Raw genomic sequence first — 61591 nt, forward strand, 5'->3', positions numbered from 1 at the left:
TATCCCACGCCCATGTATAAAGACCTTTTTAAACATATACATACCACTGCTGCTTCAACAATCTGCGATGGCATTCTGTTATTCACACACAGGTCATTTTTTAGGCAATGTTCCTCACAGCTTGATGCAGACATACATACCACAGTGATGTGGTGATGTCAGTAATGTTGACACGAAAATGTGGATAAAGCCTCTCACAAGTTACTTCACACAACTTGAAGTGCATCGTAGGTCCAGGCAGCACATCCATTCATGTTCCTGCATGCAGTTCAGACTTGTGTTATGTTGAAAGTGATATGTAAGACTAGACCCGAATTAGAAAGATTAGTTTTTTGACTTTCACAGAAAAATGAGCAGGATGTTCATTCAGACATAAAGTCCACACATTCAGATGCTGTCAAATTAAAGTAACAAGAAGTGCATGTTTGAAAGGGACTTTACACAGCACCGTCCTCACAACCTCACGTAGCTAGGCCAAATAGAGGGGAGGCATGTGTAGCCTTATTAAGCCAAGTGAATAAAATGATATGTCACTGGCTGTGTTTATTTACAGCACCAACTAGCTGCCCAATTCTGCTGCAGCTGGTGATCTTGTCATGACTGCTATGACTCATACATACGCAAGCATAAATGGTTGTGGTACAATTTCATAAAATGGCGCATGTGCAACTCATGTTGCATTAAATGTAAGGTTCACTTCAATGAGAGCCATTGAATAGAGAAGGCTGTTACTATTACTGCAACCACTACTGCTACCACAGGACTCTGAACTCAACAGCACTAAACTGACTAAACTAAATAAAGTTAACATTGTGTCTATGTGTGTGTGTGTGTGTGTGTGTATCTTGTTCAATGCATACCTTTGTAATAAATGCGTTTTTTTTGTGATTTATGTGAATCGCTGCTACAGTAGCCTGCATTATCCCATTATAAATGAAGACAGAGTTTACTATTTTTTGGTCCATCCAGTGTACCTTCACTTCTCCTGCACTGAGATAAGCAATGAACTTGGTCCAGTCACAGTGTCTGTCCCCAGACTGTGAGAAGGGGATCCATTATTTTTCATAATTCAGTACAGATGGGGGACCGTAGATGTTGTAAACCGCTGCGTATGTGCATGCATGACTCACATTGGGTAGCGACTCACTAGTGACAGGCCTTTCTAGCTTGGCAAGGAGAATAATTGGCTGTAAAGTGAAAGGGTGGCCCTGGCATGAAAAGCAACATTATGAAATGCTACTCAAAATAAAAGTGTTCAAAAATGAATGTATCAGTAGGGAAAAGCCACGAAGAAAAAACACATTTGGAAAAGGGGAATTTAGTATGAATTCTATTGTGCATGTGATTATATATTAGATCATCTCTTTTTAAAATTAATTTAATATTGAATGTCTTTGGATTCCACATTGTGTTAGCATTTGTTTGGAATAGTCTGACTGTGTGAAAGTATTGTAGCACTTCCTTTAGGTTTACCTTTAATTTCTTGCTAATTTAATGAAGTCTTGCATCATGACACTTTCCCAGTCTTGTGTAGTACTAGCAATAAATTAAAAGATGTAGCCTTGTAATGTGTCATCATATCATCACATCCTATGAAACAACTAATCGCGTTTTAAAGCAGGTGAAACAAAATGAGGCCTGTAAAGACTTCAACTTTTAAAAAAAAAATTTTATGTCTTGCTTTGCTGACTAAATTGTGTGTCCTCCTTTGTTTGTTCATGCGTGCATCTAAGCCGTCCTCTGCGCTCTTGCCTTTGGGACACTGGCAACTTGTCTCCTTGGTAACACTGACTCATTTCCTGGTTAGTGTGATTGGAGGATGTGAGCCTACCAACCATCAATGTTTCCTTTGGGATCTTCATAATGAACTCTGTCTGGCACTCTGTCTAGATTGGAGTGAGGGCAAGGGATGAGGAAATGGCTGATATTGCATGAATAAATAACATTACATGACATCTATCAATTAATAATTTATCGATACATAATACAGTGAATATGAAATGGGAACCACCTGATATAAAATGATCGACTAACTTTAGGACTAAACCACTGTTTTATTTTATTTCAAATTTAATCAATCTTGTGTTTCCACTCTCATTTCATTGACCTTCAAAATTTATAATTTTGTGGTGAAGCTTCCATTTCACAATGAAAGGGATCCATTTCCACCTCCTCTCCAATCACATGCTGTATGCTCACATTTCAAAATAATGGATTAACCTTTATTATTAAAGATCACCCACGTACTTGTCAATACAGAATCCTCATCAAATGCAAGAATGAATGTCATGCTCTCTGGTTTCAGGTGACCTGTGCTCATTTAGTTTCTGAGGTTGGCTTTAATGCAAACTCTTGTCAATTCATATCCACTGTACCTCTATGACCAAAGGATTATCTCAGGTGGATCACCCAGGATTTCCAAACAACTGCATTTTCTCCAGGCTATGTGCTTTGACTAATTGGTCTCTAAATAATTCAAGAGTTTCATTCCAAAATGACATATTCACCATTTGTGCTCATGACATCTCAAGTACTTTTACAAAATACTGATAAATCAAATTGTATTACTCGGTATGTCCTTCACTGACAACCCTACAATACTTTCAGAGACTGGAACCTTGATAGATAAAGTGATATTATAGAGGGAAAAAGAGAACGCTCCAGTGAGAAACAGGTCAAAACCAAGCTGTCTGTTTCCTCACAAATCATGTGCAATTGTTCTTTTTGTTTGTTTTTACTGGAAATGTACAGTGCAATAAGGATCAAGGCACAAATCTCTATCTGCTTACCATGAACGACGATATTCTGGCTCACATCCCACAATGCTTTGACCCAGGGGGAAGAGGTAGAGGACTGGCTGACCTCGTGACTTGGCTAACTCTGTCTTTCTGTCTCACACACACATACACAAACATGCAAACTCAACCAGCAGTGGAACTAAAGTGGTGCTAAATCACATGTGCAGAACTACTGTAGCAACCCTTCAAAGGGAAACAGGCAGCTCTGCAGGCATGACGTTTGTCTTCAATTACTTTGTGTGGTGAAAGAGAGATGCAGAGACTGAGACTGAATTCAATATTTCGGACTTCTCTTTGACTGGAAATGGATTTTCAGAATCTGTCTTTCTAGTTCTTTACAAATGCCAACAATCTTACTTACCTGGAATCAATCAGTCAAAAAGAGATTTTCAATTGGGTCCACAAAAGCTGTGATAAGGAAGCAATATTTCACAGTAACGCAAAAAAATAACCACAACAAAAAACAACAACCCTGTAAACAATAGATCTAAATGAATGAATTATGACAAAATGACTATCATAACATTAATTGCCCCTTGCTGTTCAGGTTGAAGGTTGGTGACACATTTAGCACAGACTGTATACAACAAGGGCTGCAAGGTTGGCTCAGTTATTAACACCTCGTCTGACAGCTAGAAGATCCCTGGTCCCCCCCTGTTCGTATTTTGCATGTTCATTACAGTCTCCCCATTACATTTCATGTCACTGAGATAGCGCATGTTCCATGGCTCCTTGGCCCAACAGTGGATGAAGAAGTGACAACAAAGTAAACAAATCTGACTAGAACTGAATTTTGTCAAAAGATTGAAATACAATTACACAAACTGACGACGGCATAGGAAAGATAACATTACAGAGACGTTCTGTTACGTACAGTTTTGCATCTGAAAAAAAAAAAAAAACAGCTCAGAATTACACCTGCTGAATGGACAAAGATGTGAAGAACAGATGAGGGGTCAAAGAATTTGGAAGTAGGAAAAATACTGCATGTGTGCGTGTGTGTGTGTGTGTGTGTGTGTGTGGCCATGAGGTGGTATTTGAAGGGGCTGAGTAATGGAGTTACAAGGCTTATTAAAAGGTGGCCAGATTTTTGGACCACAGAACGAAGTGAGCAGCAGCTGGCCGTCAGTAACCACAGAAGGTGTTCAGATCAAATACTCCTTGCTGGCTATGTGGCTCCCCTTCCTGATGCAGCCTGTGGAGCATCTGGTTACAGCAGCCAAGTGGACTTACTCTTGGCTATCTGTCTAATTCAGAACGCTTATTAAATATCCAACTGCATGTGACTGTAATGAGCTCTTCCATAAACATACATTACTGAAATCAGAACAAACTTTTAAAAAAAACAACTTATGGGACTTGAAAATACACCAGACAAAATTTTCATGTAAAATACACCCTTGGACTTGGGCAACTGGTGAGGACACATGATCAGCAGTGAGTCCCCATTTTGAATCTCGGCCAGCATGCTGTTCTCCTGTTCTTTTTCCCCTACATATCTTGTCTCTATTCACTGTCTTTATCTAATGAGAGAAATCTGTTAAGAAAAAAAAAGTAAATTAAATACATGTATAGCTGTCTATATAAATCAGGGAGCAAAGCTAAAATTCACGCTAGCATCCATTTCTACCCAAATCAGTTCACTGTTTGTTCAATTTAAATCCAGTGTTTGAATGCTGAAAGGATTTTTTTTCTCTGCTAAAAGAAAGTGATGAATCAAAGAGTGAGAAGAAGTAACATTTTAACTTTGTTCTCAACAGCATGGAACTGCATGCACTTAAGGAAAAACTGACACTAAACCCCAGTGATATGACAGCTGCTCCTGGTAAACCTCAAAGCTAATAGCCTAAAATCTTAGCTGGGCTTGTTTTCTTCAATTCCTTGTTCATTTTAATGCCTGGTACCACTGAAGGTATATTACCTGAAGAATACAATGAACACAACAAAAAAAGTGCAGCTGATTACGTCATACTTTGTGTCCTATTTGACATGCTTAAGCTTAATTGTATTCCCAGAGTTATATAAGAGGCCATTTTCATGTCATAAGCAGCACTGAACATGCAAGAGTGATTTCTTGCTTACATTCAAGCCGTAGCACAACTCAGAAGTTGTCAGCTCTCACATAATGTCTAAAGCGTCTTGGCACTGCTGGACATTGGCGTGAGTGAGAGACAGGTAGCGAAAAAACTCTCCTAGACAGCCGTTCATTACACCAAGAAAAACAAAGCTGAACATGGTGCTACCAAATTTCTAGCTGGTCGCGGCAGGAAACGTCTTTCTACCCCACGAGATGACTGTGCACTCATCTGTTCCTGTGTCAGGAATCGTCGTCAGACCTCCAGGGACCTTAAAAATGAGTGGGCAATGTTGAGAAATGTGACTTATTCAGCAAGGACAGTTCAAAACAGACTTCTTGAAGCTGGTCTGAAGTCACACAGGGCAGGAAGAAGCCCTTCATCAATGAAAGGCAGAGGAAAGTCCGGTTACTCTTTGCTGGGGATCACATGGATTGGACTGTTGATGATTGGGCTAAGGTTCTCTTCAGTGATGAATCCAATTTTCATTTGATGCCCACTCCAGCCAACTTACTGGTCAGGAGGAAGCCTGGAGAAGCCTACAAACCAGACTGTCTTGCCCCTACAGTAGAACATGGAGGTGGATCAGTGACGATCTGGGCTTGTTTCAGTATGAGTGGAACAGGGCAAATGCAATTGTGTGAAGGGCCAATGAACCAGGTCATGTACAGAGATACTCTTGAAAACAGTCTTCTTCCATCAGCTGGAAAACTTTTTCCTGCCTCCAATGACTGGATTTTCCAACAAGACAATGCCCCTTGCCACACGGCAAGGTCAGTTAAAGCCTTGATGGAGAACCAGAACATTAGAACCATGCCTTGGCCTGTTCAATCACCAGATCTGATCCAACTGAAAATCTGTGGAAAATCATCAAACGCAAAATGGAGAACCACAGTCATCAAAACAATGGCTATGCAAGTACTAACTCATGTGTATATCATGTGACTAAAACAGACAGAGAAGAAATCATAGACTACTTAAAAGCACTGTCTTTGGCAGTACAATGCCACAGCCATTGATGTAAGAAACTGATTTTGGTTATTATCACAAAAACCATGGAAAATGGCTAAATGTCAGCTTTTAAATTAAACTCTTATGAGCTATTTTTGTCGTTATCATTATATTTGTCCAAATGAATGTACCCTTAGTTGTACCAGGCATTAAAATGAACAAGAAATTGAAGAAAACAAGGGTGGTCTAATAATTATTTCTATGACTACAGATTAAATGGTTGCACATTGTGAAAGGAGGCCTCCACAATAAATGTTCCTCTTTCAGCAGACCTTTTTGGTATTCGGGCTGTGAACTTATCTTTTACTGCATCAGCTGTAGGTAGTTTAGTAAAACACCTACTAAAAAAAATCTGTGAACAATACCTGTGGAGCAGCAGACAAAGTTAGTGACTTTTAAAGACAGTACGGCATTTGGTAGCTAAAAAGCAAAAGTAGCTGATGTGTACTAAAACAGACCTAAGAGATTTCATATTTCACAGAAAAGCAGCTCCAAATCATTGCTCCTTCTTGTCTTTTAGATTCATAAAAAGACAGCTGTTTGCATGAGCTATCATGCTGCAATAACCTCTCGAAAATGTATATGGGCATTAGAGTGTAGTATAACTGTTTCTTAGGTAACTTTATTTTTTTGATTGTGGACCAAACAGCATCACTAATTTGGTGCTCACTGATGTCCGCTGCACAAATCTCCAAGTGCTTGTCTTGAAAAGGCAAAGTGCCAGTGAGTGTTTATGGGGAAATTGTCTTTCTCAGCCTGTGTTTGAAACAGCCTCATTATATATCATTCATTTCATGTCCTAATATCTGAAATGTGACAAATGGACAAATGAAGTGTTTGAAACTTTTTTAGTACGACTTATTGCATATCAGCATGACATCAGAGTGGCCTCTTTGGCTGCTCATTGAAACTGAGAAAAGTCAGAGAACTGCATTTCGATGTCTTATATTTGTCAGAGCAAGTTACCTTACACTGAGACACAGGAAAAATCAGACAGAATTATTCATATAGAGGATTCTTCACACTGCCAAGAATGTCTTTCAGAAACTTCGAGTCCCTTGTTTTACAGTGAAGTCAGAAACAAGTGTTGTAGCAGTACTTTCTGAAAAATACAGCAATATATCTGTCACCGTCTGATAACTGTGACTCGTAGCCAGCAGGGAAAACATCACATGAGCTCAACGCAAAACAAAAATGTAGACGCCCTCACAAACATACTGTCTCACAAACACAGGCCATTGTGTATAATGTACAATATCTCATGTCCTCAGGGATATAGGCTTCACTGTAATTGCTCTGATGAGGCAGGAGACCTATAACTTAGCCTTGTTTAGCTGTGCCCCTCATCAGCCCCCTACCACTCGTCTGCTTGTGGTTGAGGTCTCACTTCATTACATCCTACGGCTCATACTTGACATTCTTAGCTCGCCTTCGTGCTTTGTACTTAATGTTGTTTTGATGTAGTTATTTTAAAACCACAAACCTCATGTGCTGGTTATATTTGCTATGGGTGGGTAGTGTGAAGATGTTGCTCCGAAATAACATGACATTTTCCATTCTATCATCCCTCCTGTTACTTCTGTTGCAAATTGCCATGGCTGCCGCACCTGCCACATCAGCCTGAGAGCTTGCTAACAACACTCTTTTTTTTTTTTTTTTGATGATCACTGCTTTCCTGCACTCGTTCATTCACAGAGGGAAAAAACAAAGTGGGAGAGTTGTAGAGAAGAATATGACACACAACAAAGGTCATGAACCAGACGGTGCAATATGCGTCTTGTAGCCTGCTGTGCCCCCAGGGAACCCAAAAAAAGACAATTTCCCATGAATTGTCTCCAGCTGCTTCAGGGTTTGATGTAGAACATGACTACGTTTCCAAGGCCTAACAGCAAAACATTTAAATAGCATCCATTCTCATTAAGAGAGATGTACTTGTGGTGTGCATTATCCAGGAAGAGGTCTAATCCACACCTACACAGCTGCATGATAAGAATAGATGGACTAGACAGGCAGCCGACTGGCACGATAAATAGCCCTATAAATCTAGCAGGATACCTACTGCCTGTGTGTGTGTGTGTGTGTGTGTGTGTGTGTGTGTGTGTACGCATGCATCACCCCAGGGATGTAAGTCAGTGGTCAAAACAGAGGTGGTTGCTAGCTTACTATCTGTCTGCATTCCTGAGCCACATGGAATAACAAGACAAGACAATACAACAATACAAACACATTCCATACCACCGAGAATAAGTGGGGTGTCAGCGACGGCAATGATGTTCTTATCGTGGCGTCTCATTTAATTTTCACCCACCATGCATTCTTATGTCTCTTGGTGATCATATATTCCTGCTTTTTTCTCATCTCTGTTGCAGCTGATCGTGACACTCTTTTTATAGCCTGGAGTGGAAATACAATGCAATTACTGAATAGAACATTTCAGCTAAAAGTTTTTTTTGAAAAGCCATTGGCATGAAACACTGTGATTACTGTAGTATTTAGTCTCCTCCTCTATAAATAAACCACTGCTCCACCTGTGTATGTTACGAAGGTGTGACTTCACAACGCTGGGTTAGTCTGGATAATAACAACTGCAAGCTTTCTAATGAGTGGATTATATGATGTGTCATAACTACAGATGTTGTGCAAATCAAAAAGAGTTTTGTGTTGATACACTCAGTTACAATCTTGGACGTTGGGAAACAGCAATTGAATAACAGAATAAAGGAGTGACAGTTTGGCAAAGTGGAACCTAAATGAGTAGATGTCAGCAGATGTCAGCCAGCAGATTAGTTTTTATGTCTACTTCCAAGACAGGAAGGAACAATCAAAAGTGTGAGGTTTTTTTTGTTTTTTGTTTTTTTTAACCTGTGATGTAGATGAGGATGTATCTTTAAATGCATTTTCCTAATCTTACCTGTATCTACTTTCTGTATAAAGCTTAATTCATATTCCCACTGTGTAACTTTGCCCAGGTAATACATTAAGAGTAGCCAATGATTAATCAAAGAAGTCCACAATTTTTGTGATACCCTGCACATTAACTTTAATAAAGCACAACTTGCATTTTTATATGCACGTTTTATTTTAAGCTCCACAGTTTTTTGTCAGGCTTGTTCGTGGCAATGTTCCAAACTAGACTGTGTCAAGCCTTTAATATGCATAACATATGGAATAACATCTCAAGGATGCACATTGTGTCGGCCACAGTTTTAGGATAATACTGCCATTCAGTAGGACAGTAGCCAGAGGGCCATACAGACATGCAGCAGGTCAAACAGTCAGTCAGTCAGAATGTGATGGTACCCTCTTGTCACTCAAAGTGGTCATGCTCACAAATTATGCATAATTTTAGGCCTTAATACAATTTGAATGGGTGAGACATATAAAGAATTTGGCCCCATGTAGTTTTCAATTACAATAGAGACTAAAACCATTTCTTGTACCATGCTGTAGATCATGTTTATTTCTGCTGTGACACTGGCTGTTTTAACATGTAGGTTTATGGGGAAGGGCTGCACAATGGCTCACACCACTGCCTCACAGCTACAAGATCCCTGGTTTGCGTCCCAGTTAGGACACCGTGATCTTTCTGTATGGAGTTTGCATGTTCTCCCTGTGCTGCATGGGTTCTCACCGGGCTTCCTCCCACAGTCTAAAAGCATGTTTAGGTTAACTGGTGATTCTAAATAGTCCATAGGCATGAATGTGAGTGTGCTTGTTTGTCGCAGGGCTCTTTCTGTGTGCTTAATTGAGGATTAAGCAGTGTATAGATAATAGATAATGGATGGATGGATAGTTTGTGGAGATAGATTGACCCTCTTTTGGAACCAGCCGGAAGTGTCCATGTGAAAAACTGCAGTTTTGGGGGCTTCAGTGTTGGCTGTTTATTTCTGCTTGCGACTGTATGTATGCATTTTGTCAGACTCCAGCTTCTGGGCTGAACTGCAGTTGGAATGCATGCTCGCTGCATGTTTAAAAGTAAAATGGGGCAAGTGTCAGACACTCAGCAAGCAAAAATCTGAACTTCATATTACACCCACTCTAGTTGGTTATCAAGTCTGTCAGTTTGTTAAAAAGTCATGCAGGCAGACTGCAGATAGACAAGCAGCCACCTACTCAGCCACTCAGCCAGTCAGGAGTGCGTCAAGACTGAAGCCATTGCCCTGGGCTGAGATGAGACAGAGGCTGGAATGCATGTAGAGGCGAGAGTCAGAGCAGGCTTCCCTCCCTCTGCACAAGAATCCTTTATGCTGAGGTAGACATGAGAGAAAAGGCACAGTAGCTATTAGACCAATGGAAGGAGGGGGTGAGAAGAGACTGATAACCAGCTGTCTTGAGAAAATGAGAGAAGCTACAGGCTTCAAACACAGCTAGAGCAAGGTCTGGCTTCAATCTTTTACATTCGATTAAAATTCGGTGTTACTGAAATTCACAAATTCTTTTTCATTTCTAATGTGAGAGAATATAACTTAAAGAGAACAGTTTTCCATTATGTTGTAATCTGCATGTTTAAATGTAACATTTTTAGTCAAGAAAATTGAAACAGGGGCTGAGTCAGAGTCTCGCTCTCGCATGCTGACTTGCAGTGTGAGCCTTCTCTCTTTCATGTGTGTCAGTGCGCAGGCAGATCTTAACTTTGAGGATGCTATCACAGGAATCTTTCTGGCCAGAGGCGGGATCTGATGGAGAAGTTGAAACATAGACAGAATAGACTCGCCTCGACAGCGCAATGAATGAGCAGGAGTGACAGAGGGAGATGAAGTGAGCAGACAAGTGATTCTGGCATGAAAAAGATGAAAATAGGGGAGAATAGGAGCTGAGATGTAGCAGCCAAAGCTGAAAAGAGTTCTCAGTCTATCTCTGTCAGCATGATTGTGAGCCGTCTGACTATTGCAGCTCGAGAATGATGAAGTCATTCTTATAAAACTTCCCAAAAATCTACGGACAAGCAGTCATTTGATTTGCTACATATACTTTTAAACTTTCCAAATTAATTTGAATGTCTTGGTTTGAATTAAAAAATATTTTTGCCATGGCAAGCAGCATGGTCACACGAACATTTAAAACCACATCCCCTCCATCTGATTCATTCTTGTTATAAATAGGATGTCAATGCTTGTGATCTAGTTTTGCTAAAAGAGCAGAATGCTGCCATTGTGTGCCTTCACACAATCTTTCGTTGTGCTGTGCAGCATTAGGTACACTGCATCCGCAACAGCCTTGCATCATCATATCCCGGTTAGAGTACTGAGGTTAACCAACCACATGCTTTTGGATGTTTCAAGATCTAGTCACAAAAATAGAGGTCTGGCTTGGCTGCCCCTAATCTATGGAACAGTTCACCTTTTAATGCAAGAACTGTTCAGACGTTAAAACTTTTTAAGCTGCGGCTGACGATCCACCTCTTGTCTTTAATATTTGTTCCCAGTAGAGCTTGACAACCTGACTTCATTACTTATTGTTTTATAACTTTTTAATCATGTTATATTATTGTCTTCTTCCATTCACAGTTATCTTTTAGTCATTGTGTTTTATGGTTTGCTATTCTAATTATACAGCGCTGTGGTTCAGCTCTTATTGGTTTTAAATGTGCTTTCTAAATATAATTCACTTTTGTGTCCAGCATACCCTTGTGTCTGGACCAATGGTGCATTGTATTCAAAATGCTAAATGCATGCATAGTTTTATTGTGAGTGTTAATGCAAAGTCACTAACACTAATAAAGCAAATGTTTTGAGAAATGTATTTCTTGCTTTCTTGCCCTGATGAGAGGACTATTGCTACCTTTGCTGAGCTGCAGCAAGGACGTTAAAGTTAATATAGAGCTTGGATCTCCAATTTTACCTTCTGCAAAGTCAGGTCAGCTGTTTCCTCAGCCTTAATTAAAGTCTTTATGTTAAACTAAGCTATCTACCCTCACATCTGACTCTTACACACCTGAGAGTGGTATTGGTTCATTACGCTAAACAAGAAAGTGAACACGTATATTTCCCGAGACTGTACCTTTGCCTTTAAATTAAAGATTAAATCATCAATATCCATAATTAGCAAAGATTCAAACTGAAGAGACATTTTTTTTTTCTCCGCTAAATCAGATTTAGGCCAGTGGGTTGTTGGAATCCACCTGGTGCATTAAACTTTCTAATTTCCTCTCTCACACACACAGACAAATTCCTTTCATCCCTTTCTCCCTTTGGCATCTGTTTGTTTTCTGCTAGTTTGTAGTCTGCATCACCGTTCACTCCAGCTGCTTGGAAAACATGAAGCCATCTCAAGAGCCTCTGCAGGACTAGGGGCTCCCCTCCTGCTGTGTGGCCCACTAACCCTGCCTGTCGCTGAACTCCATAAACTCCAGATGTCCCTGCCCTGGTGGAGGCAGAGTTTCTGCAGATGAAAGTATCATATGTGGGTGCCACCTTGCCAGCTGTTAGACTGCCAGACATCATGAGTAGACAACATATGACTAATCTTGTAACCAGATGCTCAATATATCTGCATGTGTGTGTGTGTGTGTGTGTGTGTGTGCATTATGGGAGGCCAAACATTTTAAAAGCTTAACCAAACAAGACGCCACCTATCCAGCTGGATGGAGTGCACAACACACTGGGAAGTGCTGTCCAGTTCAACGTAATGAAGGGAAAGTAAAAGCAAAGCAGCTGCAGCAAAACTGCCTCTGCCATCCATGCAAAAACAAATACCACCCTACAAATACTTCAATTGATTGCACAGATGAGTTTTCCTACTTAAAAGTAACACAAAGCATTTTAAGGGAAAGGCAGTGATTCAAATGCAGTACACCTTTTGTCAGATTCAGTGAATATGTCAGGGATTTGGCAGGGGAAAAGAGAGATGGCAGCTAGATAGTAGGAGCAAGAGCGCTGTTAAATCTGGCAAATGTCCAGAGTGCCACCCCATCTCTAAGCAAAACTAAATTTACAAAGGTATTGAACCTACTGAAGTGACAGCAGCAGTCTACTGTTTGCTTGTTGCATGAAGAAATTGGTAATAACCAGAGAATTTAATCATGCGATGAAAACTCATCTGAATTGTCTATCCTACCTAATGAAATGTCATCTTCAACTTCAAGAAGCTTTGAGAATACAATTGCTTTTGATGATAAACGGTATTGTGAATGTTAATTAAAACAAACATACTGTACAAAATACATTCCACAAAAGAAGAAAAATTACATTAGATGGTTGTCCTTTGCAGGAACTTGCAGGAACAAGCTGACATGAATATTTAAAGTAACAATCCACTGAGGTGACTTTTAGACAATCTGGTTCAACTTTGGTGCAGGATTCAATGCTTCAACTGTGACATTAACTCCAACTTCACCCCAACAATGACAAACAGTAGTTACAGGATGCAACTTTAGTTCTAGGAACACAAAAAGTTCAAACAATGTAGGTCTATGATGTTAGCCTATGTTGAATGTCTTGCATAAAAGACGACACTATTTGAGAGGATAAGACTTTCTCTTAATTAGGACGTTGAGAGGGCGTAAAAATTGTGCTTGCTGTCCTCGCTGAGTTTATCGAAGCAGCACTGAGATGTGCACAGCAGTGTTTTTAAGTGTTAAGTGTTTTTAAGGCACCTCATGAGGACTCTGGGATAGATTCCTCTGCAGAGGAATCTATCCCAGAGTCTGTACTTGGTTCTACCCCCAAAACAGAGAACCACAAAGAGGTTCTGAAGAGATGGTTCTTGTTAAGACCCACTCATATGTTCCTAAAATGGTCTATTTTAATAAGTAGTTATTGACAGTGGGCATGAATGTTATCATATAAATGATGTATTACCAGTAAGTACACATCGAAATTTTGCATTGTAAGTAATTTATTTAAATTTTTCTCAAATCTTTTCGTTATTGAAAACAAATGTCATTTCTTCAATGATGAATGAGAATCTTTGCATAAAAAAAAACAAAACAATCAATTGTTTGGACACCTACTTGTTCCAAATCAGAAATTTCTAACTGGAATGGGGGAAAAATACAACAAAGTTACCTCTAATTTCTCTGGATTATTTTTTTTAATATGTTATATATTTTGAGAGTTGCACACTTCTAAATACTTTTTTCTTAAAAAAAAAAAAATCAATAATAATGTCTCGAGGTATGCATAAACTTATATTGAACATATATCTAGTAGTTTCATGTTTGTATATTTAAATGTCTGTTTGTTTGTTTGTTTGTTTGTTTGTTTGTTTGTTTATTTTATTAAAGACTGGATGGAAAAGTGACCAAGCAATATAGTCAAAGCTTGTCAGCCTGGACAGTTTGGGATTTCTTCTGTTCTGTGCAGCTTGGCTGGATGCTGAAGGGCAGCTGGGTAGTAGGTGCTGTCTTGTTTGGTTAACCTTTAGAAATGTTTGACCAGTCATAGTGAATTTGCATCCTGCAATATGAGCCAAAAACAAAATCCATAGACTGAAGTCTTAAAATAAAACTGCTCATGAATGAAACCATGGCAGAACAAAATCTAATAACTGAGAGAGAAAAAAAAAGGAAGGTGTCAGAACTAAATATGTGAAGGCTTTGGACAAAGACAGTTTTGAGCAGCTCTCTAGTTATTTATGTATTCCAGTATGACTCCGCTGCCAATTTTATTCCCTGCATACTAAATCTCATGTTCATGCAACTAACATTTTAGTCTCCCTGGCACTGGGCAAGGCATTGTGAGATCACTCACTTCTTGTTAATATAGGAAAACGTAATCAGATTACTATTGTTGCTATTAAAATAATTATTATTACTATTATTAAATAATTCATCATACTTTGCTACATTATTTCTTTTTAAAGATAATTGCCTAAACGGCCAAAGCCACTAGATCAACTAATCATATCTTGTTCATTTAATGTGTATAGAAATAAAAAGTAAGACATTGTGGTTTTACAAGAAGTTTAGAGAGATTAATCAGGTTAGTGGTGTGACAATGCAGAAGCTGCACCACAGTTCCAGAAACATAAAGTACTGAGTTCACTGCATGGTAAATGGTTTTGGTTATTTGATTAATTACAAATTATTGCCAAGGGAATTTTAGGTTTATGTACTTAAATGGCCTTTGTAATGTGAAATTTGGGGCAATCTGAAGATGACACTCTTAAAAAACATGGTAAAATAAACCTGGGTTAAATGGTCTGCACTTATACAGCGCTTTTCTAACTTAGTGGTACTCAAAGCGCTTCACAATGTTTCCTCATTTACTCATTCACACACATTCATACACAGAGCTGCCATGCAAGGTGCTTGCCTGCCATTGGGAGTGACTTCAGGTTCAGTGTCTTGCCCAAGGACACTTTGACTGTGGAGGGGCCGGAGATCGAAGCACCAACCTTGTGATCAGAGGACAACCGCTCTACCACCGGAACCACAGTCGCCCTCAGTTGCATTAAGCGATGGACCAATTCATGATCAATTTGAAGTTAAGGTCACCAAAAATGTCCCAGTAATTTAGGTCCCAATTCTCACAGCATGTAATCTACATATAAAGGTCAAGCTATTAGAATATGACATGAAATGGCACAAAACAGGATGGCCCTCATACTGTAGCACTGTGTTTGTTCCAGTGTTGAATAAAATGCAATGGGGAAAAAAATCAGAATGTTTTTAGCTATGTGTCCCAAAAGTTGATTTTGCCATCTGTAATAATGTCAAGATTTTTTTTCACATACATTGTGAAAAAAGGAAAAAACATACAGTTATAAAATAAGATTACTTTACTTGTGCTTCTGGACGTCATGTACAATTTTGTTGTGACTACAGCCCTGGGTTTTGACAGCAACTTTGAAAATGTTTTTTTGCCCTTCTATCCCAGTGACCACACATACTCCAACTCTGAGTAAACTGTGATGAAGCCGAAATGTCCCACTGGCTACCTGGTGGTGTGAGAAACTTTAAAGCACACTTGCTCAAACAAGAGACTGGCTGTCTACATCCCATGTGGTAAGCGACTGTAACTCATCCCAGCCCAGTCTGTCCACTGCATGCAGAGACAAATCCTAGGACTTGTTTCATAAAAGTGATCGTAAACGGTGACAGCATTGCAATTCACAAATGAACTGCGCATAAATTTGCATGGGTGTCCAGTATGATGCTCCTTTTAATGTGTAACAATTAACTCCAGGAAAGATGATCTCAGTTTACAAGCGGCAGGTTGAATCTTACAAGTTACATGACAGAGGCTGCTGGTAAGAGAGCAATCAAGATGTACAAGGGTAGTTGCACACACCTCCTGTTTGATATATCAGCCAAGTGTCGAAGACCTCAAGGAAGGAAAAATTGAGATGATGTGCACAGTGGGTTAAAGTTCCCAAAACTGTGTTGGGCTTAAACTGCAGAAGGCAGAAATCTGAAAAATGGCAGTTTTGAATTACAGCCCTCTGTCTGCAGCTCTCTTTTCTTTGTCCTCAGTGCCTCCCACCACACTAACATGGGCAGATGCACACACCTCACACATGCAAAAGGAGTCATGGGAAAAGTCAACCACATCCTGCTCGAAATGTGTTGCTCTTTAGTATCCCACCAGATCTAGTCCAAACCTGCGACTCCCTAAAGTTTCCCATCACAGGCTGAGGATTTTCTAAGCCTGAAAAACAGAGCAAAGAGAAAATACAGAACTTCAGGTTGCTCTCAGAATAATTGAAAAACAATTGTCACTGTGTAATTTTTGTTAACTGAAGCCAAACAATGCTTGCCTACCCCAGCTTTATGGAAAACTACCAGCTCATCAGGCAAATGGTCAACATAACTAATATATATATACATATATAGGCAGAAAATTTACTACATCTGATGAAAAAAAGGAGCTATTTTTTAATCTATCAGATAACTTCATTTTAAGTGTGGTAAACAGAGAAAACCTACATCAAAACCAAAAACCCATATTTGGAGGGACTACCTTTTGCCTTAGAAATAGTTCTCCAGATATGTGTCCCTTGTGAGGTTTTGCTCATTAACTTTATGATGTCCCATAATTTTACGAGCTGGCTTGGCAGTTGTTATAATAATTGGTTCAACATCAGCATGAAACCAGACTGCAGGTGTTACATATTCTAATAGATGTACATAAGACAGCACAAACACATGTAGTCTCACAGATTTTATTGTACAGATGGGGTAAACTACATATCATAGTAAAACAAAGGAACACAGCAGGCTTGCTTTAAACCTCCCCACCTCATCTGGCTTCTCTTTGTAGTCTCAGTTTTGTAGGGTATATCGACCTACACATCATCTGCAGACAGTTGATGTAGGATGTAATAAAAATTTAGTGGCAGTAATATAGCGTCAGGAGAACACGATGACCAGGTAAATCTTGGATGACTGTTGTGGGATTTGCCTGTGGATTGTAATGCATGAGAATGTAGAGAGACTGATATCTCTTCTTTGTAGGCTGCAAATTTTCCCCAAGAGAAGGATGGTGGTTCATCAAGGGCGTAGTGATGCAAGCATGTAAGAATTTAAAAGACCTGCGGGAAAGACAAGAGATTGTGCTTTCAGTTTCATCAAAGCGCAGTTTAATTGTCAAATTATGCAATTGTTATGAAATCAGTCATTTAAAAAGCTTGTGATATCACATTATATACTGGCTTTCATTTCTTAATTTTCATAATGCTGTACACAATTGCTTTGCAGATATAAGAGAGGATTTTTCTTGAGAATAAGTTTCCTGCTATTGTGTCTCATTTCTCCAGGGTCTTTGGAGGTCAGAGGTTCATAACACAAGGGGTTATGGGAAGTGAGGTTGTCTTTTGGATTCAGCTGCTGTCTAGACCAGGTCAAAGCTTTCTCTCAGAAAAAGACAACAAACTGAATGTGGAAAATATTTCTAGAAAACTGCACCTGCGTCAGCCACACAAATCAAAACACATGCATGTACATGTGTAACAATTGTCATTTCAAGCTTTTTAGCTTTTTACAGAAGTTTTTTCCACTAATTATACCTGCATTTTATGTCATCTCACATCTACAAGTTTCTTTTGCTGCAACAAGATGACAATGATCACTGCAATTTAGAGTTAATCTTTTTCCTGTGCTGTGATGACAGTGTTTGGATTACAGACAGTGAAGAGAAATGTGGGAGTTAATTACCATTAATTACTTGTTTACTAGCAAATATCAAAATAAACAGATACGGGGTCAAATTTTTGTCATTCCATCACGTGGTCTGTTTTGCCAGCTTTTTAAAAGTTTTTCTAGTATTTTTCATTGCAGAAATACACAGCTTTCTGTTAAATCTGATGATATCTGAACTTGTCAGCTTCATGTCTGAATGAGTCACTTTCTGTAAAAGTCATGACATCACTCTTACTCGCTCAGCATGACACAAGTCTACACTGCATGCCATTAACAAGAAGGTATACACAAGCAAAAGGACCTTGAGTTGTGTGAAGTGATTTGTGGAGAACTTCTTCCACATGTCAGCATCAGTACTGATACAAAGTACAAAAGACAAAGGTTGTTGCCAAAATCACAAAACAATTTTATCATTCACTTTACAAATTGTCCATAAAAACAACATTTCACTGTGATCCAGATGAAGTAGATCAGATTAATGAGCAGCAATTAATGTAATCCTTGTTTTAACAACACATTAACAGGAGCTGAAATTTGTTGGATTTCTGCTGTTTTAGGAGTCTTTCCTTTGAGTTTAGGATGTTTAAACCCCTCTCTGGTCATTGATTTAACCCCTAGAAACTCATCTCTGTAAATCAAAGTTACCTATGAAGGTTTTTCCATGAAAATTGTGGTGATCTGAGTTTTTGCGCTATTATTGTTAAACATTGTTTAGTGTATGTTCCTGTTGCTTTGGTGTCTGCTCGTGTTTTTTAGGCTGGGAAGGGTTTTGGATGGGAGAGGTTTCACTCACTCTTTCCCAAACCTGAGGGTCATTATGAATCAGCGCTGGATGAAGCCCGCCTCCACCTGTGCTCCAGCGCCAGTGGATTACTTTCACTCGAGTGGTAACAGGTCAGCATGTTTGCTCTTGAGTTTTTGTGCCTTGAGATACTCGCTTTGTCTCACTCTTGCCTTTGTCTGCGTTATCTACCAGAACCTCTCCAACGGACCAAGGTATTCCCCGGCCCAGCTTCTGCAGCCGAGCTCCAGCCACAGCCGCTCAGCATCCCTGTCCCTCTTGGAACTTCTCCTGGACCTCCCTCCCTCACATGCTTCCCGGTGTCCCCTGTTCCTAGCTGCCAAAATAAATCCCTCTTTTCTCACAACCAAACCCTGTGTTGCATTTTTGGATCCCTACTAGACTGAACCCTGACAGTAAATAATCCCTTCCTGTCTTAAAATGGCCTAGATGTAACTCTAAACTGTTGCTTCCTTTAAAATGTGCAAATCTATGAAGTCCCCCCTTTCTACTCATCTCTCCCCACTTGCTGCAGTTGCAGTACACCAGCTCATTTTCAGTATTTTCAGATTTTTGTAGTAATTGGGAAATTATAAATAAACTATTCTGTTTGTTTCTGGAAAAGTTTGATTGAGTTGTTTATTATTGCAATATGATGTATTTTACGTCACTTATGCTCATCAATCTCGCAAGTATAACAAATATGGAGCATGTGGGTTTCTGTCACTGGAGTGAGTGTGTTGAAATGAATTCATGAGGAACATTAATGTAAAAGCAGCCAGTGTCTCAAAGTCAGAATGCTGTCACTTTGACAGTATCCCATTTCTGAAAAAGGCTGCAGGTACCCATGCACCTGCATGTGTTCGTGCATTCTTTGCATGTTTGAATCTGTAAGTACATCCAGGTGTGTTTCTGGTTCTGTACTGGAGTCTAGCTGGACTTCCTCAGCAGCTGACTGGGCTAAAGCGCCCTACACAAGCACACAGAAATGTATATATAATTCTACAAAGGTAAGAGTAAATGTCTCACTTTTGACTTAAATTCAAATAATTAACTTGATCTATAAAGAAAAAGAAAAAATACAGTCGGCAAATTTCAAATAAAACTACAGAATAAGACAAAATATACCCAGTAATAAAGAAAACAGTGATAAAAAGATGTGTCTTTAAACTTCATCTTAAAGTTTAAACAGATTTCAACAAAGCTCTGAAGATCCTCAGGCAGACTGTTGGCGAGCTTTGAGGTGTAACTGACAAACACTGCCTCTACATGATTTTTAGGTGTAACTTCAGGAACAATCATAAGGTATTAGTCGGAGGATCTGGGACAAAGCGGTATGTCATAACCATGTCACACAGGGACACAGCAACAGGCTGCTCATTTGAAAAAAGATATATATTTCAAAAAAAAAAAAAAAACCTTTACATGATAAGCTGCAAGACTGATCACTAAAGGTACTGTAATTGTTAAAAAATGTAATGCAGTACATGCCTGTTTGCTAGCATATTTATGGTGTCGGGCATAGAACTGAAAATGGGCTCTAGATAGCTTCTGAATAAATATAATCCTGATTTTCATGTCACATTTTATGACAGTTGTGTGTATTGGCAAAATATTCACTTTCCATTTTAATGGTCTAGTTTCTGATTTCTACCAAATTAATTTTTCTTCAGCCTCAGTCATATATATTAAAGCAGGAAGGTGGTGGAGATTAGTTTTGTCAGTGCAGCTGACAAAGAAAAGAGAGGCACTTCAACTGAAGGAAATTTTCAAAAAGCATAAAAAAAAGTTGCAGAGCTGACAAAGTCTGGATGACAAGTTGTTTTTGATGGTGTGTGCTTCAAAGAAGGAGACAAAAAAACACTGCACCACTGAAGGAATGTCAAGATCTGTAGAAGTTTCTTTAAGTTCTGAGGTATATTGTAGATTATAAAAAACTAAATTCAACAACTGTTCGGCATAAATCTACTTTCATATAACAGTATTAGTGTGTTGTAACTATGAGCTACACCTCCGCCCCGTCAGCATTTTACAAGCATCAGGAGCGTCGGGGTACTGACCAAAATCACCCTGCAGCAGCATGTGTGCACCTTTTGCTGTGGTGATGTGTGCCAAAGCTAGCATGCACTGGACCGGGCTGTATTACAGCTCCAGATGTTACCTCAACATTACCTCACTGTGAAACAATAAAAGAGCAGAAGGGAATGTGGTTGTAACATGTAGAGAAAAAGGAAAATAGAGTGTGTGTTTGTGGTGAGACATACATTACACACACACACGCACAAAACACATCACAGCACTGGTTTAGTGAATGATGGCTGATGTATTGCTGCTCCACAGACTCTCAGCACATGACAACACATAAGACAAAGTAAAAACACAGAAGAAGAAGAAGAAGAAGAAGAAAGGATTTTAAGTATTCATTCAAGTTTCTTTCTTTTTAAAAAAAAAATAAAATCTGGCTAGGTTTTGTGTAGAACTGGCAACCTGTCAAATTGTCCCTTAGTCACCTTATGATGTTAAAAGTTGAAGTCAGCACTGATAGTTTGATCCTGGGGGATGAATTCATGGTGCACAACTCTGGGAATGTTGAAGAAAATGACAAGCACCCTCTGCCCTTACATGCCTTCATCAGTCTTGGACACTGCCAGCTCTTCTACTGCAAAGACTATTGTTTGGTCTCTGGGCATCATCCTGGGCCTGTTGACACAGTGCAGTCTCTGCTAGGGAGTCAGGAGCCTGGCCATAAATTTGGCAGTGATGCAGTGCATGTTCAAAATGGATGTGAGGATAACCTTAACTGTTCCAAATGACATGTTGACCATGTCAACAATTTCCCTGAGGGCTATCCAGTGATCTTGATGCACAGTTTGTTCACTTTCTTTGACATTTTTAGTGGTTTTGCTCACATAGGGTTCCCTTGACCTCTCATTGTCATGTGGTGCTGCTTTGCCCATTTTGAAAGTAGCATGCCCCTCAAAACATCTCAGTCAACTCAGTGCTTCATCTCCAAAGGCTTGGTGAAGCAAGGGTCACTGCTACTATTTTTAGGAGTCTGACAGAATTTGATGTTTGTATTCTACACCATTTTGGGATCCATTATGGCGTCACAGATGCATGCTAGTCACTGCTTACAAAAAGGACAGTTTCAAAACTTTATGCTCAGTCCTCATATTGGCTCAGCTGGAGCAGGTTGTCCACTAAATGCAAGGTTGGAGGTTTGACATGTCCTCAGGCGAAACATAGAACACCAAGTTGTTAATGATGGCAGGAGAGCACCTTGCATGGCAGCTCTGCCACCAGTGGTGTATGTTAATGGGTAAATGAGAAACACATTGCAAAGTCAGTCTTTAACCATGGAAGTGGCTGATTATATGATCAGTTTCAATCATGATAAACTCGGTTTAAAATCTATCAAAGCCAAGCTAGATACAAGTAAATTGTTGCTGTCTGTATACAGATTGCACAACAGGTGCATTCTCTGAAACAGGTGGCTGATATGCAGCACATTCAGACATTTGCAGCTGAGTCATTAACTGTAGCTGTTAGTGATTAACTTCCAGTCCTTTATCATGTGTGTTCATGCAGAAAGCATGCATGCGTGGCTAAAAGTAGGTTAATTTTCTACCCAGAGGAAAAGAGGTGACTGCAAATAATTACAATGCTCCATGAGGTGCACCTAGTGATAACTGTAGCAGATAGATTTAACAAGCAGTGATACTAGCCAGACAAGACTTCACATACACACGCATACGCAGCAGGAAAGCATTAAAAGCATGTAAACACAGCGGAAAGCAGGCCACACTCAAATACTTTGTACACACAGGACATGAACCATTAAAGTTGTTTGTTTACAAAGTGAACAGAGGTATGTCTGACTGTTAAAAAAACTTAATGGTTCACAGTGCATCTAGGAGTAGGTCATCGTGCAGTCAGAAGGTTTGCGTACTGGTTCAGCTTTCTCAAGCAAGTCAATAGTCTGACATGGGTCCCACAACAGGCAGACCCTTCGTCTAGATATTGGTAGTTCTCCAATTACAATTTCATTTTGCAGATGCTTTTATCCAAAGCAACGTGCATCTGAGAGCAGATACAACAAGCAAGGATCTAGTCAGGAGAAAAAATCTAGATAAGTGCCATAGAACAAGTTCAAGTGTGATAGGGCGTTGAAGTCAAGAGCAGGCTGTGTGGGAGGTAATAGGAATTTTTGTTTGTTTGTTTTCTTTGTATTCAGTCTGTCAAGTGCAAAGGTGTTCGGTGAAGAGCTGGATCTTTAGTCTTTTCTTAAAGACTGAGAGGGAGTCAGCAGATTGAACAGAGTTTGGTAACTTGTTCCACCACCGGGGAACCACAGAGGAGAAGAGTCTAGCTATCGACCTCGGGCCCTGTTGTGGTTGTATCAGGTGGCTTTTGTTGGTCAAGCGTTGTGAGCGGGAGGGAGTGTACATCCAAACGAGAGAGTTCAGGAAGGAGGGAGCTGTTCTCAATGTAGTTTTCTAGGCAAGTGTCAGAGTTCTGAATTTGATGTGGGCAGCAACTGGAAGCCAGTGAGGCGATCTGAACAGCAAGGTGACATGTGCTGTTTTTGGCTGGTTGAAAACCGGATGTGCTGCTGCATTCTGGATCATCTGCAGAGGTTTGACCGTGGATGCGGGGAGGCCTGCCAGTAAGGAGTTGCAGTAGTCAATACGTGACATTATGGTAGGTTGTACCAGGAGTTGTGCTGCATATACAGACAGGAAATGTCTGATCTTTCTGATGCTGTACAGGGCGAATCGACACGACCGAGCAACAGAGGCCACATGAACCTTGAAGGTTAGTCGGTCATGAACTCGTGATGAAATACAAAAAAGTACATTATTCTGACTTGTATCAACCCTGTTTCCTCCATGCTCCAAGAACTGAAATTAGGTCCAGAACTACTGTTTGTTGTTGTTTTGTCTCTGGCTTCCTCCCACAATCCAAAGACCTTCTTTGGTCAATTGATTATTCTAAATTGGTTATACGTGTGAGTGAACTTGGTTGTCTGTCTCATCATGTTGGCCTTGAGATGGTCTGGCCCAGTGACATGCGGTGGGTTCATGGCTGGTGAGGCACTGACTTCATCAGAATCTGATTTACAAATATATGCACTCTACACAGTAGCATATTTGCCATTTCATTGGCAGCAGTTTACAGGTTATGTTTCATATCTGCATTCTTTACACATACAAGCTGTAACCCACAAAATTCATGTTTCTTTTCTTTTCTTTTTTTTTTTTTTTAAAGTTATTGCTGTCTCACCTTTAAATGATGGCCATGCTCTGCTCCTTCTGGACAAAGTATCCGTTGCTTTTTTGTAAAAGTCTTCTTATCTTCCTTCGCTGCACTTGACTTGCTAACTGTACACCGTACCTATGGTACCTAGTCTAGCTTGCTGTCACTTACTCTGCAGCCACAGAGTTACACACATACAGTTGGTAACAAAAAACACTGTACATTATTACATACACCAGCTGAAATGTGGAAAATCAGTTCATATATTAAATGTGTTTGAATCGTGTTATTGGCGACATCCAGACAGCAGCACGCTGTCACTGCAGGCAGCCAGCGTAGGTAGTGAGGGATTGTACAATCCAAGTGAGGCTGAGCTCGCTGCTGCCTCGCTTGGATTGCACAATCCCTCACTCCGCTGGCTGCCATGCAGTGACAGCCTACATGACAGCCTGTGCAGTGAGAGATTGTGCAATACAAGTGAGGCTCAGCTCGCCGCTGTCTCACCGGCTTCTCTTCCAAGCATTTGAATGGGAAATTGCGAAAATTTAGCAATTTTGAATTTTAAAATCATCAAAACTGACGAGGCTAAATGAAAAAAATAAATACTTTATAGTACAAATCACTGGATAAATATAACCATTTAAGTTATTTTATTATCATGTATTTTTTTCTTCCCGTGATGTCAGGTGAGGCCTCACCTGCCTCCCCTGACCGCACGTCACTGGCCACTGGTCAAGGTGTACAGTGCATTTCGCCATATGGCCACTGGGATAGGCTCCAGTCCCCCCACGGCTCTCTACAGTATAAAGTGGTGATAAAAATCGATGGAATGGATGGATTTGTAATTTGTTTTTAACGTTTTACATTTGTAGCAGAAATGAATGTGAATAGGGCTGATCACCACAGACAGGGCAGACAAGTCAGAAAGTACTGACAGATTGATTAATGCATGGGTTGTATTGGTATTGCTATAGGATCTGTTGACAACAACACATGAAGTTCCTAAAGGTCAGAGGCTAGAACTTTTTGAGGACTACTTAAGCATTACCTCAAAACAAGTTTTGCTTTCCCTCAAAATACTTTTGCATTCCCTCGCAATATCCTTTATATTCCAGTCAAAAAGACCCCTTCACCAACTACAGAGAACAGTAACCATATATACAGCAACAGCTTTACCATCACAGCCAGGTAAAGCAGCTGCAACTGTGCTCACAGTCAGCAGCTGGATACTAGCAGAGATCAACCTTTTGAATAAATAATGAACACTAAATACATCAGTGTCACATCTTCTCTGTGTAATATGTTCCCCCTAAACTGGCAATGTGTTATACCTAGACTTGGGTTGAGAATGTCAAAGAATGTAAAGCAGATTGGAAAGGACAACAAAAAATTGCACAATTTGCCAGGTGGCTGTGACCCTTGAGTGGCTTCCTCACAACATGTTTATCTTTAAGGATTCATCTTCCAGAAACCAGTGCTATCTGTACCAATCTGTAAACAGTCCATGCAATAGTTGAAGAGATCTTTCACTTGGAAACTATGTTCCGGACAAACACATCGCTGTCGCCCCTTAACGACATGTTCCTGCAATGTTTTGGCTTCTTCTTGGTATCCTTTTATTTCTACAGAGATACTACAGCCCCGAGCTAGACTTCAGAGGTAGAATTATTGATCTGAGGAGTTAAATCAAGACGAAAGAACAACTGCATGATTTGTCATGCATTCTGGGTAATTACACCTGTAAGGGGATATGAGTAGATCTCACTTTATTTTCAGTCTTGGAAACATCTGACTGTAGTCATATAGACATCTCAGTCTGCCATCAGTCTGTGTTTTGTAATTCTGGTGTTTGCACAAAATCCATCCCAAAGGCCATTTGCTGCTGTGAACAATGAATTTCCTCTCAGTGTGATGACACCATTGCCTGTTTGCTCTCTTATAGGCTCTACAAAGTGCTTGCCAGCTTCCTCCCTGCTCATGTGATTTCCTGGCAATCTGCCAGACCCCTGTGTCTCCGCCTCCTGCGGCCCATTATGCCGTTGTGCTGCCTGTCCCGTGTGAGACAGGAAGCAAGGCCCTATGGACAGTGACCTCACCACAGGAAGAGAGCAGAGGGTGTGTGTGCTGTGTGTTTGCAGAGTTGTAGTCCTCTATTCTATTGTGCTGCTGCAGGCACTGCACAAAAAGCTTCAAACACAACTATGAAGATTTTCAAAGCAATTTTTAATGTGTACATGTCCAGCATGGCTTGTTAACACACTCAACTAGAGGTGAACACACAACACAAATGTATAAAATCTTACATTTTCTAAAAAATAAAATAAAATAAAACAAAAACACACACTAGCAACCAATCCAAAAACTAATTGGAATGTTATTAACAAAAAAATGTATCAAGTTTTGAGAGAAAAAAATGCACAAAGTAAAATCAAAATAAGACAAATTATCAGACAAACAGTAACCTCAAATGTTTTAATCGGCTACTGCTTTCTTTTTTCTCCCCCTCCACTTCATCCCAGGAAGGGATGAGGGGAGTTTTTTTTGTTCTTTTGTCAGAAAATCACTGAACCACTACTCAGCCAGTAATGAAGACAGAAGGTCACAAGGATCTAGTGTGAGTTCCACTACTGATGGTCAGTACAGAATTACTGAATCCAACAAAATCTACTCTCTACTGTAGCTGCAGTTAGTGGATGGACACAGTTTTCCTAAGCTGGCTGCTAAACAGTTTCAAAGCCTGTCTGAAGCACAATGAGAGCTGATCCACTGCACTGGTCCGGGTCAGAGCGATGACACAGATACTGAGAGTCATTTATCAACCATTTTTTTCTGTTTCAATCCCACGGCGAGTGGTCGAGTTAGCCAAGTGACCATTTAAAATGCGTGGTTCCAGAGTGGATGGAGCTCAGTGAGCGACTTGAGATGCACTCTGGGAAAAGAGAGAAGCATCCGGACAACCCACAATCCCTTGGGCTCGAGTCAGTGCAAGCCACAAAATCGACTCAAATGAAACTGAAACAGAACACAGTCTGTCACGTTCAACAGATTTTTTTTTTCTTCCTTTGATCTTTTTCAGTCTGTTATTTATTGATCTGGTTTATCCCGGTAGAGTTTGGGATTTCGCACAGGGCTGATGCAATGACTTTTTGAAGCTTGCAGTTATTAGCAGTGCAGGAATACGCGGTGACAGTGGGAAGCTAAAAGATAAAAAGTACATAGTGTTGGGAGGACAGACACAGCTGCAAGAATACCTACTTTCTGAATGATTGGGGAGACTTTTAACAGAGATGCTCATTAAAAAAAAGGGGGGGGAGGAAGGCTTAGCATGCAGTGTTTACAGAAACACATCCTGAGAGAGATGAAAGCTCAGACAAGCTCAGCATGTCCTAACCTTACGAAAACTTTGCATCAAGGTCCTGCACTTCAAAATGAACAAGGCTGTAACATAAAAGAACTTCCTCCTTTGCAACCTTGAATGCGGCATGTTGTTGTCCAGGCCGCATTCAACAAACCAAAAAACCTGACAGGTACAGTGTTTTGTAAGTGAATCCCTCCACAGTTGCTGAACAAACTGACTTTGCAGAGTGACACTAGATGTCGGGAGAGACAATAATGTGTTTGTGTGTCTATTTATTAGGGAGAGAGAGAGAGAGAAAACAGGGGGGAGGAGGAAGAGAGTGGAAGAGAGAGAAGGCCATTGTTGTTATTATGATCCCCTCGGGCTTAGAAGGCTGGGCTAAGTATGCCGAGGGGTGGGGATAGAGAGTGTGGGAGATTTACAGTCCGAAAACAGGCCTCGCTTATGGCAAGTAGAACTGATTAACTGAACACCTCCACACACACACACGCGCGCGGGTGCACGCACAAACAAAAATGCATCACTCAGCCTTGAAAGATTTCTTTCCAAACCTTTCAATATTTCTTCTCTGCTCAGTGTCCTGAGACAATGGACTGAACTAAACTCAGTCCTCGTCAGTGTTGTCTTAGAAAACCTGCTGAAACAGTGATTTCAAGGAAAGGAAAGTCAGGTAAACTTGACTTTTTCCACTTTGAAGTGGCCATTTTAGCTTTGAACTCCCTGTGGCTCTGTGTTTGGCTGTTACAGAAGCGAAAAGCAGGTTTGATAAAGAAGAGCTCCATATATAACTTTGTGTCTAGTGCAATGAGTCGGCAGTTTCTGAGCCTGTCCAGACGCTGAGTACTTACTGATGTGCCTGTAGGACCAATGGAAGAGCAGACAGGACAGGGGACAGCAGAGAAGAGGAGGGTGCTTTTAACACTGATTAGCTGCGTCCGCCAACCCCCTCCCTCCACACACACACACAACCCTGATGATGAGGAGGTGAGCGATGGACATCGTTTCCTGGCAACCGCTATCGACCTGCCTCAGATCAATCTCCAGACTACTGGTGACGGCTGAGTCTGTGCTTCCTTCTCTTCCTTTCACTGTTCCATTTAACTTTAACTCTGTCTGCATAGGTGTCTCACTTCAGCCTGTTTTCACCTTGTGGGAACCCTAAGTAGTGTTCATTCTTCAGTCTGACTGGCACAGAGGACTGAGATGAACCTCAAATGCGACCAAAATGCAGGTTTTCAAACATGTAATTGGGCTGGATAAGCACTTTCCTAAAAAAGGTCTGTCACCTACTGTAAACTGAAGTTTTATCTTTGGGCAGCACTGTTGTGGAGCTAGCAGTAGAATTTGGGTCACATGGGCTGTTGCCAATACTCCTTTTCCTCCCACCCCTCCTTATTCCTGAGATCCAAACTTTGCAAGTTCAGGGAGACGAGGTCAACCTCCTTCCCTCTCCCCCCCTCCCCCCTTTCCTTGTCTCAGCTGCAGGAAATTCAGACTCTCCTCACCCTCCCTGTCCACATCTGTGTAACCTGAGCCGGGTGTGCTGAGCCCTCCTCTCTTAATGCTACTTCAGATAAGCCTTCCTCCCATTTATATTTGAAGTCAAACTTCAAAAGCCTTTCACTCATACTCATTTTAACCTGCTTTTCAGACTTGAATTTATGATACTAATAATAATAGTGATAATAATTTCACATTTTTCGCTGATGCTACACAGCACAACATCCTCAATCTTACACATTTTAGCCCCGTTAGTACTATTCAACAGTGTAGTAATCATTTTACAGATTTTCAATATATGGTTCCATGACATCCAATGGTTTCTATTAATTTCCGCACCATATAAAAATCAGGAAGCGGACTTTCATGAGCTACATTATGATTGCGTTTAAAGTTAGTTTTCAAATGAAAATATACTTCAATGGTTGATATAAATGGTTGGAAAAATACATATAGGCATGTATTTGAAAATGGTTGTCAACAATTTAAAAAAAGAGTATGTTCCTTTTATACTGGTATTATGGGTAGTTAAGATATTTCTTTGCACATCTTCATCCTTTCTTTGTTCGTGTAAGATGAAAAGGGAGTGGAAAATGTTGTGATTTGGGGAGTTCAAAGTTTAGAGAAGAGGTCACAGGGGTTAACAGCATTTGCACACACCTGCTGTTATTTAATGAAGAGGATTAGTCTGCGCTCACATGAGCCTTCATGGCCCGAGCCCACCCTGGTGCTTACAGATATCTTCACAGCAGCAAGTCCACAGGTCATCACTTGGGTTTTTTTTTTAAATTGTCCTTTTAAAAAACACTAGCAGTAAAAACCCCATTATAAACTGCATGGTACATTAGCTGCCCTCTGTGACTGCTGTGTTGCATTTGTGGTGTTACATCCTGCCTGAAGTGAAAGGCCATGGTTTGGCTTAGTTTCTGCCTTGTTTTATGTCTCACATGTGCAGACGCAATGAATGCTCCTTCTCTTCACACTGAGCTAAATTGTTACGTTAACCATTAGTCTGTCTCCTCTGCAGCATAAAGAAAAGGTCTTGGAGTTGACAGAAAAGAGGCACTCTGAGAATTAGCCTCGTAATTGAAAGCAAAGGAAAAAGGTCCCCTTTAAAGTCTGTTTAACCTTTCAACCACAAAGGTCTTTAAAAAGTTTCCCAACAAAGAAAAGAAAGAAGGTAGACCTGTTGTCTAACTGTGCAAACACAAAATAAAGACAGAAAATAAGGCAGTAGTGATCTGAACTTAGAGGATAATTACAATTTGTTACAACTTGGGTCTTACTTTCATAGCCATCATTTGTCCTGTAAATAACATAATCATCATAATAATTCCTGACACCGTATCTGGGATTATGGTAAAACTTCCACAACAAAGCCTGATGGAGGAGGAAACATGACCAGTCACAGTAAGAGAAACACACTTATTCCTTTGCAGATGTGAACACAGACAGCTGCGGACCCCAGTGAAACCATAGTTGTTAACATATTACATTTTACGTTGGGAGGACCATCCATGCTAAATAGGTTGGATTCCGTCTGTGGATTTCATGTATGAACACTACTGCCCTGGTAGCATAAGCTGTGTGGACCCCAATTTTTGGGCTGCCCAAGGGCATCTTGTGGAGGGGTCCGCATGAAATCTCATGAGGCAGATGATGAACGTCACGCAAACCCTAGAAGACCCTTGTGTACATAAAATCTAACACTGGCCCTAAACAAAAAACATATGACGTGTTCATCAGCAAAATTTGGTTTGTAGCTTCCTATTTTGCATTGAGACATGACAGTGGTACTGTTCTTGTCATCTCACCATCCACGAAATGTGAACTGTTTTTCCAATGAGACCAGTGTTGTGATCAGCATCACATAAACTTCTTCTCCCAGAGTCTGCTAGGGACTGTGTCGTAACTATGCCCCAGGTGCAATAGGGTGCATGCCTGGCAGTAGTGTTCGTGCATGAAATACATGGACAGTCCAAGTGGACTCCAAGTGAACTGGAAAAGGAAACTGATAGCAACAACTACATGTTCGTGGTGTCTGCAGCTGTCCATTTGTATCCACAAGTCATGGCTTAATGTCAGACTAGTTCGTCAAACAGACAGTTAGATTCTAACTTTGTTGTAAGCTAAAACCAAAAATTAACACTCAATAGAAGTAATCATAATTGCATGCAAAAGCCATGTGTTTCTGGAACGAGAAAACTGGTCTATAAGACGGTTTATAGTGACAAGAAACTGTAATATGTAATAATTTCACTGTCTGCCTTCATTTTATTTTGGCCAGCTTGGGGTTTGTTTTAAAGTTTGTATAATTAGCATTTTTTTTAGAACATCCAAAGATATCCCGATTTCAGCACTTAATATGGCAGATGTACGGCGATTACTACCATTGACAAGTGAATAAAACAGCAAAAATAGAATTGAAGTTGCAATAATCCTTTGAAACTGAGGCACCTCTCATTTGACTAACAGAACTCTTGATCAACCTTCAGAGTTACAATCACAGCCAAATCACTATCTTTGAGAGTCAAAGAAGAACATTATCTCAGCTAATGGCAGGTCTCAAAATACCTCTTGAGTCTAAACTATAATGTCTGACCAAATCCAGTTTCTCTCCAAGCTACCATCCAGCCCTGACATATTATACTGCACAGAAAAGGAAAGAAAAGGGGCACGATGAAGATGATGAGGGAAAAGAAAGAACGCAATTGAACCTTAATTAAAGCACGGAGGTCTGTCTACAAATCTTTTGTAATTCTTTGCATTTCTTTCTTTTGTGGTAACTGAGATAGCATAAACAGATGTCAAGTTATCAGTGAGGAAAATGCCCCTACTGAGATTAGGGGAAGGAGGAAGGCGGGGCAGACACTGAAAAGAGAATAGAATTGTCTTCCTGGTTTAGAAATAATAATTATAACAACAACAACAAAAAGTCACACAAAAAGACCCAAAATAAAAACATAATGAAAAAAAAAAAACTGTGCAAACTTCTCTCATATAAATAGACTACAGTCACCGCATTGTAGAGCACCATGGGAGACAGGAGGAGGTTAGGGTGGTGTGTGTGTATGCGTGTGTGTGCAGTACAGTATTTGCATGGATCTACTACCACATGTACTACGAGTTGCAGGAGCCACTGAGCACAGACACTTGAGACAGATGGATCACTGGGAGGAGGGTTGGATTAGAAGAGGTGGGGGTATCTAAGGTTCAATTCAAGTTCAAAGTTCAGTGCCCCCTAATGTCAGAGGTCAGACCCAGTCCTGCAGCGAGCGTTTGCAGTGCACCAGCAGCCGCGGGGCCCCTTTACTTTGCAGGGTGTTGATGATGGCATAGATGAGTCCCAGGATGCACAGCACCAGGACCAGAGGGATTGTTACCATCAGGATGTTCATGGTCCGCTCCTCGCTGTCATCCACCTTCAGCACCACATCCACCTCATTGGTGTCTTCCTCACGACCTTCGCGATAGTCTTCTTCGTCTTTGTCGTTGTCTGAGCCTTTGCCCGTGTCTTTGTCCGTACCTCCACGATCTGCTCCATCCCTGTCTTTGCCTTTGTCACTGTCACGTCCTACGTCTGGATTGAACGGTGGACGGTTTACATCTGGGTATTTGCGTCCTGAGTCCGTGTCCGTGTCTCTGTCAGGATCCAGGTCAACGCTACAGCCCATGAAGTCTCTCAGGATGGACTTGGGGTACCCTGGTTCGCTCTTCATGCGGTGGTTGTCAAACTTCCAGTACTTGGAACCCTTATAGAAGAAGGTGTACGCTGAAATATGCAAACAGAGCAGAACTCGTAAGCCAACATAACAACATGAAAACAGACAATCTAACTGAATAAGCCTCAATGACCTGCTAGTGGGTTGAAAGGCATGTTATTTTATAAAATCGCCAAAATTACACTACTGCTCACAGCAGAAAACTGTAAAACAAGGAAGAAATATTGTATTTTAAACTTTCCAATGGTCCTTGAACTAATTGTGTGTGACTTTCAGTTTCATTGGTAAAAACAACCAAATCTAAGCCAAATATTGTGATTTTCATCAAAAGCACTTTTCTCATTGAAAAATGTGACAAAAGTAAACTGTACAAAAAATGTAAATTCTGTCCTCGGCGGCACAACTGAGTAGTGATTTGTGATTAAGACACAACAGACACAAGAAAAATTCACAATATAAAAATAAACAAAAAATGTAAGTAGTAAAATATCTACAGTAAGTAGATTCACCATTTTTTTCACCAGCATTAGTGACACTAGTGAGCACAAAATGTTTTCCATAGTGATTCCGGAATTTGTAATTTTTTGTAAAATAATTTTAAGAAACATTCAGCTTTTATATTTTTAGGATTTATGGCATTATGACCACACAAAAGAGATTTTTTGAGTTACCGCTATTTCTAGCCATGATTGGGCTGTTTTAGAGGTGCTGGACTATACATGCCAGTGAAATATTACCTAGATTCTGTTTGGGGTTCAGAGCGTCAGTAGTTTGATATTCAGAAAATCTTGCCAAGTCTTAAAGTACGTGAGATGATTGCCACTACTTCTATAATAATAAGTTGAATAAACAACAAAAGCTGTAATTTTTAGAGGTGATAGTAAGCAATAAATTGTTCCGTAATTAACTTAAACATTTTACTCAAAATTGAGTGTCTCAAAAATATTTTTTGCCTGAATGTCAAGATGTGATCTGTCTTTAATAAGGATTCTGTTTACCAACCAGATCACTGCTCTCAGTCTCACTCCAACCAAGCACAGTAGAACAAAAAGCACTTCACATGTCAGGTCAAATTTATTTCCCTCCAGACATAAATGCACACATGCCATCCCCTCTCCCTCCTCACGATTTAATGACCACACCCTGATTCATTGGTTCAGGCGTGTCTCTGTCTGCCATTGACCCTCTTTGCCTTTTCTCACACACAAACATACACAGAAACCACTCTCCTTGTCTCAGCTTACCGCCATCATCGCTGAGAAAGGCCCCCTTGGGAGAAGAGGGCACTGACGATCCCCAAACGTTGATTGGCTTTGGGTAGCCTCTGTCAGCTGAGCGTGACTGCTCGTTGAAGCGCCAGTACCTGCAGACAGCAGCGGAGAAGATGGTTGCTCTTGTTTATCAACTGTCTAAACAAGAAAAAGAACATTCAAATCTCTTTTGAGTATAAATACACAAACAGGCCTAAAGCCAGTCGGTCAATTGGACTACGCTTAGTGAGGGCTTATGGGGTTTGCAGATCTACAGTGCTGCTATTTGTCTGTGAGTATTTGTATACATATGTTACCTTCATGTTTGCGTTCTACAGAAGTGCAAAGGATGTTTAATATGTTCATAAATCTTTATAACTTTTTAACCAACAACTGTTCAATTAAAGCTTCTTTTTTTCCTCCGCTACAGCTTAATACACATGAGGAAGTGGAAATTCCTAACATAAATTAAGAAGTCTATATATGGAAATAAAAAAAGATGACTGAAAAAAACAGCCAAAACCCATTCTAAATAGACACTGTGTAAAGAGTCAACAACTAGGCTAGTTAATGAGTGCACACACACTTTATATAAAAGACTGATGTCGTCTCCAGTTCTGTAAAGTGAAGCCAACATGGAACACAGTGCTTTAAATTAAGCCAGAAGTGGGCAACTTCTCTTATATAGAAGTCTGTGAGAAAATACCTGCACTTCTGTCTCATCTGTCACTACAGTAAACATTTTCCTCATAAGTTTATGGTGTCAATCACTACTGCTAGAAACTATTGAATACAGCATAATGTTCATTTTGTAAATTATGGCCCCATTTAAAATAAAATAGGCGATTAGGGCGGTTCTACTTTGTGATGATTGTGCATAGTGTTGTCACGTTCTCCAGTCAGCCTTCTGTTCAGCCTTTGCTCATAATGTCAACTTTCAAAAGACCAAGATGACCACAACCAAATGCCAAATTTAACTTTGTCCACAACAGTTGTGCACAACTCAATGGGCAACATTGTGGTCACTACGTCCCTCTTTTTCTTACAGTCTATGTGCAAGCTGGACTTTGAGCTAATATATGTAACATTTTAGAATTACAAATCTTAATTTCACATAGCATACATATTCCAGCTGAGGAAATAGAGAGAGATAGAATGCCGTTACTTCTGCAGGAATTTGGCCATAAAACCAAAAAATTTGACCCAATGATGGAAATCTATACAACATCAGTCCAAATATGAATAACCTAAACAGCCCATTTGGTTCATATGTCCATTTCAGTTTTTCATGTGCACAACTCGATTGAAATAAGCAGTCAGTGTTTATCCAAAGAGAAGGTGAGCTCAAGCTGGGTCTGCAAAAGGCTGTCCCAACACTCTCAAAACTATTGACAAACTAATACAAAATATACTAATATACTGGGTAGCAGATGAATAATAGTGTTTTAATGGGAAGCTGATGTGCTGTGGTCTACCAGTCTTACCAGTCTCCTTGAAAGAAGTAAGTGTAGCCGGATGGCTCCCACCAGATGGCTGTGTCTATTCTGTCGTAGGGAATATCTTGACCATAATCAACCAGCTCAAGTGGATATCCTGGTTCCAGGTTAGCCTCCCTGAAAAGCCAGAATCTGTTTCCTGAGGAGAGGAAAGGAAAATTGCTCAGTGATTCTTTTTGATGCATACATTGGGACATTCCCTGTCCACTCCCACTCATAACATGTATGGACTCTGGAAAGTGTTAACACACACAATCAAAGTCTGTGTGCCATATACATTTGGCTTTACCCACATCATACACATTCAAGAATTTATGTACACAGACACAGTGTGACAGAAATAGAAGTGCTTGTGTGCACACATTTCATTTGCTGGCAATTCTGGATAAGAACAATCCCAGAATCCAAACCAGCATTTACACGCACTTGTAAATTATAAGAATGCGATAATGATTTGCTGGCAAGCAATCAAAAAACACAGCAGAAGCGAGTACGACATTGTTGACTATGGGGTTTGGGTTTGGCTTGTAATCATCCATTACGAGCGGCTTGTCTCATGTCAGGCTAAAACAGACTTCTCGCTGAAGGGAAGGTTTTATTGTTTTTTCACAGTGTCAGACAGGGGGACTCTGTTCCTCCATTACATCTCTTTTTGGCTTCAGTCAGCCCCCCTCCTCCAAAAAAAAAAACCCCACCAACCCATTCATCCACCCACCTACAGCCGTTTGCTCCTTGTTTAAAATGAAAGCTCTACATTCAGCATCTGGAGAGAACAAGAGGTTGATGCAATGCTTCCCAGGGTTCCTGTGTTGCACAGCTCTGATGTAAAATCCCATGACTTATTCCAAAGCTGTCCAAGTCCATGTCAAAGTGCTTCTATGACCAAAGGTTTTGTTTCCATCTTTCTGTGCTGGTTTTCTAAAAGGACAAATAGTGTTGTTTGTGTTACAGCTGGGCTCGCTTCATATAAACACTGCTGTGGATCCTGGTAATACAACAGCGATGGAGCTGAGTTGGATAAAAAAATTCTTGCATGTTGCTATGCTTGCTGCATGTTAAAAACAGACAAGCCTGTTAGTCTGAGCTAACTTGCTGTCCTAACTGGCCTTCTCTCACTTGACATTTCTTACATTGTAAAACTTGGGAAATTTTACCACAAATATATATATAATATATTTTTCACCGTAAAAAATCTGCCCTAATCCAAATAACGATAAGATCCAAGCCAAAGTGTAAGGAATGGGTTACATTCAGTGTAGAACATACACTATGTTGGTATTTGGTGTCCAAACTACAACAAAAGTGTGACTCCCCATAAAGAAACACCAAGCACACCACTGCAGGGAGTAGGAAGTGACAATAAGAAAATCCTTTTTCAGACGTGGGATAGGTGACACTTCTCCTTCCTCAGTCTGTTAAAGTGTTAAAGGTGTTCTGCCCTTTTGACATAAGTGGCTTTAACGTTATTTTTTTTCTGGCTTCAATGAGAGATGCCCAAGAAAGTGACACAGAGAGCCACAGTACATTCGCGTCACTTGTCATATATGTAAAATTAGACATTAATCAAGTGACATGCAGAATAATGCACTAACAAACAAAAGACCGGATACAAATCCATTATGTAACAAATGATTTAACTGCAGCTAATAAACTGCGACTGTGTGTGACAGCTCACCTGTCTGAGGTAAACAGAAGTACACAATTTGACAAAACGTTTGATCCTGGTCCACCCTGTCTACATGTCGCGGATACATTATAGGAAATTAATGAGGTTACTGCTGTTTTGATCTGTGCATATAATGCACACAACCTTCTTTGTGTGGAAAGGCTAACATGGGCCAACTGCTGATTATTGCTGCTCAGAGAAAAGACTCCAACAAACAGCTGGAAGCTTTGCATGACTATCTGGTAATGCAACTGCATACAGTTCAGACTTGTGATTCAGAAACGTCACTAGGTCTGACTCGGTAGCATTGCTGTCATGAAAAATGCCCAGGGTGCTCATTAGACATGAAGCCAACTCGTTCAGATTAAGGGAAAAGGGTCTTTATCTGAAAAGGGCTTTAGACACAGTGGCAGGTGCCATTCCCACTGACTGATGTGAAATGCATGCTGGGAGACTTAAAGTCAAAACCACATGTCAGTTTCCAAAGTAAGCCCAAGAACAAAAGCACATTTAGGCAGTTGAACCATTTTTGGGTTATGAATGATGATGTTTCATACAGGAGCACAAGCACAAGATTGAGAAATGACTGCTGTCGTCAGGGTAACAGAAAGAACTTCACTTGACTGGTTTATTTAAAAGTCCTAGTAACAAACACGTCACTGTTGTGCATGTTCCACCTTGTCTTGTGCTCTCAGGACTCGAAGTCCTTCCTGACTTCTTCTTTTGTCTTGCTCTTCCATTGCTAATGGCTGTTAGACCAGTGTCACACTGAAAGATATGCTCATGACATCAATCTCCTCATCATCAAAAGCTGCCCCAAAGCCTGTAGCTCCCTAGATCAAATAGCATCAAAGGCGGAGTTCTTCCTTTTTCATTCAACAACTTTATCCACTGTTGCTAAAGACAAGCAGCTCTCAGCAACTCGCATTATAAATAATAAGTTGTGCTAAAACAGTTTTATACTTTTCATGTAGAATGCAATATACAGTTGTGACTCAATGATCCGACCCTTAACAATCTGAAAACCTTGCTACCCGACAAGCTTTTAGGAAAAACGAACGGAATGCACATGCGTGTTTAACTAAAATTTCATCACGATATTTCAATTTCATATCATCCCCGAACATTACACCGGTACTACCGTACACAGTATGATATGGCCCAGCCCGAGTGTCACTCGTTGCTATTGTAGCACTGCAAACACTACAGTCACACAAAGTTCACGTCTTTCTCCTTCATGCTAAAAGGCAGCTAAAGGCCTAATTTAAAACCTAGACATAGTCCTAAAGGTTTTTGTTGCTACTGAAAGTCTGTCATGCTCTAAAGGCAACAGCAAATAATACCAGAGAAAAGATATTTGGAACAGGCGCACTGAAGACATTGCTGTTGACTGGCAAGAGAAGTATGCATATTAGGGCAAGTGTGAGGTAACCCCACCAGGTACAAAAGGCAAGCCATTAGGCCACAAAAATAGCAAAAATTAAATAAATCATTGAGTTTGTGTAATTAAAAAGTTTTTTTATGATTTCAAATTGCACAGAAAATGCACAATTACTAGCACTTACTAGCTATTCCATGAACTTTCCTTCACAGTAATTGGCATGTAAATGACAATAATGCCATTGGACTCCCCTATTGGTTACAGTGTACAGATATACTTGCAAGGAAGATAATGGATGTAGAATAGCATATGAATGAATGAAAATCAGCATCCATCTGTGTGTTTGAGTTTCTGCTGCTTACCTTTAAAGAAGACGAACCTGCCGTCATGTCTTTCATAGGCAGCATCTATGTCTCCAGGCAGACCCCTCCAGAAGTGACTGATGGGCATGGGGTAGTTATCTAGAACCCTGTTCCTACGTACCCGCCAGAACCAACGGCCCTGTGGAGACAACATTAAGAAATATGTTTTTGAGTGGGCATTGGTTTCTTATGGCATTTAATTAGTCTTTACAAAACAAACATATAAAACAGGCATACAAGGTGTGTCAGAAAAGCTCCAGGACTGGTGTCACAAAAGATATATTTCAAATCCAAACTACAAAGTACGAGTTTTCCCCTTCAGACGATCAACCAACACATCTACAAAGAGATCCTGCGGCGTTTCCATCGTTCAGTGCGCAAGAAGAGGCTCAAGTTGTAGCAGGACAAGTCGTGGCTGCTTCACAATGACAACGCGCCTGCTCACAATGCCCTGAGCATCTAGCAGTTCCTGGTTGAGGACAACATCGCCCTGCTGGAGCAACCTCCCTACTCATTCCACCTGGCTCCGATTTTTTCCTCTTCCCCACGCTTAAGGGGGTCATCAAGGGGACCTGTTTTAAAGATGTGAACAACATCAAGATGGCTGTGACGACGGAGCTGTGGAGGATCTTGGAAGAATCCTTCCAGGAGTGCATGACGACATGGCAGAGAAGGCTGGGAAAGTGTGTTAGACTCCAGGGGGATTACTTTGAAGGGGAAAACTTGACACATCTCGTACATACAAGATATGATTGCACAGATCAATATGCACAAGCCAAAAACCATCGTCACGAAGGAGTGTTTCTTCTCTACATGCACAAACGTAGCCTCACAAGCACGAGGATGTGACAAGCATAAGCTCAACCCCCTAATGCACCTACAACTGCTCAAGATTTTCCTACTTGTCAGTTTGACTTTTGAGAATTAACAGTGTCTGATATTGTCGCTCCTTTGATTGGTCACTTTCAACACCCAGAATTTGCAGCCTGTCTCTTCCCCTCTGACCTAAATAAATCACCTGCTGTAGCATGTTTCAGTTCTTGAATGATGTTAACAATGACCCCTTTATAATGTGAGTGCTGAAATGTACTACATTGCTTACATAACCAATCAAAAGACACCCCGCAAAGCTTCCAAAGTCTCAAAAGTATACCCGATGAGGAAGCAAGTGGTGGGCAGTTGCACATGGAGCAGAAATGCAAGGAAGGTTTTCTATTACTGCTCTGTGAAGTCCTGTTGTGTTGCATGTGCTTGTATTATGTATTGTTATAGTTTGGGGGAACTAATTAAGTGTAATAGATTCTTGTCTTGTTAGTTAATCCTTTGAAAAAATAAATAAACGTTTCTCTTTTCTTCTGTCTTTTTCAATTTCTATCTGACACTAAAGACCATTGAAATACAGTAAACCCAAAACTAAAATGTCAGAGTTGACAGAGAAACCAACTGACTTCGTATGTCATTCTACACCCTTTAAAACATTTATTCCAATAAGAACATGAAGTGTGAAAAGGATACAGATGGCTGCATTAAGAAAAAGGTATTAAGTCACTTCTCATACGTCAGCTGAATTTAACTATTTATCCAACTGATGTCAGATAGTACTGTTGTAAAGCTTCTTTTTCATTGTGCCAAGCTGACTGGACTCTGCAGCATAACTAGGCCAGAACGTACAATAAACTAACAATAGCAGAACACTAGCTGGCTAATAATAGTCAGTGTCCGCTCTGATGGTTTTATCATGTCCTCTTGTTGCACTCTCAGTGTTGTGACAGTCCGCTTCCAGATAACTTTTTTTCATAAGAACTGTGTCAAGTCAGCAGCACAAAACCAGAGAAATGACCATTAGCACATATTTGTCCAAGCACCGAATGACACTACTACACTACTCTATACACTGTGTACACATCGGGTACACAATTGTCACTAGAAGAATCCTTTATTTTTATTAGAAGTGGCGAGTCAGTGCCCCTACTTGTCCTGGATATTGTAACAGTAAAATGCTCAGTGCTGCTTCTTTCTGGCAAGCTCATCGAGCTTTGTCCTTCAAGCAGGACACTCTGGCAGACAGGACGGCGCGGCATAGTATGGAATGGAACAGACTGTAGGTGTGTTAGGGAGAGGTAACAAAACAGAACATGACTGAACTGGATGCTCTCTGATTTGTGTGGTCTGACAGCTTACATTGTCTCAGATTAGGACTGAAATGACCACACTAGTCCTCAGCAGAACGGACCAGGTCTCAGAGTGGGAGTTTCAATATTAAGTACAGCTCAGTATGCTCTGTTGGCTGTCTTTATGTCCAGACTTATGCGGCAAAGCGCACAAAAGGAACTTTCTCTGCAGAGTGACAGCCCCTTTTTTCTCGACAGGACTGCATGGAGAACAGAGTGTTACTGATGTGCTACTGATAGCTCCCCCTCATGCAATATATAACATAAAATATTTATTAGCAGAGAAGAACAACCAGTAATAACGAACACTTGGAAACAGTAAGGCATCACACTAGAGGAATCAATTACAAACTAGCATGAGGATTATTTAAAAGTGAACAGCACGGTAATGTTCACCTTAAGCCAAGTTCTAGATGATGATACAACATATGGACGACTACCAGTTAGTACTGCTGGATAACATCATGTGATAATGATACCTGAAGTGTGCATGTCACCTGTCAGTCTGTCTCCTTCTGACATACTCTCTCACTATAAGACTATCAAGAGGTAAAAGATGACATGAAAGCATCTACACCCTTTGACCTGTTTCTCTCCTCTATGCATAGTATTTGAAAGGCTTACGATTAAATCAACATTAATGCAACTGTACATGTGCTGATACATACTGCAGCTATCACAGTAGTCACAGGGGCTTTGTGTGACTGGATTTCAGCTCAGCAGGGCTTTGAACAAAATGCGAACTCGCTTACATTATCAACATGCTGGACATACTTTAAATGAAAGGTTTAATGTTAACCATGTTGTAGTTTAGTCTGGTTACCTATGTTAGTCAGCACATAATATTGGACAAGTTCAGATTTTCACCTGATGTTGGCACTAGATGAAACATCACCACAGAGTATGAATGTGTGAACTAAGTTTATAATCTGCTGTTACATATAACTAAAATGAACAATATTTGCTATTTGTCTGTGTTCACTTAGATCAGCTCATCTGTATTTTAAGAACCACTGGCAGGCAATCAGTTGGTTAACTTGGAGAAACTGATTAATGCTGTCCAGTCTTGTTTTGTCACTCTGGATGAAACCCAGGAGCACAGATTTACAAGCTGAAATGAAACCCAGGAGCACAGATATAACTGTTTGACCATGTGCAAGCATATGTCCAGTCAGCTGGATGTCAGATCTTGTAGCGTCTGGTCAGTGTCAAACACACTTACAGCTGAAGATAGAAGACATTCATAGACTGATCTGTTTACTTTGAAGGTCAGGTCTGTGCTCTAGAAGAGACCTTTTAAACCATTCAAACAAAAAAGCAAACAAAAAGCCCAATAGTAATGTCTTACAACTGTTGACATACTGCTTTGCACAATCATTTGCATAATTGTCTTTTAGATCTATAACCAAAACAGTTTTAGATTTCTCACCGATACATGTATTACTTGGGTTTCAGTGAAAGATGTGTTTGATAGTTTGATATTGTTCAGCTGCTACTACTGCTCAAGTTCATTGTCAGATGTCAAAATTTCAGACATAATGGCAACATTTGTGGAAGTGAAACTTTGGCTCCTTTACTGTCAAGTCTGGGTGTTCTCTGTCCAGCTCAGTCTAATATCTGCAAACCTCTTCACTGTTCAGTGCTATCAACACTGAGCACCTCCTGTGACCTCGCCCGCTGAGACACATCATTGCTCGCCTTTGTAGAGCTGGATTTTATATAAACTATCACAAAACCAATCCAGAAGAGGCTAAAATCCACGGGAGGACATGGAGGCATATTTGCTGCTGAAGTTTCAGTAAACTCAGCTCTGAGATGACCACATTGTCTTTTGAATTACTGACACTGACCAGTCACTGTTACCACCACAACTACTGAAAACACATACTGTAGCAGATGTATAATGACAAATGGCCACAGTAATGGATTGCACTTAAAAACAAATACATAAGACATAATAAATAATAAAACCAGTTCATAAAACAGTTTAAGAGAAATCTGTTAGAGGTAAAAACCCAGCAAATAGTTCAGTGCTGCTTCAGCCCTTCATAAGATTTTGTGCAGGTCCACAGGCTCTTTCAGACAAACACCTGACCCCTCCCCCTCCTCCATCCTTTTAACAGTGCTTCATCTTAGAAAAAAAAAAAAAAAAACCCACCAAACTTGTTTGTTTACAATCTACAAGGACCTGACTGAAACCAAACCCCCTGTTGGCCATGCACGCGCCATTTGTCTCAAGGTGATTCTCCTGAAAAGGATAACTAATTTATTGATGCTGTTAACTTGGCAGGACAGCTCCTCTGCTGGAAGCAGACTGAATTTCTAATAAATTAAATCAAAATGTTCCTACTTCCTGATCCTTAAATCAATTACCTTGAAGACAAACATTTCTCCTCGAAGCATAGCAACTGTGTCAAAGTTTCCTTCACAGATGTTGGGTCCATAGTGATCTGGTCTTTCAGTGGTTCTTGGGCGGTCAGGGTGCCGAGGAGGTGACTGAGGTGGCCTGGGCTCTGGGCGAATTGGTGTCACTGTGGGCAGGGCCTGGGTGGGACTGCCGTCTGGCTGACCTTCAGGGATTCACAAACACATTGGGTTAAAGTAAGTGGATAACTGATGAAAGAACACCCAAGTATTTTGGCTGGGATTGGCTTTTTTAGGCACTTTCTAGTTATGTCCTGTGTATGTAAAAAACCTATATTGGTTTCAGAAACCTGCACATGTTACAGGGAATACTCTAATAAAAAACCAGGATACTGTGGCACCTTATTTAGGTTGCCGAACAGTCTTCATTAGTACAGAACGCAGTGACTATGATGATGACAAACATGGATATAGTGATGCATTGACATGAAGAACCAGGTTTCTCATGTCAATTAAAACTGGGCAGAAACTTAAATCATGAGTTATATCAAAAACAAGAACAACTAAATATTTGCTTTTACTATTCAGAAAAATCTCAAAGGTATTTATAAACATTTTAGTGAATGCAATCAACCATAACTAAATGTTCAAATGATCACATTATGTTTCAAGTATTGATAAACATTTGATGATTCCAGAGAAAATTGGCTGCTTCTTCTGATCTTAACATGAGTGTTAATTAATAGTATTGGGTTTACGGCTGTTAGTCAACAAGACATCTACTGGGGCCTTAAGCGACTATAACGGGGATTTTCTCAGTTTAGACGCAGGTGTTGATTAACAGGAAACAACTACTTTTGCATTATTCAAAAAATAAAAAATATCTGCACTTCTAAATCTCATTAATTAAAATGTTACACCTCTTTTGAGTCTAATTTGGCAGCCTAGAAGTCACTGTTTCCACTGAGAAATACCATGGCACAAAATCCACTGTAAAACAACTACTGGATGTTTTAGGTTTACAATGAATGCTTGTTGAGAGATCAGCCCTTTTTCAAACATTTATAATTCATCAATTAAAGAGTTGTAATTGAAGTAGCCACTGCAGCACTTTGGAGGTGCTTTAGAATGGAGCATGCTTTTCATTGATGGTTTCCAACCACAATGCACGAGCAAACCTCAGCACCAGATTATTCAATAGCATGTAGCACACTTCAGCATTCATCATCAACATGCTACTATAAGTGGAATCTATAGTCGTCCTCAAATGTATTCATACCCTTTCATTAAAGAAAAGACAAATTCACAATAGTCGCTCAAATAACTAGAAACTGAAAAAAGTAACAATAAATAAAAAATTGCTAAATTATAATTTTGTGAAATACGACATTGCTTTTGAATTGTGGTTGAAAAGAACAATTTAAAAAAGCTCAAAGGGTTGTTCAACAAAATATTAGTTACAGGTCCCATAATGCTTGTTTGCTTGTTGTTTTTTTGTTGTTGTTTTTTTTTTGTATTTCTGTTGAACCACAATTCAAAAGCAATGTCATGATTTTCATTAAATTATTTATTATTACTTTTGTCAATTTCAACTTATTTCAGTGACAGCTGTTTTTTTTCCTTCTTTAATGGGAGGGTATGAATAAATTTGAGGACGACTGTGTAACTACCTTCTACGTCCTGTAAAAAGTCACAGATAGCCTTTCAGAAACAGCAACTGGAGCCTGTGTGTTTTTCCATGTTTGATGTTATGGCCAAAGTATCTGCATTGCAAACTGAAATGTAACCATTGTAATCAGAATCAGAAATACTTTATTTATTCCCGAGAGGAAATTTTTTCTTGATACATGCACGTTTCCTGCCCAAGAATAAAGATAGAAATATAATAATAATAATAACAATAAAAAGAGTGAAATAAAAAAAGAATAAAAAGATACATAAAAGGTAATAGATAAATAAATATCAAAGTACAAAAAATATCAACCTCCAAAAAAAAAAGAAAAATTACACATATATGCAGTTAAGGCATAAATTGTATGAAGAATATGAGTATACTATGAGCATAATATGAATGGAACCGCATACATGTCCACATCAGTCAGTGCAGCTGGATTCAGAAACCATAAATTGACCTCAAAATCAACTGGACACCAGAAGGTGTCTGTAAAAAACATGCAAAACATCCTACCATAGATCTGTTGTATGCCCCGCCGGTCATCGTCAGGCAACTGGAAGTCCTCCGTCTCCATCCATTGATAAAAGGGAGCCATGATAGCCAGGGGGTTGTTGGAGTGTTCTAAACCCAGGGCATGTCCCAACTCGTGGACTGCTACCAGGAAGAGGTCATTACCTGTAAGAATTTGAGACAAATTAGGAGAACTAAGCAGGGGGTATCTGACTTTGTACAGAATGAGAAAGGCTACATCAGTCTCTCTGGAGTTACAGATATCTTACACATAAAGGACAAAAAGTGCTTCTACATATATAACACACATTGGCATGTGTGTTATATGACTATACAATTCATTCTTTTCTCCTAGTTGTGAAGTCAACAACAAAATGTGGTCACAGATGACACATACATCACCCACAGTCATGCTAATGATTGCTGATACGAATCAATACACATCCCTCTCACTTCAGTCAAGGCATGCTGTCCACTGCCACTGCAACAATTGTACAATGACAGGGCAACAACACAGCTGTGACACACTGATCACTGCATCAACTTCCTCTCAACACAAAGGAGTATTTGGAGATTTTTTTTAAAGAAAGTAAAACCACAGCAGACCAGGTTTAGATTTGACTAGCATATTCCTTTAAGTTCATCTGTGTAGTGAAGCCAGCACACAGCTGGATATTTCCCCTCACTCAGTGCCTCTTTGTTGTTGTGGCACCCAGGGCCCTGGCCTGAGTGAACTTTGAACTTGCTTGCAATTTTGTCTGCCCCAGGAAGGGCCATACGGATTGGTCAGATTTGTGCCACTTACATCATGCTGTTGGGGCACTCGGTGATGTCACTGCTGTGCATGCAAGAGAAAGGGAGAAGCCTGAGATGCCTGTCCTTGAGCATCTCCTAATCTCCTCTTTGAAACACACACAAGGACACACACAGTTCATCTCCCCCACCATCTATAATTTCAGAGTCACATGAATGTCCTCATGGTGTGCTAAGCTGCAGCTAACACTCCTGGGGAGAAAACAGCAGAGGGAAAGACAGAGCACTAGAGATAGCTGAGAATGAATGAAGAGAGTGAGAACTCAGAGCAGATAAAGAGACCTTTTGAAGGTAACCGTGACAACCAAGAGTAAACTTCAAACATCTTAGCACAGTTAGAAGTTCAGCCAGTGCATCTATTGCTGACTATCCTACACACACACACACACGCACGCACACACACACACACACACACACACACACACACACACACACACACACACAACCATTTTTTGTCAGTGATGTGCTCTTTAAACTCATTGTGTATTTGTTTACCCCATCTCACAACCTATTCATCAGCAACAGGGGACTTCCAGCATAGAAAAGGCTGACTAAAGCAGCACCTCTGCTAACCAAATGGAATTTCCAAGCTTGTCCTATCTTTTGCCAGAAACTTGCTCACATCAGTCTCATCTGACCACAAAAGCTTCTGACCTTATAATGCTACTGGCCTACAGTGTTCCGTGTTTTTGTGTAAGGTGTTTTTGAGCTATTTGGATAAAGTGTAACAGCTGCTGTTGTGTAACCATCTGGGCCAGAAAGGTTGATTAATCACATTGTGCGTCACGTGTTTTACACCAAAAACCTTTACCCCAGTAGAATAGTTTTTCACCCAAAATTGAGGTCAAGGATAGGGAGCAACAACACAAAAACTGCAAAGAATGGATGAAATGGATTTGTGCTTTTACCATTAACTGCCATCATTTGAATGTTTAATGTTTTAGTTTGGCGCCATTCAAAAGAAGGTCGGAGGTCAGGACCATTTTTGTTTCGAGGACAGGAGGAAAGCTGCTTACTGAGGCCTGAATTCGGCTCTCCAAGTTTTTAGTTTATACAACTCCACAGCTTATAAACAATGGCAGTTCTGAAGGAATGCCCTTATATTGACTCAGTTCAGTTCTACCCGGCCCCTCTGGTCGTCAGTCCAAATACACGGCCGCGCCGCATCTATGTCAGCACTTAAATTAACAACATTTATATTTTACTAAATATAGGGTCAGCGTCAGTAAAAAGTTTGACTAGTTAGACATGTGTCGAAGTAAAGTCAAGACCAGCTTGTAATTTGGTTGTACTTTGCTTTTAAGCTGTGTAAGTAGCGTGGTGCAACAAAGGGACTAGTCTCCAGATCTCCCCAAGTGGAACACACTCCCACTTACTGTGGCATTCAACCATCCCTGAGATCTGTCCTGCAACACATCCCACACACAGCTGATCACACGGATACAGACATACGCACACACATACACACACTCATACATGCACACACAAAGCATAGCTGTCAGCTGTGTAGATAACAGGGTAGGAAAGCCCGCTTGGCAGGTTTAATGAGTGCACAGTAAGAAGAGGACCTCTAAGAACAAAGATTCTTAAAAGTGAACATACATCCATTATCTATAGGGTTGTGGGGGGGCTATCGCAGCCAACTCAGGGTGAAGGCAGGGGACACCCTGGACAGGTCACCTGTCTATCACAGGGAGAGACAAACAAGCACACTCACATTCACACCTACGGACAATTTAGAATCACCAATTAACCTCAGCATGTTTTTGGACTGTAGGAGGAAGCCGGAAAACCCGGTGAGAGCCCACGCTGCACAGTGAGAACATGCAAACTTCCCACAGAAAGATCCCAGGTGTCCTGGGACGAGAACCAGGGATCTTCTAGCTGTGAGGGGACAGTGGTAACAACCGAGCCACTGTGTAGCCCTAAAAGTGAACATATTCATTCAATCTTCTCTTCAGCATGTGATTAGCTTTGTGTTGTAGAGCTGTAGGGTTTATCTTAACTAAAGTCTAACTGTTGAGCAAGAAGCATTGAGGGAAGGGGTTAGGTTTAGGAAATGATTTTACAAAATTTGTGTCATAAGTACAGTTGTCTTCAAATGTATTCATACCCTCCCATTAAAGAAGGAAAAGAACAGCTGTCACTGAAATAAGCTGACAAAAGTAATAATAAATAAAAATTTAATGAAAATCATGACATTGTGTTTGACTTGTGGTCCAACAGAAATATATATATATATATATACACTGTATATATATATATATATATTCTTTTTTTACGTTTTTTTTTTTGGCCTTTGTGCCTTTATTGGATAGTGCAGTGAGAGAGAGACAGGAAAGTAGGGGAGAAGAATGGGGGAAGGATGTGTGGGAAAGGGCCACGAGTGGGATTCGAACTCATGACCTAGGGACTGTAGCCCTATACATGGGACGCCAGCTCAACCAGGTGAGCTATAGCAGTGCCCCAACATAAATATTTTTTTTAACAAAAAAAAAAAAAAACAAGCGTGATGGGACCCGTACACTAATTTTTTTGTTGAACAACTCTTTGAGCCAATCACTGCAATCAAGTGTTTTCTGTAACTCTCAATCAGACTTCTACACCTGTTGACAGGTATTTTTGATTTTGGCCCACTGCCTATCAGCAAAGTGCTCTACTTTGTCCGGGAAAGTTTTGTTATTTTATTAAATTAGAATTTAGCAAACTTTTTTCAGTTTCTAGTTATTTGAGGGACTATTGTGAATTTTGCCTTTTCTTTATTGGAACGGTATGAATACATTTGAGGACGACTGTACAAATATTTTGTGTGTGCCTACTGCTGCTTGTACAGATCATGATGAATTGATTTAGTGGATTAGTGTAAATCAGTGCAAAGTTCTTTAAAAAAAAATGAGGATAAATTTGAGAACTTTAATGACGTGCAGTTGGGAAAAAGACTGTGTATCGTTAACCAAATGCACACATTAAAGTTTTACCAAGGTAAGTGGAATAACAGAGCCTGACAAATGAGAGATGATGTCGGTAGTTGAATAATGCCAACTGTTATGTGTAGAAGAAAGGAAGGTGGACAGCTGTTTGTAATCGACTATATTGATACATTGCAACCTGCACAACATGACTTGACTCCAGTGCTGCAAACTGCTCATTTGCTAAAAACGGAAACTACTCACCAGAACATTTCCACCAGAATATTAACCACATAACTTGCCATATCCAAACCATTAGAAAAGCTCAATCGGCTATTTGTGTGGCTGTGGCACAAAAATGTTACACAACAACTCAACTTGAGCAGCTAACCATCCACCCACCAATTGGGACAGTCCCAAAAACCTTTCGGGAAAAATGTTTACTGTAGATTGGCATGTTGGGAAATCATTCTTTCTAATTCCTTTTCGCTGTAACTTTTTTACCGGCAAAGCATTACCTCTGAAATCCCTAAAATGCATTCTTTACACATTTCAAATTACACTGACAGTAATGATTTACCTTGTACATTCTGGTTCCCTATGGTCCATGGTTCATCAGAGTCAAAATGTGTGTCCCCGCCCATTCCAGGTCCAGGGAAGTAGGCATGAGCTAGGAAGCCCCCCTCCCCATCAAAAGGGGAGCTGTCTCCATGAAAACCTGAGGCGAAGAAGATCATGATGTCGGGCTCCTTGCGGCGTCCATATTTGATCTCCTGGTAGGGGATTTCGTCAAAGGTCAATGGGGTGACCCTCTCCCAGACTTTAAAGGCCCGCCGGATGGCCTCGTATGAGTTGTACTCACCAATTTTGGGAGTGTAGTTCTGAATACTATGGGAACAAAGAGAGCAAGAGGGGAAAAAAAAGTAAAAACCTATTTCTTTGTAGACTCATAAGCAGTTTTAAGTTTTACACTGTTAGCATGTTGAGATTTCAGCAAGTCTGACAACGATTATAGCAAAAATATCTTAAATTTAAGCAAGCTTTATCATTTTAAGGTCAAGCAAGGTCAAGCATATGCTACTGTTTGTATTCTGTGCTTTCAAAACATTGTATTTTATTGTAAATACCACCAATTTGCATCTTATTGTAAATGCTAATGATTTTTGCACATTTCTATAAATGCATCTCAATTGCATGCTCTTTTGTACATTGTTCCTGTCAGTCTATTGTGTGTAACATGTGTGAGCTACTGTATACCTTGACGTTCCCCGAGGTGATGAATAAAGTATCTATCTATCTATCTATCTATCTATCTATCTATCTATCTATCTATCTATCTATTTATCTATCGATGTGTATCAAGTTCCCTGCATAATATGCAGGATCATTGGCAGGAATGCATTCTCAATACAGAAACTAAAAAATGGCAAGCCAAAAGCTGACTAAATGTAAGTCCCAACTAGGAATAGACTGTTTTACACTACCAGTCTCCAGCAAAGTAAGACTTTCTTTGCATACTGTTCATTTGTGACAGGTTACATTTTCTGATTTGTTACCTGTATGTGAGGTGGCTCTTGTTCCATTTATGTCCAGTGAGGGCATAGCGTTTCCGCCGCACATTGGTTTTGATCTGGCCTCCAAACTTGTCAGGCACACCACAGCGGGGTCTCCTCATTGCTCTGAAGGAGTTGAAAGAAGTCAGGTGGAGGCAAGAGGTATGTGTGTGTATTGAAAGGAAGAAGCACTCAAGAGAAAAGATGAAGGGGAGCATGGTGTTGAAACGCCTGCTTTTTCCAGTTGATGTCTGTGTACTTTTTGTGTTGTTTAATTTAAAGTATACCTATGAAGTTCCTAGTGCAGTCAGACTACTGAGGTCTTCTCAAGCAACTAGGGAGAATATGCACCTTGCTTAACAGCAGTTACTGAAGAAGGGAGAAAACAATACAGATTCTTTAAAACCACTGAGGATTTTTTTGTACATTCTAGGCCAAACAAACCTAATTGAAACATTACAATTAGCTGTAAAGACAAAATCTGGGTCTCCAAACATGCTGCCTGGCAGCATAGTGAAGGCTGGTCCATATTTTTAAGTATGTCTAAATGTACAAAAACATCACAACTATGCCCTGCTGACCTGATGGTTTGAGAGTCCATATGTCCTGTGACCTCCAGCCCGTAAAACCGCTGCATGTCGCTGATGGCATTAGACAGGATCTGAGCTGATCGCATGGTCGACATCTGTCTGCTGGCCTGGGGTAGGTAACCGTACATCCTCAGCCATGACTGGAGACACACAGGAGGGAAACACTGAAAATTGCTGCAAAAAGGAGGATTATCTGTCATGCAATCTGATGCACTTAAATCTAAACTCATTATGAGAAAATAAAAACTGATCGTGAGAAGGAATATTTCAACAATTAATCCCATATAGAATACTCTGCACAGATATGCCTGTCAAGGGACTTTTATATAATCAAGAAGTAAATTATGAAAAGAAAGACATTGCTATGGAAACAATTCTTTTATGAGCACATGAACAGTTTGTGTTGATTACAGCAGAGAACACTGAAGACCATAAAGTCTGTCTTCTCCTTAGCCTCAGCTTTTGTAACACGGGATTATTACTCATATTTGTTATTTGATCTTGAATGAGAGTTCATTGTTCATTTTAAATGTATTTAACTGTGAACTGAGTTGCATTTAATGTTTTGTATATAAAAAGAAGAAGGCAGGGAGGAGAACACAGTGAGGCCTACTGAATCTGATGGTACTCTGGGAGTATGAGACCAGGAGGGCTGGGGGGGTTGGGGTTAATGACAGACTTGAGGGAGAAAGCGTGATACTTGACCCAATCACAGATGACGTAAAGGCTATCCCACCTGTTATGTAGAAACCCAATATCACATGCGTAGACACACACACACTCTCACACAGAAACGCTCTCGCATATTGGGTAGTCTGGGATACTAGATACTCCTACTCACGGTGCAGTGGGTGTCTCTAAAGTGTGTGTCTAAGTCAGGGTGTTTGCTCATGCCTGTATTGTCGCTGTGCAAATTTTCTGTGTGCAGGTCTAAGTTAACATCCATCTTTCACAATTCAAAATACTACCTGATGCCTATATTTACTTACCCACTCCTTTAAAGCCATAAAACAAACTCACCTCTTTCAGTCTTTCTCTCTTACACAGTTCTCAAGCTCTGTATGTAATAAGCATTGTCGTGACATATCTCTACTGCCCACCAACTAGTTAGGTACTCCTGACCCTTTGCTGTTTGTTTGCTGTATGTCCTGTACAAACAAAATGTCAACACAGTCAAATGAAAACAAACTAGGCTTCTCTGACTTTCTTTGATTTACACTGTTTACTCTCATCCTGAGAGACACCTACAAAAAAAGAAAGCAAAGGTGCTCTTCTTTGCAATCGCTTACTGATGAAAAGACCTGATATTATCAACACATCCACTGAGTAACACATTAAAATCAGCCCAGCTAGTGATATCAAACCTCGACATAATGTTAATCTGAGCACGTTTCTACCAACATTCTCCGCGGGAAAAAAAAAACATTGCCTGGTTGTGTCCTTCTACCATTAAACAAGTCCTTACAATGCTGCTGTGATTAATCAGCGCAAAGTGAACGCATAATGCCTGATCGATCAATCACTGTCAACAGCTCATCTTAGTCTGACAGATGCTGAAGGCGTCTCATCCTTTGTGATCAATTATTGTAGGAGATGATGACTGTCACTCATTAAATATATGGCCTTTTTGAGCAGCACCTCTTCTCTTTTCGCCTGAAGGTTACGTTTTTACATCAAAACAGTCTATTAGGTTCTTTGATGAGAAAACTCGAGGAAGGTCATTCAGTATATATGCAGATGATAAATATACAGTAAGCTTGTTGCTTGAGTGAAAGATGCAATTAGTTTATTGGCCTTCAACTTAAGTCCTGTTACTGTGCATGTCCTTGTTGTTTCTACATAAAGTTAGAAAACATATTCATAAAAACTTTTTTTTTTTTTAAATGAATGAAATCAGTGACATTTCTTAAAATCGAAGCACTCCTAGTAAAAACATTTGTAGCTCAAAGGTACAGTGTAGTGAGGCAAAGTTCTTTGTTATGCTACACCTGAGACTTTGTCTTTACAGTCTATCCTATGGCCATCAGGAGGTTAAAGATTACAATCCAAAGTGTTTAAGCCCTCAGGCTTTGGAAAGCTTTGCCTGAGGAGCTGCTTTGTGTCGGTTCTACAAACACATTTGTACAGTCAGGCGGTTATGTGGGGAGTTTCTTGTTCCAGCAGTTTTCATTCACTCACACACTCTCACGGGTTTTAACTGATGCCTGCTGTATATTTGTGATCTAATTACCTCCTATTTACACAGAGATCATTTTCCTTTGTATGTGAAGAGCTGTAAAAAGATCTCTGGATATTACGTGTCATCATTATCTGTCTTTCTGGCAGTGCAAGGATGTACTGGATGTATCAGCTCTGTGAGTGAATGTGTGTGGTTGTGTGTGAATGTGTTAGACCAGAAAGAAGTGTAGAGAAGGCTGAACTGGACATGACCTTGACCTACCTCTGTCTTAAGATAAGGAAGCTTGAAACACACCCATTGACACACACACAAACGTACATTTCCTGAAACACTAAATTCTCTCTCACCCTCCCACTCCCCCACACACAGATACTCAAACTCACATACACACAGTAACGCTCTTCTTCTCAAACACCTTTAGCATACCTGTTTTCACTGTTTAGTTAGGGTTAGGCCAGTGTTATACTGCAAGGTTGCAAATACAAACCACTCCAAGAACAGCTAAAAATGTGTGTCTCCACAGCGGCTACGTCACAAGGGCAGTAAGAGGTATGCTCAGAGGTAGTGTGTACAGGTGGAATGTGTGGATACGACTTTTTAGCAAACTAGAAAATATCGTAATAGCAACAGCTATGCATCCCTGTTGTCTGCTGCAGGGGGGGGAATTTGTGATAAAAAATTTATATCTAATGTGTTTTTACATAGCTGCTCCCTAAAGCTTTAAAACAAATGTTTCACCTACTAAAACAGATCATTTGGCAAAACTAAAACCTCATTGTCAATCCGTGGTTAAACACAGACAAGACACATTTTGTGAATTCTCAGGAGTGCAATCTAATTATTAGAACTGAAGTTGAACCTTTTTTATTCTTGAAATTGGCAGTTTACCAGAGCTCAATTTGTTACTGAGTGAACTAATCTAACAATGATTTTATGTTCAGGGCTTTGTATTTAAGTTTTGTTTATCTTGACAGAAGTCTGAGTGCTCCTCAGTCACTCTAAAGTGATATTTGTAATGTAAAAAGAAATTACTTCGTCAGACCCTGCTATTAATTTCTGTCCTTCTAAAAATCTGTACCCATCTCACATTTTAACAGTTATAAGCTTTTGGGTCATTGGTTGCAATGTGTGTGCAATATGCCTATCATAACAGCCAGCCCAATGAATCCAAAATATTAACATCAAAATCTAAACTTGCTTCATCGTGGAAAAATGAGTGAATTCTGGCAAGTTAAATGAACTGGTGTCAGTGGTAGTAGTGCTGAAGCTAGTAACTAATTAACATGTGGTTGAAAACTCTTTGGCAGACTCATTTTAAAACAAGAACCCACTATAAGGGTCTTACATACCACTTAATGGCTGCATGCATTATGACTGAAAGGCAATGCTATCTAAGAATGACTTTGTGTTTATGTTGGAGCCCAAATACACTTTTTTATGCTCTTGTGTTCTTTGTCATGACATGATGATTAAAAAAAGCACACTACATTAGCACATGGAGAAATCATAACTTTAAAGGGCTTGACATGGCTGGTTTTACAGTTGCTAAGTTCTTACTGGACAATCACTGGTCAGGGAAATGTTCAAGGGTTTACAGTAATGGTTCTGAATCAAATACTCAGAGATCACCTTACTGATGAGCTCAGTTTCATCACAGCAGCTTCATCTGAATTCACTGCTCGGTTGGATTCAAGCAGATGGGTTTAAGAAAATAAATGGATTTTCTAAATGACACAAAACATGTCTCCAAAAGACAGAAAATCTTTCAAGAGCTGATTAGTAATGAGCATTATTGATTGTCGTTTCATTTCAGCTAATGCTGTTCATATTTCATACTGTCTGTAGATAAAAACAAAGCACTTTGCAATGCTGTAATGTAGCTGGTAATGGTCACTCAACCACAGCAGACACTGAAATGGAAACGACGGATTTAAATTGCAATTCCTCTCTGAATTCAAATAAAAGCAATTATAAAGTAAAAACCCAAGATTTGCCTTGTAGCATGTTTTATCCAGCCACTTGCTGTCTCTCCTCTGTAACCAGTATCTACACATGGTTGTCTTGCAGCGATTATAACACTTCATGAAAAAGGGAATTGCCTTCATGTCTTCTGATGTTTGCACCTTCATGGTGTATGTGGATGTATACCAACATACTTGATATCTCTACACACTCTTTCTGTCTCCTACCGGCAAGTATCTAAAACAGGCTGTTGTCAGGTACAAGGGTAGAGCTGCAGGGCTGTTAAGAAGATGTATGGAAGCATATGAACCCTCAACCCCATCGTCTAAAACAGTAAAGTACTTCAGTCTGACCGCTCCTTCCCTCATCAGCTGGGCTGAATACAAAACAACACGAGGAGTGGGAGAAGGCTTGAGTGTGTATGTGTGTACTTGCTGGGCCTCGTCTATTAAATGGTCTTTCAAAGAGTCCTTGAGCTTACCTGCCAAAACCAGGCCCAGCAATATACAAGGAGTTGTAAAACCTGCCAGCCTGTGTGTGTGTGTGTGTGTGTGTGTGTGTGTGTGTGTGTGTGTGAGAGAGAGAGAGTGTGTGTGTCCACCACAATGTCAGCCAAGATACTAACAGAGCTTTTATTCCGAGGCTTGGTCGGCTGCCATCTCTTACCCCCCCAAAAGTTGTACCGAGTAGATGGATGAGGAAATGGAGCAGGGAGAAGGAAAGACATTCAGAAAGGATGGAGAAGGAGGAGGAGGAGAATTGAATTTTTTTAATTTGAAGTTTTCATGAGACCCACATGATGAACAGATTAGAAATGCCACTATTTCTGCAAGCAAAACAATAATCCACAATAGAGAAGAAAGGATTAATGAATTAGCCCATAACTGATTTATCAGAAATGATCAATTACTTTTTGGTGACTGATGTTTCGGTCAGGTAAAACAAGTTCAATAATCTACACCCTCTCTCTTGCGAGTTACAGTCCTATGCATAGAGGGGAAAAAAAAACACAAAAATGCACAGAAACAAACAGGTAAATCTTCTTAATACAAGCGAAGACATAGTTCCCATTTCCCTGCTTTATCACATCGCTGTAGCAATGTGAATCTTTGTGGACACTGTGATAGAAAAGCTCAGCGGAGTAGGGGGGGAAGCAACTGGAATGTGAAGAGACGGCACGTTGTAGATTATACGGATACAAAGAAAATATGACTAGAGGAAGTTGTCTAGTCATGTGCTGAAATAGTCACCAATTGTGGTCCTCCTCACTTTGCTTAAACTGAAAATCGCTGTTGCACACTTTCTGTATTCAGCAAGCCATTCTTATCAAGTTTCTCTCTATGCCCTCTCATCCCCTTTCTCTCCTATTCACAAGTTTTCTCTCACAGCTCTCTCTCTGCAGACAAGAGGGTCCATTGTATTTCCTAGGATGCCTTGGAGTCCCAAGCCCGGCATGCCTGTGCACGGTGTGTGTGTGTGTGTGTGTGTGTGTATGTGTGTGTGTGTGTGTCCCAGTTAGAGAACAGCTGTCACATTCAGCCATCACATGCCGCACAGCTGAGACTGACCGCTACCGTTGCCGACAACTTTGTCCATCTTTGTCCCTCCTTTCCTCTTTCATAAATACCTACATCGCAGATTTCTCCCCGCCAATGCTGTGACATTGCCACTTTTTAATCAAAATTTCTTACATTCTTGTCACACACGCTGTAATAATCCCTCTCTTTTAACCTCCCACTTCATCCTTTCTGTCCAGACAGAGTAGGAGTTGAGGTTTCTGGCCAACTTCAAAAAGCATGGACTAAAGAGTGAGAAGCAGACCTTCAAATGACCAATCTGTACAAAATCTCAGGTGTTTAATGTAACACAATGCAGCACTGTCTCTTCTTTTTTTTTAAAGATTCAGGCTGCTTTGATACCAAATGATTTTTATAACTTATTTAACCAGTGATGTTGATTATGTTGTTCAAGACTCACTCAGTTCTACTTTACCCCTATCTCTAGCAGAGCTTTACCGCCTTGTGACCACTGAATCTTTACTTCAGGCCTATTTTCTGTTCACACATAAAAATTCTATAACCCTTATTATGGCTGGTACGGGTGAAAACAAATGTTCTTCTACGACTCCAGAGAAACATTCATCTGACACAAAGACACAGTGTGACCATTAGTGACTTCATAAAGGCAGCCTCTCCTCTCCCATAAAGATGAGTGGGAGATTAGGAGGCCCATCAACAAACACACAGCAACTCTTCCTTAACTCATCACTTACAGTCTTATCTGACATCCTGCACTCATGGCCATTTTTGCTAGACCACTGCTGATTTTCCAACTAAGCTATCATTGTTTCTGTTGCTATTATTGATTAAAATTGCCTGAACTGGTCAGATGGAAAGCTACAGATGACAGGAGCTTATATAACTTATCCCAAGGCAACACAACAACATTGCTATTCCTTGTATTTGAAAAATACCATGTCGCATCATTGCACAAGAACCCTGATCATAGAGAAATTTAGTATTTTCTTATATTAAATATCCTTAAATGGAGGTGGATAGAAAGGAAGGTGACTTAATAGATCTGCACATTTTAGAGGAAACAATAGTGCAGAGTTACATCTAAGCAGAAAGAGATTATTTTCAAGGGAAAATCTTCTAAATATGTAACTTTGATACACAGAGATGACTTTTTACAGGTTTGATCAACAACCAGGTGATAATAAACAGTTATCCAAATAGTTGTCCAAATAATAAAAAAAATACTGTAGTTATCCAATAAATCTGCTTGGGTGGAACGACATTGATTGTTGACTTGCTTTTCAGACACATTCAGTTCTTTTTAACAATGTGGGGGTTTTTTTGTTTGCTTCTTCTTGTCAGTGCAACAATATCACATGTTGGAGGCTGTCAAGCATGATTTCTCCAATAAAGCTATTGTGTACTTTTGTTTAAAGAGCCAACATCAATAAAGTTGAAATTCACACAAGAAATCTATGCTTTCAGAGGTCTATGAGTTTATGGAGCAATCCAAATGTCAAATAGAAACCACAGATAATGTAGCTGACACATGCTGACACACTCACACATTAAGCAATAACCACACACTTAGGAATTTTTCATTAGTTCATACATAGTGGAAACCCTTTGTCTGTTGTTTCAGTAAGACACATTAGCACACACCTGCACACAAACACTGATCACAGCTATGTTAAAATAGCCCCTCAGAAAATGCTGTAACCTCTCAATTAGAGCCGCTCGGTCACTGAGGTTAGTAATGCAAGCTCACCTCTAATAACCGGGAGGTCTCTCTGTCTGTCAGTCTGTCTGTCTCTCAATCTCTGTCAAACAACACACAAAAGCTTCACCACTAATCACCTTCATACCAGTAGGGAGTCTCCCCTATCTCCTAAGTTGTCTTTGAATACAAACAAGTGTGCTGGATAACCGCTAGACTGGTGCAACAAAAATCCAAAAAGTGCTGGTTCAAGTCCCAACTTGATACTTTGGTGTCTGGTGACACACCTAAATAAACATGGAGTTAATGTGCACTGGTGTCCTTCCTGGTTAAGAGGTGGAGATAACTGCCCAAGAGGAAAGACTAAAGTGGATATGTTGTGAGAGAATTACTTGGCTTTCAAAATACCTCGCTAAACTATGCCTCCTGGGGTAGCAAAGAGGACTAATTAAGTCTAGCAAAGTGATTAATACACATACACATTTTAACTAAAACATGTCCAGTCACTAAAGGAGGTAGAAATGCATTCTCTGTGTGAATGGAGTTTTGAGAACCCCTGTAGTGCTAAAAAAAAAAATAGAACCATGTAAAGATGAAGTTCATACAAACTCCTGCTATGGCTGCTACACTGTCACTGCTGTGGATGAGGTCCTATTTTTGTAGACTGTACAGCTGCCAGTCAACACACTTCTGCTAATGGAAAGTTAAAATGATGTGTATTAACTGTATTATAATAACAAGGCACTCAACACTAGTAACATAACGCAGATGTTGTACAATGGGTGTATTTTTGATACATTTTAGAAAGTAATGTTTATTTGACAGTATATTGCTTGTCAGAAGAATAACTAGAACAGAGCTGTTATGTGGTTGTGTTCATTGGTCTGACTTTGTCAAAAGATAGTCCTATGATGCAGCGGAGAATCCCCGCTTTTGGACACTGCTGTACATCATGTCTCTCGGGTCAAAGTGCGGAGCTAAAACCTCTCACCTCTGCTTGCTCATTGTTTACTATCAGTGACTTGAGTCCATAAGCGTGATTAAAAAGGTGGTGTAGCTGCCGTGTTCTTACCTCTGCGTTGAAGGCGCTCCCATCCTCCGCTGCACGCGCCCCCACCGCACACAACCACAGCGCGAGGAGGGTCCGTCTCCAGAGCAACCAGCAGCAGCTGTCCCGCGAGATGGAAGCCATGGTCTGGGCGCGAGCGAAATCAGTTGTTTGTGGTTCCGTCCCAGCGGTGAGATACGAAGCTTCGACCACTTCTTAATCGATGTATTGATAATAGTAATGCTAGTTTATGTGGCAAAAAACCCTAATTAAAACTCTGTTGTTAATTATAACAAAACAAAAAACGCAACAACAGTCTTCAAGAGTGTACTTGCATCCCGCAAAAGAGCTCCATCCCGGATTTACTACATCTCAGTTCCCCTCCATAAGTCGTCTTCACTCGTGTGTGAGAATGTGAGTCCACACTCCTGAGAGTTTACTGTCACCACCGGCACACTGTCACCTTTTCTTTAAGCGCTGTGTAGCGGAGTAGCCCACGAGCGTCTAATTTAATGTACATCAAAATCTAATTAGTAATCTCGAACACGCACTTTACACACAAACCAAGAAATGCCCCCCACCAGCAGCAAACCACGGGAACACTTGACTAAAACATTTAAACGCTAACATGTTCAAACTCGGTGACATAATAACCTCGTCTCGTGATAACGTCCGAAAGACCAGCAGTTACATCTACCTCGAGAAAGTTGCAAACAAAAAACAGCGATGAGCCCAAAGTTGACCGCACTTGACCGACTCCCTCAGCTGTAGCTTCAAGAAACAAGCGGTAAAAGGCTGCCTGAGATCGCGACCTTTCGTTTAAAACATATATTCATTGGTTTCGTTGCCCTTTGCGTCCAGTTTTCCTTTTTACTGGAGGAAATCTTCTCGAAAGCTGATACTTAGCTTGCTGCTCTCAGCCCTGTCCGGAGACAGGGTCTGTGTGGTCACGCTGTGGGAGCAGGTCGGACAGTGGTCGGCTGATCGGACTGTTTCTGAACACAGCGTGAGTCTGCAAGCGTCAAGGTAGACATCACCAACCACGTCCTGCTGTCTGGACTTTCATAATAAAAGAAAAGACTGGTCTGACTTCTGGCAGTTCTGACTGGAAAGAAAACCACAATGGGTCTGTGTTACACTACGACTGCCACAATTTCTGTCAATTAATGTATCGACTATTTTACCGATTAATAGATTCATCTAGACGGTTAATTTTCCTCCGGAAAAAAGCAAAAATGAGAGTTACGTTGAAGTTTGTTTTATTTTGAAAATCTATATGACAACTATATTGCAGTAGAGTACAAAATGTTAGTTTCACATATTAAAGTGCAACACCAACGTTAAACAGGTAACAGCAACATGATAAAAAAAAAAAAAGATTTTTATTTTTTCTTAAAGAGGTCTTGATATTAAAATCAGTCGTGTAACTCCAAAAAAAAAAAAGTAAAATAAAATTCTAGTTTCTATCGAACTATTAACAGAGGGAAAACTCACAGACCAGAAACAGCAGCTCATTTTGTCTTTGCTGTAAAAAAATTGTTCTCTGACTCTGGTAGTACCTTCAAATTTTATGAAGTCGAATTCACGGCAAAGCAGTTGTCCCTAATTTGATGATGATGATGATGATGATGATGATGATGATGAGATTTTGTGGTTATACAATCAGTATTTTAGCAGGTCAGAGGAGCAGGTTAGTTAACATGTATTCCTAGTAAGATGTGTTTCTGCCACTATTCCATATGTTCCCTTACTTCACAACAGAATTAGAAATATGTTAATGAGAACAGCTTTACTTTGGATTCGGCTGTATCTATGATTACAATACAATATATACAAGTACAGGGAGTC

General features: G+C 40.2%; 1 protein-coding gene across 1 annotated transcript; it reads right to left on the reverse strand.

Moving 5' to 3' along the window:
- Window positions 1-26204: 26204 nt before the first annotated feature.
- On the reverse strand, window positions 26205-60712 carry mmp15b (matrix metallopeptidase 15b). The gene is made up of 10 exons (XM_008279193.1): window positions 59768-60712; window positions 51312-51460; window positions 50734-50856; window positions 49758-50065; window positions 45459-45620; window positions 43280-43476; window positions 38736-38874; window positions 35315-35465; window positions 33825-33943; window positions 26205-32630 (listed from the first exon to the last, which is right to left on the reverse strand). Exons 1-10 carry the CDS (start codon window positions 59885-59887, stop codon window positions 32113-32115), a joined length of 1986 nt encoding a protein of 661 aa, XP_008277415.1. The 5' UTR covers window positions 59888-60712; the 3' UTR covers window positions 26205-32112.
- Between the last annotated feature and the right edge of the window lie 879 nt (window positions 60713-61591).

This window comes from Stegastes partitus, unplaced genomic scaffold (genome assembly GCF_000690725.1).
Source record: "Stegastes partitus isolate 25-593 unplaced genomic scaffold, Stegastes_partitus-1.0.2 Scaffold147, whole genome shotgun sequence".
Lineage (NCBI taxonomy): Eukaryota > Metazoa > Chordata > Actinopteri > Pomacentridae > Stegastes > Stegastes partitus.

Coding starts and splice junctions, on each gene's coding strand:
- mmp15b (XM_008279193.1), bottom strand. CDS start 59,887: ATGGCTTCCATCTCGCGGGACAGCTGCTGCTGGTTGCTCTGGAGACGG. Junction 43,477..45,458: donor GGGCATACAACAGATCTATG/GTAGGATGTTTT, acceptor GAATCCCTGAAG/GTCAGCCAGACGGCAGTCCC. Junction 35,466..38,735: donor CAGGTTCGTCTTCTTTAAAG/GTAAGCAGCAGA, acceptor TCCTCTCCTCAG/GAAACAGATTCTGGCTTTTC.